Source organism: Thermobia domestica, chromosome 1 (assembly GCF_964235325.1).
Source record: "Thermobia domestica chromosome 1, izTheDome1.hap1.1, whole genome shotgun sequence".
In the NCBI taxonomy this organism is placed as follows: Eukaryota; Metazoa; Arthropoda; class Insecta; order Zygentoma; family Lepismatidae; genus Thermobia; species Thermobia domestica.
The window spans coordinates 104,839,571-104,911,659 of NC_137454.1; the positions used below are offsets into that span (position 1 = coordinate 104,839,571).

Genomic DNA, 72,089 nt, shown 5'->3' on the forward strand with positions numbered 1-72,089 from the left:
ATATTCGATCACGACATCTGTGTGGTCATACGGAGGTTGTTCAGTCAAGAATCCATGGCGCCAGGTCCGTAAGTGGTCGATGTGTTTCACTTGGTTCCTAACAATAGCCCGACAGCGTAATTTCCACTGTAATAGGCTTCTCTGAAGAACTGGGAGGGGAATCTTGTCCCATTCCCTTTGCACAGCCTTCCAAAGTCCTTCCACAGTTGTCACACACCGTTTCCCCAAAGTCCGCTTCAGCAATTCAAATCCACAATAGTCCATAGGACTTGCATCTGGAGATTTAACAGGTACCTCATTGAAAGGTATCACCTGTATACCACTTGTTTCCTCCATCTCCCTGTAGAATGCGAGGAATGATCGTCAGGTATGTGATGAGGCCTTGTCCATGTGAATGCGCACCAGATTGGCGTCATTTCCGTACATTGTTGGAATATCATGCTCGTAGATCGGCCGCATGATCTGCTCCTGAAAATATTGTGAATTTATTTTTCAGTTCTTCGCCACCTACGAATTTTCAGTTTACCTCGGTAACAGTAGCCAGTAACGACCATGAACCCAGTTGGGAAGGATTCTTTACAGACACGGATCCACCTTCTGAAGTTCTTGGCGCCTTGCTCTCCGTACATGATGGCTCTCGGTTTGCCGCAGTCGGAAAGGTAAATCCATGTTTCATCGACCGTTACGACGTACATCCACCTTTGTTTTGCCAGATGCCGTTCGTACAGCTTCCGGGCGTTACACTTTCGCCTTTTGGTGGGCATCCGTGAGAACATGGCCGCGAGCTTTCATGACTTTTTCCAGCTTGAGTTGATGGTGTAACTTCCGGTTCAGTCCCCAAAGACACGTCAAGACGATTAGCCATACACCTATGTGTTGGCGGATTTTCTTGCATTGCCATTTTGCGAAGTTTCCTCTGCATTGTGGAGGTGGCCTTGGTGCATTCCCGCTTCCTAGGCAACTTCGTTGGTGATCCAAATGGTGGAGCTTCGTTTGAAACGACTTAAAATAGATTTTTAAAAAAATCATGGATGTGGTCGCACATTTGTAACTTACCATATTTTGCACATCCACAGATGGAATTGCGTAACCCGGAACAATGCAGATCACACCCACAACTAACAATCCACCTGCCACACATTCATTGTAGCGGTCATAGGTGGTTGGGTACAGCAAGCATTTTCCCAAAGGTATTAATACTTAATTTAGATGTCAGAGTCGCAATTGTTTTAATCTCAGATATTGCAGGTAATCCAAGAAACTAATTTTTATTAAGGTTGGTCTAAACACGCAAATTTCTGCATAACAAATTTTGACTTTTTTTACAGCGACTCTGACCGCGTTGCTTATATTAGACCATCATCAATGATGAAGCGTCATGCAATACCTGGCCATTACACAACCCAGGCTACACAGTGATTGACTAGTGATTGACTTAATTTATTGACATCATGGGTAAGGTTTAGATAATAAGAATTTTTCTGTTATTATGGTAATATAAACACATAATAGACTTTACGTCGAAAATTTAGAAAGATTTGATATCAGCAGCGTAGCGTAAGGGAACGCCAGTATGCCCGGCATCCCCTGTTAATAACAAAAAATACGTATTTCATTGTATATAAATTGTTTACTTTTAATTATCACAATTATTTCCACTGCAATCTTCTGGATGTGCTCTCTCGCCTTACTTTGACAAGCGGAATCTAAGCATGCGCGTCACTCAGATACACATTTTCTGTCTTTCCACTTGTCGTATGCTATGTTCCTCGGGCATCCAGACCTACTGCAAGCAACGGAGTTTTCGTCTGCTTTCTGTCGAATGCGCATGCGCAACTACTTGCTTTCCACTCCTCTACACCCCTTACAACTCAACATTTTGCTTTAGATATACGCTGGCGTATTCAAGTATTTCCAACTCTATATATCTTGAACTAAGTTATAGTTTCTGTACAGAACGTACGAGCGCTAATATCAAGGAGATAGAACAAAACAGAAATGGTTACTTCAATGCCTTTTTGAAGCATGCCGGTTATGTAAATAATAGTATAAAAATAGTTATGCTTTATCGTAATTAAATGCATCGTAATTTAATCGTAATTAAAGGCAAACTATTAATCTTCATCATAAATACATATTATGTCCAGTGGCGTGGCTAGGAACTCTTTGAGGGAGCTCAAACACACAAGCATCACGGTCACCGATCTGGTAGACCAAGAGAGCCAGCATTCCCCGCCCCTCGCAAAGATTGCTTAGGCCCTTCAGTCATTGGCACATATCCCGGGGAGATGAAGGGGACATGTCCTCTCCATCCGATTTGAAATTGTGATGATTTGTATCCGAATGCCACAAAGAAAAGTGAGATGAAATTGCGGTCCCTTGACTTGTTTCATTTTTAAAAAAGAATCGTATTCTTTAATATTTCATTGTCATTAATTATTGTTAGTCTACGAGTATTTTCAACTATTTGTTTAATTCCTGTAACGATTCCTATAATGCTACTGAGAACATCATCATTTTGCTCAAATAAGAGTATTGTTGCACCATACATAGTTGATTTTTTTTCATAGTTTTGGGGAAGTCATTATTTATATTATTACAAAACAAGTGTCCTAAAATTTTAATGTATATCATTGTGGATGCGTAAATAGACACATATCAATTATAAATATGCATGTATTCAGATTTCAGAATGTGTTCACGGTACTGATTTGTAATACTGATACGTGTCACAATTTCATCTACATCCCCTGGTATATAATATACAACAGGTTCACCTCAGAAATCAGATTCATCTGCCGTAATATGAGTTTCATCTTCTCTCCCCCAGAATAAGTATCAAATATGCTCTCCTCCCTCAAATCTGCCCTCCTCCCAATGTTGAAGATAACTCTGCTCTTCTGATCCTCCACAGCATTGTTTTTCAACTTCATGAATATTTTGAACATCGCTTTAAAAAAAAAATGGAAACGGTCTTACCCGTTCCCCGAATGTTGAAAACAGATTTGCGCCCCTGCCTTCAGTATCTGGATATCTGCCAACGAAATACATACACAGAAACAGACCCCCAGAGTTGGTTTAAGTGCTTTCTATTTGCATCTTCAAATGATACACGTATACACTCAGGACCATATTCACGAATGGGGGACTGAGTTCCGGACCCAAGATGACAAATTTGTAGGGGCGACATTTTCAAGAACGACATTGAAGTATGGTATGGAGAGAAAGAAGCTGCCCATGGGAACTATGCTGGAAACAATGTTTATACAACAGTGGGGCCGAGTTTTCTAGTCACAACGGTAGTGGCAAGAAGAAGCTGAGACAATCGCTTATTGGCTTCTAACGTAATCCACGCGCTTGCTTCTGTATGCCCCACTAGGACACCAATTAGGGGGCCTCCCTTCTAAATTTTTTATAACCCTATGTTTCACATCGGTATAGCTATGTATTGCTAATTTTAGTACCGCACAAGTGACTAACTTTGGCATCCCCATTTCGGAATACCACGCTACGCTACTGTTTGATATGATGTCAAAAATCATTTGTAATTGATATAGTTATATGTGAATATAGTGTACTACCATCCAGTGACTTGTATTCATAGAAAAGAAACATTTCAATAACTAACGTTAATAGCTAACACGTAAAAACAAATAAAACATGAATTTGAACTAATAGCACAACTATACCAAATGGGGGCCACTCAAACAACACAACAAAAAAAAACAACAATGTAATGTGATGTACCATAAAAGGGTACGTTACACGTTGCCCTTGTAATTTTTAATAACATTTTTTATTACACTTAAAATGATGTTGCAACCATTCTTCTTGCACTTTTTGCTAATGACAGAAACACTAAAGTGGGCGTCATAAAGAGCCGCAACATAGCCTTCCCAAAACCGGCTTAGTTTGGGCGGCATTTTGGTCACAGAGCGGAAATCCATACACTTGGAAACAAATTTAACATAACACTCACAACAATGGTCTTGTTTTGTGCGTTATTGTCGTCCGCGCGGAAATACAACTCCGTTCCCAGGAAGCCACTGCACAACACTGCAGGATGCCACGAGCCAGGTCGGGTGAGTCCATTCTGCCCGGGAGGGGGAAGGAACGAAATCGTCCAAACGTAGGCTGAACAACCTCTGTAAATGAAGATAGTGACGAGGACTGAAATACATATTACAATGTTTCTTTCACCCTTATTTATTTTATACATTGAAATACTTGTACTGCTAATATGTAACTTACTTTCCGATTATATTTTCTTGTATTTCTTGGATGAAATGTACCTTTTATTCAAATGTTACAGTTTTCCACTACTCCACTTCTTATCCTCATCGCCCCTCTCAGGACTTACGAGAGACACTACAACAAAGGTTGCATTACATTATGTTGTTGTTGATGGTTATTCTCTTTCCAGTAGAGGTTATTTCACTTTGATTGGTCACTATAGATTACATTGATTTTTTTTTAATTTAATATATGAACACTTACATTGAAACTCCAGGCATTCTCAAATGGGTTACTTACGGGGGTCTAATGGCAACTTGAACCTTATATTAAGGTTCAGGGTGCTTGATTCATACGAAATAAACACCAATGTCCACAGTTTCACCGGCCCAAAATGAGGATGGGGCGCCACATGCCATCAAATGGGGCCTCAGTGAGTTTGGCGCTTTTCAGGTGTGAGTTCTCATTCATTCACGCAGCAAATATGAAAAGGCTACATCAATAGCTGTTCTTTTTGCAATTGCCCCAATATAGTGCGGTATGATTAGTTTTGGTCAATTTTGACCATGGCGTACACGTGATACAATTTTGTTAAAAAATACATGGGATTCTAGTGTTAAAGCGACATCTAAAATTTAATTTTTCATAATTGTGCTTGCAGACCATCATAGGTCAAAAGGTGCTGAAAATATTGAATCGGATTTTTTGAGGAGGGAGCTGTTAATTCTTTCAGACGAAGCCCTTGTATATACCTATACATACAATAAAGTTTAAACAAAATCGATCGAACCATTCTTGAGAAATAAATTAACCCTACCTTTCCGATTTTGCGCCATATCTCATGAACCAATCAGAGTTGAGGTTTGAAATGTGAGGGATTCCTGTATTTTGGGGATACCTACATACCACTCACTTGTCGTCCTAATATTAATCTGGGGCCATTTCACTACTAGCCTACTTATCCATCCATGCCCTTTATCTAAGAAAGGGAAATTTCCCTCAAACTACGAACACTGGTTGTCCTAACTACGAACACTGGTTGTAAGACTGGTGCCCAGAGGAAGGCTTCGGGGACCATCCTGAGCAGCCTTAAATTTTCAGTTGTTTGTTTAGATAAATAAATAGAAAGATTCTTTTTGTAACCTATTTCGTTGCAAGGAAGAGGATCAGAATTTCGTTTTAGGATGGAATAGAGAACTCAATCTAAAATTTTCGTATTTTCGCCTCAATGTTTCTCCGAGAGAAGACAAAAGTTTCATTTATTTATTTATTTATTTTTAATGTTATTGTAGAGGTTTCGATCCTTATTGACTTCGCAACGATTCCTTACATCACAAAAGGAGTGTATAGACCTAAATTTAGTATTTTTAAAAATAGAAGTTCAAGTGTTTCGTATGAAACACAATTTCATTTCTGGATGTTCTGAAATTTCCCTCCTACTCATTTCTTCATAATGGGTGGATGCATTGGCGTAGCCAGGGGATTGACCCAGTTCAAGTCCCCTCCTCTCTTAGCGCAGTGATATTGAAAATGGATTGTGCTCACATGTTGTATATTCCATTTGTGATTCCGATCGTACGACTTTTTTTTAAATACAAAAAACAAGTATTATACAGTCATGTTCAAAAGATTGACTTACCAGAAGCTCTATTTTTTGAACCTAGATAAAATTTCAGCAAATTAGTTATACGCTGAATTCTTAATTTTCTCGGGCTCTTTCTCTATAGCATCTGTATCAAACTTTACCAGCTGCTGTGCGAATAGAAAGCATAGAAAAGAAAATATATGATTAAATTAAAAGAAGCCGAGGTGAACCAAACTCATTACTTCCGACGTGCAAACCTGTGGACTCCGTTGTCGAGCAGAGCCTGTCACCGACCGAGATCGATCACCAAATATAGCGATCTATATCCTTTATGCGGTGGGCTATATTCTCACCAAATTTTGTTCATATTCAACCAGTAGTTATCGAGAAATAGAATATCACATGCGGAAGAAAATAGAACAATAATAAAGAAAATATAATGTTGCCTAATTATTTTTTTTTTTAATTTTATAGAATACTTTCACAAAATCAAACTCAGCCATACAAGCCCATTACCATGCCTATCCAACGTGTTATTTTGTGATTACCAAATGATAGTGTTAACTGAGAATTAAAGTTTAGATTGTTATTTTTAATTTATTTAAAATTTCGTATTTTTAGAAAAAGAATGCGATCATTCTGGAACTTTCCGGTTTTGTTTTTAATTCCCTCTTATTATAAAAACAAAGTAAAATAAAAAATACAAAACTCATAATTGTGAAATAAAAAATAATAATTTTATTATTTGTTTTTACCATAATGAGTATGAAAATGTACTGGTGTAGTTATGGCGAACCGCATTTTGAAAGTTTTACAGGTAAAACTCAATAGTTTGTATGAAGAGACTTGTTTATAAGGAACCAATTTCTGCAGGCGAAGAATTAAATACAAAGTAATATAGCTGTAATCTAGGTTTATATGTGTAGGGTTACTACTTTAAAATCATTACAAGTGCTTTACGACGAGTAAAATAAGTGAGTGTATATAAAAGATGATTCTATTAAATGATGTATTTTCCACCGGCAGTATATTTCTGCAGAGTATACGGAACTTATAGTTTATGTTTAGAAGTGGAACGTTAGTAGTATGAAACCAATAACAAGTGCTATTGAAACTCGTATCATTGTCAAAACCTACTTTTTTTCCACTACCCTCGTTCACGTGCATACTCACCATTCCTAACGCGCCTGCCCCCTTCGGACTCACCCGACGCTAGAGCCTGTCTATTCCACCTGTGTCCTCGGAAACTATGCGAACTATACTTCGGCCCAATCCCCGCCTCCCTCTGACGGAGGAAACCCTCTCCTTTACTTAGGGAAAAGAAGTGAATGACCTCAGCTGTGTTTGCGACTTTTGGCATATTCAACTTATCATTCCAATGAGTATAATAAATATGAAGGAGAGGATAGAGCAGCAGCGCATAACTGTTTGACGGGCGTTTGCTACCACTGACCTTGTATATTATTATTATTATTATTATTATTATTATTATTATTATTATTATTATTATTATTATTATTATTATTATTATTATTATTATTATTATTATCAGTAGTAGAAGCAATAATAATTATAATTTCTGTCTTCTATTTGCGAATTTCTTGCGAGACTTCGAGATAAGAGGAATTGAAGACTTAGGGGCAAAAACAGGTTAAGTCCAAAAAATGAAAATGTAAAGGAGGTAGCTTCACAACGGTTTCCACTCATCCGATTTTCTTCAAACTTGGCACATATATAGTAAACCAAAAATAAATCGAAACGTATTTTTTTTGCTTCTTTCGGAAAATAGGTTAAGGGGGGCAAAGGCCCCCTTTTCAAAAATGGGCCCTCTTGATTAAAAGGGCCAAATTAAAGAAACGAAACTCTGCCGATGCAAAGATGACTTCAAAGTAAGTTTTGTCGTTTTTTCGAGAAAAGAGTTTCAGGGAGGAATGGCTCCCTTCGAAATGACAAAGGACCCGCACAATCTTTACGGAAATTAGATTTCGGTGGAATTGCTTAAAATCGTGATATGTTGTAGATATTGTGTACCTGAGAAAAAGTCTCAATGGGCACAACCAAAAATCACTGACCGTTTGGCCACTACAAGGCCACTGTTTTTAAAACAGCCGAGGATAACGATATTCTGGATTTCAGTAAAAATGACTGAAACCGTGATATATTGTAGATATTTTGATCCTGAAAAAATTTCTTAACGGACATAACCACCAATCACTGACCGTTTGGCCACTACAGGGCCACTTTTTTGAAAGCAGCGAAGATTACGATATTCTGGATTTTGTGAAAATAACTGAAACTGTGATATGTTGTAGATATTTTGACCCTGAAGAAAAAAATTTAACGGACATAACCACCAATCACTGACCGTTTGGTCACTACAGGGCCACTGTTTTGAAAGCAGCCAAAGATAGTGATATTCTGGATTTTGATTAAAATGACTGAAACTGTAATATGTATGTTGTAGATATTATGATCCTGAGAAAAATTGTCTAGTACTTTCCAGGGTTTTCCTTTGTCCCGCAAGATGAACATCGGTATGTTGTCTATGCTTAAATAATGTTACACGCTACTCTCCCCATCCCTTTTCCGAGTTGTTGGATAAGGCTTTTCGTGGCTACATACAATTCCACCAAAATTCCAGGATATCCTTACCTTGTGCTGTTTTAAGAAATGTGGTCCTGTACTTGCCAAATGGTCAGTGATTTGTGGTTGTGTCCATTGAGACGTTTCCTCATGATCACAATATCTACAATATATCACGGTTTCAACTAATTCCACCGAAATCCAGACCTACCTTCTGCTGTTGTCAGAAAACGTGGTCCTTAAGTGGTCAAACGGTCAGTGATGGGTGGTTGTGCCCATTGAAACTTTTCTCAGGATCCAATATTAACAACATATTATGGCTTGAAGCAATTCCACCGAAATTCAGAATACAGTTACCTTTTACTGTTTCCAAAAAACTGGCCTCGTAGTGGCCAAACGGTCAGCAACATATAACAGTTTCAAGCAATTACACCGAAATCCAGAATACCGTTACCTTCTGCTCATTTAACCTTTACAGGACGAGCGACTCAAGAGTTGAGCCAGCAGTTTAAACCTCCATCACTTCGCTCCTAATTAACCTAAAGAGATGATTTAAGTGTCTATCTCTTTAGGAAGGATCAAACTTTCCAACGGTGTGCATTTCGTCTACATCGGGAGTCCAGCAGCGGAAGGGTAGGGGGAGAAGTTGGATGTACAAGTTTCCCCTCCCCTCACCATTTGGGGGAGGGAGACTCTCCCTCCAAAGGAGCTACAAGCATAAAGGTGGTATCAATAAAGATAAATAAACATCCTAACTAATGATACCCTGTGTATGGCGATTCTTGCGAACGACAAAACAGTGTTGCCAACTTCGGGAAAGTGTATTTTTTACTTTTTTTTAATTTCTTTTTCAACTTCTTTTAAGGGTTGGAGTAGTAATCGCGGCACTCTGCCGCACTCCTAATAATCCAATTTGGGTCCCCATGCACTATACTGAATGAATTAGGGATGCTTTGGCCCGGGATTACGTCACCTATTGAAATTTTGCTTATGCTTATTTAGGGGCCATGCACGCTGGTACGAATGAATCAGAGGTACCTTGGCCAGGCTATGACGTCATTGAATTGGGAATATTGGATCAGAGGTCATGATGATTCTTTAAAATTACTAAAAATATGATTTTGATGATTCATTATGTTATGAAATAATACAGGTTTACGAATGCTTTCGTTCCCTTTTATGGCATAAAATTTGGAGATTGTTATCCATGGACTAACACGGGTGCAAATGAAATCTTTAGTTTTACGTCCCACGATTATGCCGGTTAGGCTAAAGGCCCATACAGCAGAGGTGAACGCTCTACCACTGAGCCACCGCACCTCTACTGGTATGAATGAATTAGAGGTAGTTGGTTCGAGCTAATATGTTCGTTTGACGTCACTGAACTGTGATTTTTAGCTTGGAGCTTATGATGGCTTGTTTCGTTCCCTTTTATGGGTATAAAATTACCAAAACAAGGTTTGATCTCTTTCTGGATGACCTATTACAGTATGAATTAGTAGACCCCAGTAATAGTATAAATTAGTATTAATATGAAACTCGAAAACTTTGGAGTTCCTTTGTGGCTAACCGGTTAGCGTATGCGCCTTTAACGTGGGAGACCAGGGTTCGATTCCCGGCAGAAGCTCATGCGGTTCGGATTGTTATCCCTTTGATGAGATGGACTAACACTGGTGCAAATGAAATCTTTAGTTTACGTCCCACGATTAGGCTAAAGAAGACGGTGACGATGAGAAAGGAATGAAAGTGTGGGAGGAAACTGGAGCATAATGTTGCTTACCACAAAATTACTTTGAACCAGGGACCCCATACAGCAGAGGTGAACGCTCTACCACTGAGCCACCACCTTCCTTACTGGTGCGAATGAAGTAGAGGTATTTGGTTTGAGCTAATGTGATTGTTTGACGTCGGGCAGACCCTATTTCACTTTTGGGACTCCCCACATGGACCATAGCGAATGAATTAGAGATGTTTTGGCCGGGATTGCATTACCTATTGAAAGTTTTGCTTATGTTTACTCAGGGGGCAGGGATCACTCAGGACACATAAGATCACATTGATTTACATCAGGAGTTGGGGGAGGGAGGGGAGTATCGCACCTCGTACTCTTTGATGAGTATAAAAATATCAATTTCGGAAGTTTTTTTTTTTTTTAACTTATCCTATTATCTTTTACGAGACATTTTTCGTTATATAATAGAGTACAATGGTTTACTTTTTGGGAGTTATCGTTCCCTTTGGAGCCTTATTACGTTATATGGAGACATATTTAAAATTATTCCATTAAATTTGATAAGTACTTTGTGATCCATTTTGTTCCGCTTCAGGGTTGAACATGGATACCTTGCAATGGTCCCGAGTTCGATTCTTGGTGCTAGTTTCAGGAAATGTTAGCGTCCCCTTGAAACGATGATGAGAAATGAGAAAACATCATAAACTTACTTGCTTGCGGATTGAAGCAGAGATCTCACACATCAGAAATAAGAGCTGAGTCACCATGGCCCATTGAAAAGTTCAGTTTGTTGATTACTATGTCATGGTCCCGAGTTCGATTTTTTTGTGTTAGTTTAAGAAATGTTGAGTTTAACGTCCCCTTGAAACGATGATGAAAAATGATAGGAGGAAACATGAACTTACTTCGTTGTGGATTGAAGCGCTGAGCCGCCGTACTCCATTCAGTGCAAACAGTTTCGCGTATGAAAAGAAGACGAGCAGATTATGTTACATTACACATTTCAGTGCGAGCAGTTTATACTAGGTTTATGTTTCATATAGAAAGATAGAAGATCTGTGTTGTCATCTTTTTACTTCGTGTGCGATTTTTGACCTTGAAGAAAACCTTGTTGACTCAGTGCAAAGCATTGACGTATACACATAATCTTATTGTTTAGTTGGCTGTATTTAGAGATGAATCAGACATTTAAGGTTGCTGGTTCGAATCTAGTTGTGTTCGCTGTAACTCAGTGCCTGAGCGATACTTACCGAAATTTTTCCAGTGTTGCCAACACTATCAGAATGAATCGATTCATTTAGTCGGAGCAGTTTCGTGACGAAAACTGATTTTTGTTTTGCACACAAAAATTTTTCTGAAACAGAATTTTGTTTATACATAAATTTTTTTTCTGAAACAGAATTTTGTTTGTACATAAAAATTTTTCTGAAACAGTTTTTGTTTTGTACACACAAAAAATTTCTGAAACAGAATTTTGTTTTCATACACAAAAAATTTTTCTGAAAACATTTTTTTTCGTACACAAAAATTTTCTGAATCAGTTTTTTTTTCGTACACTAAAAATTTTCTGAAACAAAAATTTAGTTTGATTTTTTTTTCGTAAAACATTGATTTATTTTACCGGTAAACTGATTCAGAAAAAGAAATTGAAATCGCAGTACAGGAAAAAGAATTTGATTTTAGGATGTGAAATAAAAAACACAGAATCATGTTTTTGTACATTTATTTTTAGCATGTGAAAATGAATACAGAATTTCTTTTTTCTTCAAAGGAAGACGTGTCCGTGACGGGTACAAATTCTGTAAAGAGAAAATAAAACATATGAATATACATGGTAATATTTATTTTGTTTCCTGTGAAAGAAGAAAAACAGATTATTAACATCGAACTAACTGATCAAGAGAGAGTGAGGTGAGAAAAGAAACGCAAATGTGACGTACCTGAATTCCTTTTTTTTTCTCCACTGGTTTCTGCAAGGTGATGTCATCTGAGTTTTGTTTCCGCTCGTGCATCGTTGAAGCATGTCCCGTGTTGCGTTGATTCTTTGCCCCGTCTTTGGGAGGTGATGTTGGTGGGATTAGGGGAAAATATGACTGTTATTCTGTTCTGGCTTTTTTATACCCATAGGGCAATGTCTCGTATGTGTCTGGTATTAATCGGCGTTTTTTATAGTTGAAACTGTACTTCTTTTCTTCAGGTTTTGTGACAAGATGATGATCGTGGGTTCTGTAAATTTTGTGCGGCGTGCTAATGGAGATTTTTTCACTCGATTGATTTATGATCATTTGCTCCAGACTATTGAAATTTAACTTTTGACTTGCAGTATAATTGAGTGTGAATCCACGAATTTTGCATACATAACTGGTTGATTTCGTGTCGGGGTTGTAGATTTCCAAGGCGTACTGTTTTGGGCCACCAGACACGAATTTTTTAATGTATGCTTTTGGTCCAATTGATTCAAGTTCATTTGACATTGAACCAAGAAATACTTCTGGTTCTATTGTGGGCTGTGATGGTCGCTGCGTGAATATCACTGAATCTGTATCGAAATATAATACTCTTTCTTGCAGAAGTTCTAAATATTTGTAGAGTTCCAGACGAGCTTGACACGTTGTAAATGCTCCAAGGACAACATTAGCATTGTGATTTTGTACTGGAACATCATCTTCATACTGCCAATAAAGGTATAACATCGAATCGTTAACAGGTAAAATTTGGTTGACTTTTATGTCTGGAGCAGTTAATTTTTGATACAGTTCTTTGGGGTCGTTAATGATGGTCGTTTGGCTGAAATTGTCTCTTATAGCGAGTCGTCCCCAGAAGGCATTCAAACAGAGCTTTGCAAGACTACGACGTGCTGAATTTGTCATTATATTTGCTGCATCTAAAGTTATGCCTTCCCGTTGTTGTACCACTTGGATATACTGCTGCTTTTCTTCTTCGGTGACGCAATTGGCAGGCCAACCAGAAGCTTCCAGCTTAGATTTCAAAAATGTATTAATGTATTCGCTGAATAATCCGCCAGTCTTGGTTTCTGGATCATATACGGTGATGTCGTAATCCCAAATTTCGTAAATTTCAATGACTTGATACCCAAGTTCAATGGCTTTTTGAATTTCATAGGACACCCATGTTCCTGTTAGACTTCGTTCACTGTCCGAATGTGTACATTCAGAATCTTGATTTAATGCTGTGGCACAGGCAGCACAAAGTGGAAACAACAACTTCTTATTTGAACGAAATGGCAGCACTGGATGAAACACATTTCTGCTAGGCAAGATCTTCAACTTGACTAATCCGTTGACATCTTGGATGTCGGGCATTTCTGGATCTCCCTGTAGATATATTCGTGGATGCCCTATTGGATACCGTCCACATTTATTCACATAAGGATACAGGGAGACGATATCCAAGAATTTTATTTCTTCGCCTTCATTTTCATTTGCGACGTGATACAATTTAATTTCATTAACACGGCCACCATAGAAGCTGTCTCTTGGATTTAATGGTGTCTTATTAATATAAGGATGTGTGCTTAAAGAAGAGGCCAATGCTGGATTGGATTTTAACACTTGACGAAATTCACATTCCCACATTTCATGTATTTTATATCCCATGGATCGTAATAATTTCATTTTACGCTGTGTTCTCTCGTAGCGATAGTTCATTGTTTCTTCGGAGTTCTCATAAATGGGCTGATCACGGCCTGTAGGGACACATAGAGGACAGCCGTGGAATCTGCAACCTTCAAATTCATACACGTGTTCCTCTTTAGTGTCAGGATCTTTGTAGTAACCGTCCAGATGAAAACCAGCAACATAAACTTCTTTGCCTTTGGCCGCATGTAGAATTGAATGACCCTCTTTTTCCTCCATGTAGGCAAGCCACTGCAAAGCAATCCGTGACTGATTGTTTCTGTGACGATATCCACGTGCAGGGAGAATGCTAATAGTATTAGGTTTTAAGAAATTTCGTCGAAATACTAAATTGCACGCACTCGCCAAAGTGATAGCCTCCAGGAAAGGATTGACGTGAGTTTCTTGTTCAAACGTGGTCATGAAAGATATACAAGCCAATCGAAGTACGTTGACGTCCTGGACACAATAGTTTACCAATTCTTCTTGGAAAATAAACGTATCGTTCTGGTGTTCGTTGTACCATGTCATGAATTTCTCTCGTTCATCCACTTTCATTTCATCTGCACCATAATAATGGATGTCCAGTAATTTTCCCACATACGTTTGATTTGCAGCAGTATTAAAAAAGTGTGGAAAATATCCTTTGGTCGCTGGTAAATGAAATGCCTTGGATAATTTACTTAAAGCCATTGGCATGAAATTTAAGGAGTCAATAAACGATAAGTGATTCACTTTCATGCTTAAAATTTTTGCTCCGTTCAAGATCAAAGTAGGTTTCAATTCATGTTCTTCCACTAAAGATTTAAGAATAAAATGACCATCATATCCCTTACAGTTATGTGCCAAAGATACAATAAGTTTGATGTTGGGTCGTGGTTGACGTAAATACGCAAGAAAGGCATTGATCGGATCATCTTGAAAAATATGTTCTCGCTGTCCACAAACTTCACACGGATGATGTATATCCTCATCTTGAACACAGTTGTAACATACTTGTTGGGCCACCAGTAAATTGGGCTTATGAATGAACGTGTCTTCATCGAAGAAAGTATCCTGTGTGGCTTCGATATCATAGAAGACAATCATAGCTTTCTTGGCATGTAACACTGATGGAACTCCAGGTTTTAATTGAGTCGTATCAGGCTTCATGTAGCATTGGTGGGTAGATGTAACGTGTTTATGGCACACATTACAAAAATAATCTGTACAATCATGTTTTCTTTCCCCTGTATGGACAAACGAATAAATGCGTAGACATTTGGCACACTGTTTCACCATCTTGCATATTGGCTGGCCTTTATGATATGGTACAGTTAGATGATTTGTATAACATGTTTCACCATAAAATTCACGATTGCACTCTGGGCACTGCTTCTCCGTATTGGTCTTACTGCATGGCGGTTTCTGCAAACATTTCTCGCACATGGCCGAACAGTTCTTGACGTGTCTATTAAGATGATCATATTTTTTGTGGCATGCAGCACAATAATAGTTGGTAGAGAAAACGGCCGTTAATGACGTGATGATGTCATAATGTGAATTGATGCACATTAAATTGATTGGAATCTTGTCTTCGCCACCCGGTCCTTCATACAGAATATCTTCTCCGGAAAAGCTAGTGTATACGGTAAGTTTATAATTTGTCAAGTAGCGTTGCAATTGTCGTAATTCTTCCACAGATCCCCCATGGTCTAAATTCACTGATGATCTGGACAAAAGTTCATGTACGGCTGGAATAACAACACACTTGCTCTGGTTGTGATATTGTCTGTACAGTTTCTTGTTCGTATCCTTATATTTCTTTAGGCCAATAGCAATCACAATTGCATACGCTAAACATTTCTTGTCGGTGTTTTTTACTCGTAGAATGCCTTTCTTGCACTTTAATAATTCGTCGTTTGATAAAAGACCTCGACGCATCAATCCAAATCCACGGGGCACATCCACATGATGAAAATGGACAATGAACGGTTCGTTCATGAGAAAACTATCGTTACTTTGAAGGATGCGATCAAAGGAAGCCCATAAAGTCTCCAGTGTCAAATTACTTGCATGCCGGAAAGATAGATAAAACGGTTTGTTCTTCTCATCGTGGGATAAAATCGACAATCCAACCATCGATGATTCGTCGACGTTTTCCAATAAGTAATCCAACATCTGTTGAAAGGAGGTCTGAACCCACTCCACAATATCGGTGCCACTGGTCGGAGCATTAATTTGAATTTCCAGCATTCGTCCTTCAAGATTAAAACGCCGATAATGTCTATTGATTTCTCGCAAGACAGTAAAGCCAGAAGTAGCCATATTCAAATAGGGAAAAAAGGTAAGGTAAGCAAAAAAGGAATAGGCAAAGAAAAACAAATATCTAAAACGAAAAGAAAAAAAAGCACGAATTAAAATTGAATTCAGAGATCACTACATTATCAAAATGACTACACGATCAATCCTAAAAGAATGATCATATCTCAAATAGTTCTACTGTTAAAATTTTTATTGTCGTCATACTGGAAATCAAACCCGGACCAACATCAACATGTAAATGACCTAAGTTTCTGTAGTGATAAAAAGAATGAATGAAATTGTTTTTTCTAACTGTGCTGAAAGAATCATTGTAGTAAGCATTTTTCCTCTGACACTGAACTTTAAAACGTATGACGAACATGAAACGAAAACAAAATCTCATGCGCTTGCTTTTCTCGAGCTAAGGCAAGAAAGACTCGAATTCGTTTCTCGGCGGAAGATCAGATCCCACATTAAACTGTAGGTCCACGTCTCACGTTGTAGGGAACAAATTCGTGCGTAGTTTCTTTGTTTACTATCAGAAACTGAGCTAAGTGGTTAGCGTTACGCACCTCTGGCCCTGGTTCAACACCCAGTATGCGATCAGATTCAACATTAAGCTGTATTCCTAGCCCCCCACTACTGAAGGGACGCTAAAACCAAAATCAACAAATTTCTCGTGCTTACTTCTAATGTGTGTTGGAAAATAAACGTATCGTTCTGGTGTTCGTTGTACCATGTCATGAATTTTTCTCGTTCATCCACTTTCATTTCATCTGCACCATAATAATGGATGTCCGGTAATTTTCCCACATACGCTTGATTTGCAGCAGTATTAAAAAAGTGTGGAAAATATCCTTTGGTCGCTGGTAAATGAAATGCCTTGGATAATTTACTTAAAGCCATTGGCATGAAATTTAAGGAGTCAATAAACGATAAGTGATTCACTTTCATGCTTAAAATTTTTGCTCCGTTCAAGATCAAGGTAGGTTTCAATTCATGTTCTTCCACTAAAGATTTAAGAATAAAATGACCATCATATCCCTTACAGTTATGTGCCAAAGATACAATAAGTTTGATGTTGGGTCGTGGTTGACGTAAATACGCAAGAAAGGCATTGATCGGATCATCTTGAAAAATATGTTCCCGCTGTCCACAAACTTCACATGGATGATGTATATCTTCATCTTGAACACAGTTGTAACATACTTGTTGGGCCACCAGTAAATTGGGCTTATGAATAAACGTGTCTTCATCGAAGAAAGTATCCTGTGTGACTTCGATATCATAGAAAACAATCATAGCCTTCTTGGCATGTAACACTGATGGGACTCCAGGTTTTAATTGAGTCGTATCAGGCTTCATGTAGCATTGGTGGGTAGACGTAACGTGTTTATGACACACATTACAAAAATAATCAGTACAATGATGTTGTCTTTCCCCTGTATGGACAAACGAATAAATGCGTAGACATTTGGCACACTGTTTTACCATCTTGCATATTGGTTGGCCTTTATGATATGGTACAGTTAGATGATTTGTATAGCATGTTTCACCATAAAATTCACGATTGCATTCTGAACACTGCTTCTCCGTATTGGTCTTACTGCATGGCGGTTTCTGCAAACATTTCTCACACATGGCCGAACAGTTCTTGACGTGTGCATTACGATGATCATATTTTTTGTGGCATGCAGCACAGTAATAGCTGGCAGAAAAAACAGACGTTAATGACGTGATGATGTCATAATGAGAATTGATGCACATTAAATTGATTGGAATCTTGTCTTCGCCACCCGGCCCTTCATACAGAATATCTTCTCCGGAAAAGCTGGTGTATACGGTAAGTTTATAATTTGTCAAGTAGCGTTGCAATTGTCGCAATTCTTCTACAGATCCTCCATGCTCTAAATTCACTGATGATCTGGATAAAAGTTCATGTACGGCTGGGAGAACGACACACTTTCTTTGGTCCTGATATTGTCTGTACAGTTTCTTGTTCGTATCCTTATATTTCTTTAGGCCAATAGCAATCACAATTGCATAAGCCAAGCAATTTTTGTCGGTGTTTTTTACACGTAAAATGCCAGTCTTGCGTTTTAATAATTCGTCGTTTGATAAAAGACCTCGACGCATTCTCCCAAATCCACGGGGCACATCCACATGATGAAAATGGACAATGAACGGTTCGTTCATGAGAAAACTATCGTTACTTTGAAGAATGCGATCAAAGGATGCCCATAAAGTCTCCAGTGTCAGATTACTTGCACGCCGAAAAGATAGATAAAACGGTTTGTTCTTCTCATCATGAGATAAAATAGATAATCCAACCATCGATAATTCGTCGACATTTTCCAATAAGTAATCCAACATCTGTTGAAAGGAGGCCTGAACCCACTCAACAATATCTGTGTCACTAGTCGGAGCATTAATTTGAATTTCAAGCATTCGTCCTTCAAGATTAAAACGCCGATAATGTCTATTGATTTCTCGCAAGACAGTAAAGCCAGAAGTAGCCATATTCAAATAGGAAAAGGGTAAGGTAAAACAAAAAAGGAATAGGCAAAGAAAACAAATATCTAAAACGAGAAGAAAAAAAACACGAATTAAAATTGAATTCAGAAAATCGCTAACATGTTTAACTGTATCAAAATGACTACACGATCAATCCTAAAAGAATGATCATATCTCAAACAGTTCTACTGTTAAAATTTTTATTGTCGTCATACTGGAAATCAAACCCGGGACCAATATGTAACTGACCTAACTTTCTGTAGTGATAAAAAGAATGAATGAAATTGTTTTTCTAAGCGTGCTAAGAGAATCATTGTAGTAAGCATTTTTCCTCTGACACTGAACTTTAAACGTATAACGAACATGAAACGAAAACAAAATCTCATGCGCTTGCTTTTCTCGAGCTAAGGCAAGAAAGATTCGAATTCGTTTCTCGGCGGGAGATCAACTGAAGGTCCACGTCTCACGTTGTAGGGAACAAAATCGTGCGTAGTTTCTTTGTTTACGTTAATCGTAACTTTCAGAAACTGAGCTAAGTGGTTAGCGTTACGCACCTCTGGCCCGGGTTCAACACCCAGTATGCGATCAGATTCAACATTAAGCTGTATTCCTAGCCCCCACTACTGAAGGGACGCTAAACCAAAATCAACAAATTTCTCGTGCTTACTTTTAATGTGTGGATGTGGCCCGGGTTCAACACCCAGTATGCGCTCAAATTCAACATTAAGCTGTATTCCTAGCACCCCACTACTGAAGGGACGCTAAACCAAAATCAACAAATTTCTTGTGCTTACTTCTAATGTGTGGGATTCCTAATTCGATCCCCGGTCAAGTTATTCTTCCATTTGCTAAATATTTCATACTGAAATAAAAACAATGATAACAATGTTATCCTCATGCAAAAAGCACTCCATTGATATTAAGAAAACGCGGTTGATACTTACCTCAAATTCAAGGAACTGATTAAAGTCACGCTGTCACTAGAGGTACACCTACGTTCATTCACGAACTTCGTGGAAGTAGAACTTCAAAAATGAAATTAAGAATTTTATTTAGGTCTGAAACGTGTTCAACTATAAAGTGACAACACTATCAGCCAATCAGAAACGAGGAAATGAATCAATGACATCACGGAGAACCAATGAAAACACAGCTTTCATCATGAGCCGAAACGTGATGTAAGAAGCAATCTGATTGGTTGTGACATTATTCACGTTTTTTTCTCCTTACACATCAATCGTTACGACATCTAGTATCGCAATTTTGATAATGACATCATACCGTTGACTCGTTAGTTTAATACGACATTCAAATTACCACATCTAAAATGTGATTCATTTTCCTTAAACTTGATTGAAAAATGTAACACTCATCGATATGTTATGAAACTGTCTTTGACATAAATGTAAAGTTGAGCTTTAAAAGTCCGTCAGCTGAGAAAAAAATGCTGATGTAGTATAAGCAGATTCTGCAATTTCACAATAACAAACTTCTATGCTTAACAACGAGCAGAAATGTGTAGTAATGTAACATAATCTGATCATGTTCTTTTTCATACGCAAAACTGCTCGCACAGAAGTTGTCATGGTGGCTCAGCGTTTTTTTTTTTTTCTGATGTGTGAGGTCTCTGCTTCAATCCGCAAGCAAGTAAATTTATGATGTTTTCTCATTTCTCATCATCGGCAGGGACATTAAATTCAACATTTCCAAGAATCGAACTCGGGACGATTGCAAGGTATCCATGTTCACCCCTGAAGCGGAACAAAATGGATCACAAAGTACTTATCAAATTTAATGGAATAATTTTAAATATGTCTCCATATAACGTAATAAGGCTCCAAAGGGAACGATAACTCCCAAAAAGTAAACCATTGTACTCTATTATATAACGAAAAATGTCTCGTGAAAGATAATAGGATAAGTTAAAAAAAAAAAACTTCCGAAATTGATATTTTTATACTCATCAAAGAGTACGAGGTGCGATACTCCCCTCCCTCCCCCAACTCCTGATGTAAATCAATGTGATCTTATGTGTCCTGAGTGATCCCTGCCCCCTGAGTAAACATAAGCAAAACTTTCAATAGGTAATGCAATCCCGGCCAAAACATCTCTAATTCATTCGCTATGGTCCATGTGGGGAGTCCCAAAAGTGAAATAGGGTCTGCCCGACGTCAAACAATCACATTAGCTCAAACCAAATACCTCTACTTCATTCGCACCAGTAAGGAAGGTGGTGGCTCAGTGGTAGAGCGTTCACCTCTGCTGTATGGGGTCCCTGGTTCAAAGTAATTTTGTGGTAAGCAACATTATGCTCCAGTTTCCTCCCACACTTTCATTCCTTTCTCATCGTCACCGTCTCCTTTAGCCTAATCGTGGGACGTAAACTAAAGATTTCATTTGCACCAGTGTTAGTCCATCTCATCAAAGGGATAACAATCCGAACCGCATGAGCTTCTGCCGGGAATCGAACCCTGGTCTCCCACGTTAAAGGCGCATACGCTAACCGGTTAGCCACAAAGGAACTCCAAAGTTTTCGAGTTTCATATTAATACTAATTTATACTATTACTGGGGTCTACTAATTCATACTGTAATAGGTCATCCAGAAAGAGATCAAACCTTGTTTTGGTAATTTTATACCCATAAAAGGGAACGAAACAAGCCATCATAAGCTCCAAGCTAAAAATCACAGTTCAGTGACGTCAAACGAACATATTAGCTCGAACCAACTACCTCTAATTCATTCATACCAGTAGAGGTGCGGTGGCTCAGTGGTAGAGCGTTCACCTCTGCTGTATGGGCCTTTAGCCTAACCGGCATAATCGTGGGACGTAAAACTAAAGATTTCATTTGCACCCGTGTTAGTCCATGGATAACAATCTCCAAATTTTATGCCATAAAAGGGAACGAAAGCATTCGTAAACCTGTATTATTTCATAACATAATGAATCATCAAAATCATATTTTTAGTAATTTTAAAGAATCATCATGACCTCTGATCCAATATTCCCAATTCAATGACGTCATAGCCTGGCCAAGGTACCTCTGATTCATTCGTACCAGCGTGCATGGCCCCTAAATAAGCATAAGCAAAATTTCAATAGGTGACGTAATCCCGGGCCAAAGCATCCCTAATTCATTCAGTATAGTGCATGGGGACCCAAATTGGATTATTAAGAGTGCGGCAGAGTGCCGCGATTACTACTGTTGGACATGAGGGGCACAGAAGTTAACTCGTTGAAATCTGTGTCTCACAAGCTTTCAAATGAGGTATGGCTTATATCTCTGTGCTAATTAGGGACGTCAGGGTAGACCAAAATATTTCGAAAAATATGTACAGCGTGATTCTCGTAGAAAACATATTCGGAATTTTTTCTCACTTGGTATTGAACTTTCGCCCTTCACTTTTTGCATGATTGTACCCAATGACTGGCGTACACAGGAAAATATTTTTCCTGCGTACGACAAGTAACAATGTTGCCAGCTTTTGACAAATTTCCTAAAACAAAATATCTCACTTTCTTCAAAACTTTCGTATTATTATTCTTCTACAAATTTGGCATGAGGGGCACAAAAGTTAGCATGTTGAAATCTGCGTTCCATAACCTTTAAAACGAGGTATAGTTCATATCCCTGTGAGAATTAAAACAGGTACTAGGGCCATCAACGTACAGGTCTACGATTTTCTTGAAATCCCTATCCGTCCTGTAAAAAAGTGACCCTATAGTGGCCAAACGGTCAGTAATTGATGGTTGTACAAATTGAGACGTTTTCTCAGGATCATAATATCTCGTGATTCCACCGAAATCTAATTTCCGTAAAGATTGTGCGGGTCCTTTGTCATTTCGAAGGGAGCCATTGCTTCCTGAAACTCTTTTCTCTCAAAAAAGACAAAACCTACTTTGAAGTCATCTTTGCATCGGCAGAGTGTCGTTTCTTTAATGTGGCCCTTTTAATCAAGAGGGCCCATTTTTGAAAAGGGGGCCTTTGCCCCCCTTAACCTATTTTCCGAAAGAAACAAAAAAATTCGGTTTACTATATATGTGCCAAGTTTGAAGAAAATCGGATGAATGGAAACCGTTGTGAAGCTATCTCCTTTACACTTTCCCTTTTTGGACTTAACCTGTTTTTGCCCCAAAGTCTTCAATTTTATACGGTAAACGCACGTGAATGAACACAATATATTGTTGCAAAAATTCTGGAAAACAGGGCCCTATTACGCATCGGTTTGCGGCAATACTACGCAAGGTTTGGGTTTTACTTTGCACTAACCGGCATTGCACTTCAAGTAACTTCTTGAGTCTTTTGCATTGTGTTTCAATCCGGAAGACTGATACATAATGTGAGCCAATGTCATAACAGTTGTGTTAATTACTGAAACTAAATCGCAAGTTTTGCTCTCATTTGATGCAAACCGATACATGATGGATATTCTGTTTATGATTCCCGTGTCTTTGGTTTAAAGCCAACTGGCACGCTTGTTTCATCTGAAACAATAGAGCTACACTGTGCGTGTGCGTACATTTGAAGTGTGATGGTTTTGTTTTGCATAGTAAAATAATGATTAGTTGAAAACCGATATTTTGCCTTCAATATCGTTTGCTGAAATTCAGATTAAGTACCGTAAAAGTTCATTTTAACTAGGGAAAATGAACAGACTGGCATCAAGAAAGTCTTTATTGTTATTGGGCCAGTGTTTGCCTACAACTCACAAAGATGCTGCCAAAATATGTGTGAAAAAAATGGTGTTAGATAAACGTCTATTGATGGTACGTTTTGTAGTTGTAAGTTCAAATTTAGTGGTACAGTAATAAACACAAAATAAAATGTCAAGATTACATGAACTTTGGCGCTTAGTAGTGTTACGCAGAGACGAAAAATAAAACAACTTCCAACCTAAGAACAAATCATAATTTAAACTTAAAATCCTACTTCATTCGTTCACCCACTGTTTCTTAACACGCCTGCTCCATACAAATAGTTTCACCTTGCGCTCATGCCACCGTAGTTACTGAGTTTATGGAATTAGACGCATTTGCAATAATAATATACTGACACTTCTAAACTCCTCCTCGCCACTTGGAACTGTTTTTTTCCATCGAAAGAACACTATTTCCATTGCTATTATGAACTCAAGTCCGTACGGGTTTACTTTTGGCACACCACGAGAAAGTATGTTTGAAAAATTCAATTCATTCACTAATTTCCTTATTGTCCCCTAAAAGGTTTCCACTGGGCAACACGAAAATGCTTCGCTTGGCATAGATAAAATTCAAGGGGGCCACTAGGAGTAATTGTTGAAAAATTACAATTTGCGTATAAATACGGCTTCTGGATGTGTACGATAAAACTACAGTGCAAAAAATACATAATCCAACTTGAACTAGGTGCCACTAGAAAGCACAATCGCTATCTAAGTGAGTCACCGCTGGGCGAAGCTGGTGAGCCCGCGTGGGGATGCGTCCGAAGGGAGCAGGCGCCTCAGCGATGGTTTGTATGCGCACAAACGAAGGTAGTTGAGAGAAGTGGGTTTTGGTAGTGATACAACTTGCAAAAGCATTTGTCATGGTCTCATACTCGTAACGCTCCACTTGTAAACAGAATACAGGTTCTGGACACTGCAGAAATATGCCCCCAATGAAAACTAGCATTTAATAGAGTCATCTTTCATACGGACTCACTTGTTTTATCCGTCTTAAAGCATTTGTAGTGATTTTACACTAGTAACCCTACACTTGTAAACTTAAAATACAGCTGTATTACTTTGTATTTAATTCTGTCACCTGCAGAAATTTGTTCCTTATAAACATGGCTTTCCATGCAAAGTATTGAATTTCACCTGTAAATCTTTCAAAATATGGCATGCCAGAACTACAGCTGCACCATTAAGTAAAAATTCATGTAGCCTGTACAGTCTAGAAGTTGGATACATATTAAGTTTAATATTTAGATTAGAGTTACGCGTTCCTTTCAGCAGCAAGGCTATATGAGACATGGATCTACAATTTAACGTGGGATCCGAACCACATGAAGTCTCGTTGGTAATTGAACGCGTAACGCAATTCACACAGCTACGATGGAGCTCGCATGTTAAGTTTAAGAACACTACATTTTGCAAAATGTACAAGGAAAATTCAGCAGTGCAATTTCTGCAGGCGACTGATTATGTTTACAAGTGTAGAGTTACTAGTCTGTGCTATGCGACGGTCAAAATAAATGCGAATATAAGAAAGAGAATTTTAATAGATACTATTTTGTACCGGCCAGTAACTGCACAGTATTTTCTTTTAAAAGTGTAGCATTACTAGTTTGAAATCATTACAAGGGCACTACTTCCACCCACTTTTCTATATTACAATAACGGTTTATGAATATGTTTATTTATTAGGTTTAGTTTCTTCATTTACTGGGAGGCACAGTAGTTCAGTGGTAAAGCGCTTAACTCTGCTGCATGGAGTCCCTGATTCTATCCCTGCCCAAGAAAGTTTGTCCGTGGGTTATCTCGGCGTACTCCCGCATTCTCATTCCACCAATTCTTCCATCCGTCATTCACTTGCCTTCACCATAGTTTCCCGTAGCCTAAAGGGCATAATCGTGGGTTATTAAACTGAAATGTTTCATTTGAAGCGCTTGGAGGATAAAGGTGTTATGTAACAAATTGAATATGACGGGAAAATTGACTTTGTTCCTTAAAATACCGCCTTCATCCTTTCTAAATACCTGCACCCATACGAGGACTCACTAAATAAGTTGTTACGTGGCATGATTAACATATAACACGTGCATGAGCCGCCAGAATGCAACGTTTCAAAAAATGTAACATAACATCTTTATCCTCCAAGCGCTTCATTTCTTTCACTTAGTAAATTACATTGGTTTGATTCGGCGAGGTGAGTCTTATTGGAAGTTAACCCATTACAAGTAGGGATTCGTATCAATGCGTAGCTCACATTAAAGTACTTGTAAATGCAAGATACAAGTACGACTCTAGATTACTATGGTAATTTTACGGGCTAAACTTTACAATACCCGTTCCAGTTGGTATCCTTATGCTCATACGAGAAATTACACTCCATTAATTTGAATAAGAGGGATCTAAACTTTCCTAAGCTAAACCTACTCTACTATTCCCTTTGAAAGCGATCCTACTTATCGATGCACAGCTGAAAGTATTGTAAAGTTTACCCATTTTACAGTTAGAATGAGTAAGTGTATATAAGAAAGGATTGTCTACGATATTAATTTCCATTGTTTGACCATTTTTGCGCAATGTAGGAAAGTATTTTATGTCTATAAGTGTAATGTTACTAATGTCAATCCGTTATAAGGGCTATTCTAGGGTTAAAATGAGTGGATATCGGAGATAACTGTGTAACATACTAATTACCACGACGGAGTATCTCTGCACTTAGTGTTGTAAGTTTGCATATATAGATTTATTAGTGTGAAATCATTAGAAGTGTTTTAATTTATGAGATTCTATGCGATATTAAATGTTTTTGCACCATCTTCGTTTATGTGCATATTCTCCGTCAATAGCGTGCTCGACGATCACGAACAACAGGCGTCTTCCATTTAAATGTGAAGAAATAAATTATTGAAAACACCTTTCTTCCCTTAAAATTAAAATTTTCAAAAACAGGAAGTGACGTGTCCCTTATTTTTGGTGAAGTGTTTACCAAATTTCATCTTCCTAACTTGACTTGCTAACGAGATACTGTAATTTTGGCTGATATTTTGAGCCTCCTTTACTTCCATTACGATCTCCCCTTTAATCAAAGTAAAACAATAAATAAATAATAATAATGAACTATGTTCCCAAATTCATCCGTTTCTCCGTGATGCGATCAGAAACAACGGGCAAAATCGCTTTCAATGAAAACAAAGGAATTGTGAAAAATCACCCCTTCCCCTTAAAACGAAAATTTTCAAAAACATAGGAACACATGCCCCATATTTTTAATGGGGATTTATATACCGAGTTTTATCTTCCTAACTTGGCGGGCTCGTGACATATTGTGTTCATTTTACATGAATTTTTGGATATAGTATACATGAATCTGCATCAGTTCCCTAAGGAGCAGGACGCTCATACTTTCAGGGATTATTCATTGAGTATGTACGAAATTACAAAGGGAGTAACAAAGCGACTTTTATTTACTTATCGACTGATGCGAAAATAAAAAAGAACGTATCTGTACTTTATATCTGCATATGTAGTGCCCTTGTACTTTATATATGACTATGTGTGTGTGGGGGGGGGGGGTTAGCGCATATCGCATGTCTTGTGCACATGGATACTTCTTACTATTGCACTACGTAGAAAATTTATGGTATTTCATGTAGAAGTGGTAATAGAACACAGAAGAAACGCAGATCAGGGGGTTCTCATGTATACTATTACTGAATTTTTAACTTCCTCTACTTTTTCCCTTGGGATACACCCTTGAATCTACGTAATATAAAAATATCAGCTCAGGGTAGGTACTAACTATTGTATGTCCGAAAATTAATTCCAAACGGTCAACTCGTTTTCCCGTGTTGCGTTTTCATTTTTATATAATCTATTACAGTTGAACAGTGTTATAGCGAATTTGGCCGAGCGCAAACAAAATTCAGTACGAATGATTCCAATCTTCTTTGTTTTCAGTAGTATTCTGTTCTGGTGGTAAATACATATTTTAAGCCAATTTTGAAACTAGGCATACACTAAGAAATACGATTAAAGAAAGTAATTATAATCATATTAAGATTATTATTTCAATCCAAGTTTTGAAGTATATTTTTTGAGGTGGGCTTTTTTGGGTTTTATTGTGGGTTATTTTTTTATGTGGGTTTTACCCCCCCCCCCAAAAAAAACGGGAAAATTCCAACAACCCTGGTATAACACTCCTGGCGTTTATTGATTCTATTTCAATCTATCCCAAATCTTCAGATGGAAACAAAACTGTCTATTGCATATTTCTTTATGCTATACATAACCCGTAGGTGCACTTCAACTCAATATATAACCTAAACTGTATATTTTTAGACTAATGAAGCTCGTTGCAACACATGTCTTTTTGTCCATCCTTGGGAACCAATGTTGCCATAACAATTCTGTTTCCAATTTGGTGATTTAAAAAAAATCATTATCTTCAAACTTTGTCCTAATTATATTAAAATTCCTTGTGTATATAATTTATTTATAAGATAATTCAATAAAGTTGGTATCTATGTACAAAATTATACAGTTAGTTTTCTCAAACCTGTGCTGTTAATAATGTCTTCCCACCTCTTTATCTTGATGTCCTTTCTCCAAATTAAGACCCGAATTCTTAGTAATAATGTAGTAAGCCTCAAATACATTTATTTCAATTTGCGAGGTTGCAGATAGTAAGTATTTCTGAATTCCTATTCATTTTGGTCAATATTACAGTTTAATGTTAAGAAGTTACTTGGCTTGGCACTCTAGAAAGTGTTGGTTTATATTCGATACCATGGCCTTCGGATTCCACGGAGAAGAAAAGAATAGCAGATATATTAATATTTCTAGCATTCCTTTACAAGCAAAGTAAAACCAGTAAATTTTTATGGAAGGAATTTCCTCCGAAATTCAATGTTTAGGCAATAATAATAATAATAATGCAGATTGTTTCTGTAACTTTTCTTCGGATAAAAGAAGATAAGAAAGAAAATTAATTGGATTTTTTCCTTTTTAAAAGATCTGGCTCGATCTGCAAACTGACGTTTCGTTCATTAAAAAATCCAAAGTGTATTTATATCTTGTAGACATATAATGTATAACAGTTTTCAGTGCAAATAACCAATGTAAGGGCCAATTTAAATAAAGCTTTCTAACGGATTTGAATAATAATTACATCACATTAAAGTAAGGAATTAATGAAAAATAAATGTTTACAAGCACAGATTGATTACCTGTGGGTAGGCAAACATATGATAAGTTCAAAGCTAAATGTATCAAAGTTACATAAAGTTACTTAATTTTATTAAGTAGTGTTGCTGGTTTAAGGAAATATATTTACTTCATAATTCCGGTCCTTCAGTTCAGCTTTACGAGCCAAAAACAAAATAGTATGTCAGTTATGATGCTTTTCCTCTCTCTCTCTCTCTCTATATATATATATATATATATATATATATATATATATATACATATATATGTATATTTATCATAAAACTGGGTGTATACAGTATTTGACGGGACAGGACGTTTGGGCGCGAGGTACATAAGTTAGTAAAAATCACAATTTACGAAATATAAAGTAAGCTAGGCACTAAAAACTAAGTGCGAATCAAGATATATACATTTTCTACACTTCTATCTTTATCTAACCTCATTTATCTATCTATTTTCTATCTTATTTATTCATCTAAATTAAATAGTTTAATGCGTTTGTGGCATTTGTTGCCTAACCTCGTCATGGATTGGTTTTTCGCTTGTTCACGATTCTTGTACTGTACTTCTGATCTAATGTGTATCCAATTTTTGTATTATATAAGAAAGCTAGGAAATGAAGGAATCAGACGAACTGTTACTAATTTTCTTAATGTTAATTAAAACATATTGATTTAAGTTTTGTATTTTTTAAAGTTAATAATTACATACTTATGAATATTAAAATTTGCTTTCTTTCGTATTACGTTCGCCAAACTCTTCCTTAAGTCCAATAAAGAACTACCAATAAAAGATTTCCGCGCACTCGAGTTGAGAGAAGTGGACCCGCGTAGCGTAGTCGCTAACGCTCTTGCCTCCGGTGCGAGCGGTCCCGGCTTCGATTCCCGGTAGGGGCACTCGGTCGAAAAAGTGTAACACGCTCTTTCAAGCCGGCCACCCTGAAGAGGTTTTCCTCATTCACACCAGGCAAATGCTGGGGTGGTACCTAATTTATAGGTCCAGGCCGCTTCCTTTCTTCCCCAATCCTTTCTTCCTTTTTCCCCCCCGGATAGTGTGCCCCCTCAAACGTGACGGCTAAATGGCCTTACATGCCGAGAGCCCAGAATCCTAAATCCTAATCGAGTTGAGGGAAAGCTGTTAATACAAGGTGTCTAAGACATTGAGTTTAGGAACTGTAGTATGCTGTATTTCTGGTATCACTTTTTTTTTTTTGTTTTTTTATTAACATTCCAATATAAAAATCAAAACTTAACACGTTTTTTTTTTCGTCCCATTGTAAGCATTTAATCTGCAGTGGCGAAAGGAAAAAAAAAAGAACGATTTCAAAGTGAAAAATAATAGTTAAGTGTACATATATTGGTCATTTAGCCACTAGAAATGTGTTTGACATTCACACTTATTGCATAACTACAGTAAAAGTCCTGCTTTAAGTTTTTTAATGGAATAGGCTCACTATGTACGTAATGCAGTCAATCATATCTAGTCTGGTCTACTTACCTTTGGCTTGAAAAGTTATCAAATATAGTATGTAAAACAAAATCCAGCATAATTCAAGGACTTCCACTACAGTAGACACCTTGTGATATCTTGATTCGAACTTAGTACTCAGCGCCTAACATAATGACTTTTTAATTTAACTCGCGCCCAAACGTCACGTACCGGTATTTGAAACTAAAGAAATTATTTTTTTTAAGTAATTATAGTTTTAAACCTTCGCTGTTTCCTCTGTTGTCAGGAGATCAAAGCGGAGCATTGATATTTTACACGTTATTGAACGCCAAGGACTAATTATTTATTTTTTCTTACAGTACTTCAAAGAATATCAGATTATGTATGCTCATGATCCCACACATCTATGTAAAACAGGGGATATTGTCTTAATAGAAAAGCTGCCAGAAAGATTAACAAGGATGATAGCCCACAAGGTGAAAGAAGTCGTTTATCCTCTTGGAGATGTTACGGATCCTATCACTGGAAAGAAAGTTGTAGGAGAAACGTATAGGTAATATAGTCTTTGATTAAACTTCTGTGCGCGAACTTCAAATTTTACTTCTTTTGAAGAAGTTTCTCGTAATCTTATCTCTACGATTGGTTTCGCTAAAGCATGTTTAGTAATAAAATACGTGTCGTCATTAACATAAATAGATATAAGCACTTTAATTTTGTTCGTTGATAGAAAATTTATTAGCAAAATCATCTACGTTGTGCTACATTATTGAATTTAACTGACTCTTTTTGCAAACACTAAAATCGGCATTTATTGAAATGTTCAATGATTAACTTTATAGGTAACACATTAATAATCCTACTACTCAGGGTAATTCATTTCACATGAAAAAGTCTGTAGAGGATAGTTTTTTTTTTTTTTAATGGTTCTGAAAAAAAAAAGACCTATCCGTATTTATGCATATTTCACTAATAACTTTAAATGCTGCGTAAATCCTGCCCAGGAAAATTCACAAGCCGTAGTATGTCTACCGGATTGACTTCAGTAATTTTCGTAACTTTTTCATTATCTTTTTTTTTTTAAAAAAAAATCATGGCTAAAACACAGACGTTTATATTACATACCTTTCATCATGGTTATGTATATACCTTATATATCTACAATATTAATCTTGAACACGCATAAACATTTATGACTTCAATTTCCTTGTCAAGTTTTTAATTCCAGCTTCCAACATTGATGCTTCTTGTTGAGTCTTTTTCTTTCTTGCAAATCCTTTAATTTCTTAGCTTCTTCCTTTCGATCAGTAAGTTCTTCATCCTCTTCGCGTTTTCTTTTCTGTAAAGCTTCTTTTCTTTTTGTTGAAGAGTTCCTGACAGCATGAATTTTGCGTTTTGTAATGTTTACATGTTGTATTCCTCCTGATGATGTAACTACACTATAAACACTCTTTGCCCGGAGAAGCTTCTTTCGAGTTGTCCACCGAGCATTCTCAACAAAGAAAACTCTCACAACAGTCGCATTATTATGGCATATGCACAGAAGTTTCTTCACAAATTTAACGAAATATCTATTATAACATTTGAACTTTCCATTGAGGAAAGAATAATATTTTCAAGCTTGTCCTGTCTCTTATTAAAAGTCTTCAAGCCTTCTTGGACAATAGTCAATTCACAAAAACATACTTAGTCTCTCTCTACGCTATCACCTGCCGATTCCATCATGTGGTTTCTAGAAATAAACTCATCTATAGCTATACTAACCAGATTCTCTCAAAACAGGACTCCGCATTACTTCAGGCAATAAGCATATCGCACCCTTTTCAATTTTATATTTTAGAGGACATTTCTCGGCTAACTTTACAAACAACATTAACAATATTCCTTTACACGTTTTTTTTTTTTTAAATAAAAGAATGTCCCTTTCTTTTAACTTTCTGCAGTGAGATGTGGCACCAAATCGTATGCCTATAGTATGTTTTAAAAAGGGCAACAACACATCATTTAACTGATACTGCGTTAAAAATTCTTTCAACTCTGTTGCCAATCATAACAGTAACTCGAGTTTGCACCCAGCAAAGGGTCTTCGCTGAAGCTTTATCTTTTCGACGTTTCTGCTTTCTGGAGGATGTTTCTCAGCTTCATGAACAAACATTTCAGATGTGGAACTACATCAATGGCTCTTTTTATGACATTACTGTTCTCCACCCATCTTATACAACAAAATTTGGGATAAGGAAATTCAGTATATGCCATTATTCTCATGAAGGCTGCTCTCCTCGAAGGAAAATCTTTCATAAAATAGTAAATTGTCATTGGAAACTCATCTATATTTCTATATTTCACTTTATTTTTCTCAGCAGTCCTGTACGCACCATGTACAGCATGAAGTGAGCATGTTCCGAAATAAAACAAATCCGGTGTCCATCTTTATCTTCTTTTAAAAATGTTTGCAGATCACGCAGCATTTTCATGTTCACATTGGGACCGCCCCTTGAAATTTGAATTATATTCTTTGGCGATAAATTAAAACTATTTAAACCACTGAAGAAACCAGCCTATAGGTCACCAAATGTTGCACTGCCCAGAAACACATACGCTAAATACCTTGTGGAAATACATTTGGCTGCCGAATCCCAAAAGCGTACTATTCAGTCTATCTGTCCTTTTTGTATCACTTTATTTAAACTTTCATCAAATGACACATAAAAAAATGTAGCAGAGCCAAGTTGATCAGACAGAAGATTCGGAAAATATGGTCCTAATCCATATGTAACTACATATGATGTCTTTGTGTATCTGATTTTTTTTTCTTCAATAATACTGTCAGTGAACATAAGAGAAAAGAGGAGTATTAGCACAACTCCTAGATTATGAATGAGTTATCACTTTATTTAAGGCCCATATAATCTCTACTTTTGTAACTCCATCACTCACCAAAAAATTCTTCAATGTGTTAGTTGCAGCAATTACTTCAAGTTGTTCCAGTGAACTAATGCTTGAACAGCAGCAAAACATAAAGGCTTCGTATCTTCTCTAGAAAACTCTGCATGCGTTGCATCTACGCGAAAAGAAAAAGTTCTTTGTCCTTTTGACAATGAAGACTAATGAACAGATTTTTTTTTTCTTTCTTGTAATTTAACAGATGCAACGCCAGTATGACTAAAGATATACCAGATTGACTTGATCCCTAGTCTTCCGTTGCAAGCGCTGCTATCGGCTGAAGGAAATCCACTCACTTTCTCTCGCTTAGCAGCAGCTGAACCATTATTGGTTCAACGCGTGGGTGTGTGAGCTTTAGTTCGCACTTTTGCCACGGCTCAAGACCTTTTGGCAGCACAATAATATCAAAAACAGATTTACACAATATACATCTTGCTTTAAATGCATCAGTCTCTACTGGTCTAAGCCAGAGTTTTCAGTCTTTCGAACTTTCAATCCATTTGTTTTTAAAAGCACACTTTCCAGGCATTTTTCAAAACGTTCTCACTCCTGTCAAACTTTTATATGTCCTGTGCAAGAAAACTTCAAGTATTTAGTCATTGTCAATACCCGAAAATGAAACTAAACGTTATGAATAAAATAAAAGAATAGAATTAACAGAGGAGTGTATTATTGTCTGTAATTTTACAAATAATTCTTTAACCAAAAATTACTATTTTTAAATCGCAAAAGAAGTCTCCGGCAAACAACTCTTGCGCAAAAAGCAGTATACTAAATAAGGGAAGGATGTAGTTAACTGGTTCATTATATTACTACTGACTTCAGAATACATAAACTTAGCACGTTACTTCAGAGTACGTTAGTTTGCTTTAGATATAGTAAATTAAACACTTATGAATAGAGGAATAATATTTTGTAACACTGTGGCACTTATACTTAAAAAATTACTAGAATTCTAAGGACAATGAAATCACTTCTCAGCAGTTAAGTGCTGCCATGGTGCAGGAAAAGAATTAACAACGTGGTATAGACTTATTTCAGTGCAATGAAAAAATTAATGACGTGAAGCACAATTTCGTGACTTTTCATAGCTTTCATGACCAATCTCTGAAATTTATGACATTTTCATGACCAAGTAGACACCCTTGGATATTTTTTTGTTTGTTTTTTACAATTTCCTCAAATACGATACATGCGATTTTATTATTTCATAAACAAATATTTCATTACTAACCCTGATATATGGCGTAAGTCATTATTTATGAAAAACCACAGGATTTCTTCGGGCGAAGTTTTTAAGGAACTCGTTATAATTTTGTTTGTATTTCACAAATAATTGTTCAGTAATAACTGACACATAATACGATTTAATTTTAAAAATTGGAGTGAGAAAATTCTGTGCGATGGCCCGTAATTTTATTGGGATTCCCATGGCAGAGTATAGGTGTTATTAATGTAAAATTTACTTATTTACACTAAAACTGAAATATTCCGCTTTTAAATGCTCTGAAGGCTAAAGAAGGTTGTTAATAAACCCTAATACTCAAACGTCTCAGTCTATGCGTCACACTAATTCGTAATAATAAACAGTCACCCAAGTGTAGCTATCTGCGTAATCGTTTGCCTGCCTGACGTAGATATTGTTAGCTGCGCTATCAGATGTTAAACTGTGCAGGCAATTTGTCGATTTAAAACTATAGTTTTAAATATAACGAAGTCTTTGAATAATTGGATAAATATGTATTGGAGTGGTTGGTGGGCAAACCAAAATAGATAAATAAATAAAATAATAAGTAAAAGAAACTGTTAAATATAAATAATTAAAACTTTTAATTAAGGACGATTTTAGCGTATAATTTACAGTGGGCCGAAGACTGGCGCCACAATTAGTGTAAGTAATGACGAAATAAATCGGCAAGATGAAATGGAAAATAAAAGGTGAAAAAAAAAAACGAAAGAACTTTGAAAAAACGTGCAGATATGATCATGTTCACCTCAAGCTTACATGACCTAGAATCTAATGAGAGATGCATCACAACAGAGATGAGCACTCTGTCACTGAACTATCATGCCGTATTTGTCAGAAAATACCGAAAACATATCACTCAGCAGTAATAAACATTCAGGACTGTCACTAGTGCGTAATCTGATAAGAAAAATTAGTTGAAAAAGAAAAGTTAGAGAACAGGAAAGTAGCAATGAAGCGTCCAATTGGGCGCCATAGATTCATTCCAAATGCTGAAGTTGACACACACACACACATAAAAAAAAAAAAAAAAAAAATGCTAAAGTTGACACACACACACACACACACACCAAAAAAAAAAAAAAAAAAATACCAAGCTACACTAAAGAAGATACTCTGTAAGCAGATACCTGTGTTTATGGTTAAATTAATGGAAAATAGGACTTACAGTTCGGAAAATAGACAGCAAAATAGGCATTAAAATCTAACTTGAAATAATGAAGATAAACATTTAACGACACACAAAAACTTGAAACTAAACCACAATGTAATGTCTAAATAATATAAAAACTTATCTCATCGTTGTCTGTAGGAAACGTCTTTCTTTCTATGTGTATCTGATAAATTATTTAAACGTCTTTCTTTCAATATCTGATAAATTATTTGCATTTTATTAATTCACACAACACTTCAAATTTTTACAGCACTTCACTCACAACAGTTCGGGGAAAGAAATTATTGCCGCTTTCGAATAAGTAGATAAATAATTAAAGTAACTTTAATACATTTTGGTAGTCCTTCACAAGAAATAATTAATTGTAGTTCCAATAATAGCGAGTAGCGAGGTACTTTTATAAGTTTTCAATTGACAAATATGTCTTTGAGGTATTTTTATAAGTTGTCAATTATATGTCTCATCGTACAACAGACTTTTAGTCTAAAACAATCTTTCTCTTTTTTATTTATTTTATTTTATGTATTTATTTATTTAAAGCAAGGGAAAACATTTCAATTAAATTCATTTAATACAATCTCACCTTTGAGCATTTGCCACATTTAACTCACTCACATTTCTCGCGGTGGCATTTTTCCATGTATTGGAGTGGAGCTTAACATCAGTTAATTTGTCTTATTTTAAATTTCTTGGAAAAGATAGAGATTTTTCTTGAAACAAGAGATATCTATAATTACCTCAATAAAATTGTGATTTTGAAACTAATGCAAAGAACTGATAATATTTGTCATTTAAGCAATAAAGTAGGTAGTATAATAGAGCGAAAAAGGCAAAATAAATTTTACTGAAATTGAAGCAGAGCTCTCTAATGAACTTCGGTACGTTCATTTTTTATGATGTCTCTAACATTAAAATATAAGCATTTTGTCTAACATCTGATCTCAAATCGTAAGTACATTTGCGAAAGATTAATCAGAGAGAGATAGTAAGAAATAGAAAGAAGAACAGTTGCGAAAATTGCAGATGCTTTTAAAATGTTCTCACGTGTGTGTAAGTCCATCTGAGTAAGCATTCTTACTGATTAGGGATTATTTAGTACTAGATCGTTCAGTTGAAAAATGTAAGAAAATGCTACTCTGAAATGAAACAATACTTACATTGGCCATGGTATACCATGTGGCCTCCACCAAGGAGGTGAATTTTATAGCTTAGTGCGATTTCCTTATTGAATTTTTTCACTTTCAACAGACCGTTACGGGAGAAATCTGTCTGACTGTGTTGGGCAATCCCGGATCTAGACTTGATTGGTTTTGGATATTCGGCCTTATTTCAGCACGATGGATTCCTCCCTGCCAATACAGGGTGGACGATAATACACCCGACAAACTGAAGGAGGTAATAATTATACATGAAACTAAGCAAAAAAATGTCAAATGAGCATGGGTCGAAAGCGGCACCGTTTTACCGTAAGATGCGTTCAAAAAACGTACGAAGGCGCCGATACAATGCCGAATATCTCACGAACGCGGAAAGATATCGCTATCGGGGCAAAAGGTTACATAGAAACTCACACTCCATAAATACAATGACATATACATAGGGGCGGTTATCATCACCATCATGTCTATCACCACCACCTTCAGTTTATCGGTGTAATATCGTACCACCCTGTATACATACGTTACAGGCGTCCAGTCATTGGTTGGTTTTCCTTATATTACCGGGGTCATTGAACTGGCATGAATGACCCAATGACCCAATTTGAACTGTATGGACGATGACAGCAAATCCGCTTATTTGCTCCTTCAAGAATTTTGAGGGCGCACATTTCCTCTAACGCGTAACGACGGTTCCCATAGACTCTTACAGACCTGCTTTACACTGCGTAACAGGATTGAATATTTGTAGGTAACCACAGTCGCCAGCAGAATTAAGTATCAGCTCTTTTAAACTTCGAAATTAAGGATAACTCTGAGTACATATTTATGTATATAAACATGACATGATTTTCTTCCAATTACGTCATACTATATCCATTTGGCTTATGTAATTGGAAGCTGTTGGGAAAATTGTTGTTTACCCTTTCCGTTTCCTTTTAATGTTTATCTTCTGGAGGAAATTAAATAACATCCCTTAGGGGTAATGAAGACAATGAAAAATAAGGGATTAAATAACTTAATAAAATTGTCTAGTTCAAATAACATGAGAACTAAGCAATTGGTTGAAATTACCAATAGTTTCCCTCGAAGAATTTTAACTACCGAAATTAATTCAATTCTTGTTACTATTTAAATTATTGGAAGTGTGTTTTGAATTGCATTTTGTATATAAATATAATTGGCGGGACATTACTATAGATACATCCTGTAGTATTGATTTCTTTGTTTTCAAATTAAATAAACCAAGATTGATGACGTCTTTAGTTTACTAATTTCTCTCTCTTCTTCTAGATTAGCAGCAAATTTCACTTTTTTTTAATTGTCACTGGGATGTATAACAAAATAGACTGATACGTAAATACTGTTCTCGTGTTGTGTATGTGCGTGGTTCTTGGTTCGATCCCCAGCAGGATGCGAACTAAAGTAGTAATTCGAATCCCACTTTAAACAGTGTGTCCCGTTTCATGTAGCCTCGGCACTGTAAAGGAACGTTTAACTTCAATAAACCAACGCATTCAGTCGCAAGTTCTAAGTCCAATAGTTACAATAATGCCCTGTAGCCTACTAGAGATGGATGATTAATGAAAGTGAATGAATAGGAAAGAGAGGAAACAGGAGAACCCGATGAAGTCCACGAAGTAGATTGTGTCTACAGTAAGCTCGCATAGCCTGGAATCGAATTAAAGACTTCTCGCACCAGAGGTGAATGCTCTACTGCTGACCCCTTTGTCTATGTGTATAGTTCTATCACATCATAACAATCAACCAAATTATAAACACTGGCTTCTAGAAGATTCCGTAGAAATGTTTCTCTTTTTTTATTCTATACCCTAAACAAGGGAAGTTTACATATGAATGACAATCGAAAATAGCTACTAATTTTGAAAAGCGACATTTAACAATGTGATGGAGTAATGATAAATGCAAGTGATCATGTTTGTGATCGCATTGCGAGGAAGTTGCTGAATCGTTTGAAATTATTTTTTCAGTATGGTTAGTACGCGCCTCGGAATGAGTTTTAATGATGTCTGATTAAAATGCGTATCCGACGAAGTCAAAGAGTTCAGCAATTATACCAAAAATTTAGTATCTCACAAGCCCCTCAAGTTAGCAAGATGAATTCCATATTGAAAATGTTCCAGCGTTTTCGAAAATCCCGCTTTTAAAGTGAATTTAAAGAAATTATAATTGGCAATAGATGACAGTATGTTTCTTCTATTTTCCAAAATATTTCGTAAGGAGTGACAATAATTCTCACAAATTCAAGAGATGTTTTTCGAAACTTTGCCCCAAAACAAATTCTATGAATAATCCCAATTCTGTCAGAATTCAGAATCACTACACTATAATTGAAATTCATATCCTGAAGGGAGTTTATATTTTTCGCAAATAACGGTTGCATCATTTGAAATGAATTTTTGAACATAGTTCTAGCTGGGTTTTTATCATTTCGATTTAAATATGCAAGAGGGAGGGGATATACTATTCTTCTAATGCAAAGAACAGGCATTTCAGCTAGTTTACGTATATGGGGTTAGCTCGTTAGTTCATTATTAGGCCTTTAGTCGACTCACGCTGCATATACGTTCTTGATAGAATGCTAAATTTTAATCTTCCAAAACAGATTGAAAGCCGAATTTTTTTAAATGGGTATTTGTAATTTTTTTATTCAGACTCGGAAATCCGCAAAGGTAGTTTTGTTTTAGTTTTCCCATAAAAATTATTTTTTGTTCTAAACATTAAAAACGTAATAGCAAACTAAGTTTCATACACAGTACACCACACTTCCACCCCTTCTAAAGTCGAAGAAAGTTAATTTTGTCAAAGAATGAAGTACGATGATAACTGAGTATAATTATAATGTAATACTGAATTCTGTATCGAATTTGAAATCGAACTTGCGCACAACAAATCAGAAGTCGAAATTTTAAAAATAGAATATGATAGTTTAAATTCAGATTCCATACGCAATCAAACAAGAAACTTTTGTTCCAGACATTTTACCGGATCAAAAATGGCTCTACATTAGTACTCATTTTACTTGGGGGACTGTTTAATATTACACAGGAATTAGAATGTAATCAATTGATTTATACCCTATGATCAATTAATGCTGAGTGATTAAGTTTGCTAAGTTTGAGTGGTGAACCAATCAAAATTGAGTTTTTGAAAGTTATAAATATTGAAGTGTATGTTTCTCATTAAATGCATAATATTTGTAAGATGTGTATTATACTTTTCAGGGAGGATATTGAAGAAATCAGTAAGCTTTATGGAGAAAACCCAAGGAAGTTCAAATATGAAGAAGCTCCTGAAAGAGGCTGGCAAGAAGATAAGAAAGACTTTACTCATAGAGAAGCATATAAAAAATACCACGTGTTTGAAAATGATGATCAACCATACGCAGTATAATTGTTTTTAGTTAGTGTCTGTACAGAAATTGTTAATTAAGACGTGCATTTCTTTACCGATAGTTATACATGATGTAATTAATTTTATTAGCATTCAAATGTTATTAGAGGATTTGCCTTGTTCTTTTCGAATAAATAAATCACCACCTTGTACAAAACTATATCACTTGTCTCATAAATCCTGAGTCTCGCCCAGAACAACCTTTGGAGCAAATGTGCGACGTATTTTTCAACATACAACCTTTGACAATAAAGTTCAGTGAATAAAGTCGCTGTGTTCGACCTGGCAACACTGGCGCAACGAAACACTGCACACGAGTAGGTGCCGCAATTGTGAACCCACCGTTGTGCAGTTATGAGTCAAGTGTGGTCTGTGTGAGACGCGTTATACCAAGTGAGTGTTAGTGTGTCCGGTTCCAAACTGGTAACACTAAATGAACGAAAAAGGATCAATTTGAAGTTTTGTTTTAAACTTGGTAAAACACTGAAAGAGACCCATGATATGCTGGTATAGGTTTATGAAGATCACGCAGTGTCCTTGAAGTGTGTTAACAAATGGTTCGGGCGTTTTCGAGAAGGGCGGGATAGTGTTTCTGATAACCCCCGTAGCGGAAGGCCGTCAAGCTCTCGCACAGACGAAAACATTTTAAATAAGAAATAAATAAAATAAAACATTTGAAAAGGTGAGGACATGAGTCACAAACGATCGCCGATTAACTGTGCGAATGATTGCTGAGGAACTGAACATTAGCCGTGAATCTGCGAGAGACTATCCTCTTACCAACGACTTAGGGAAAAGGAAAACGTGTTGTCGACTCGTGTCACATTACTTGACTGATGACTAGAAGCACGCACGTGATCTTGCCTCATAGGAATTCCAAATTTCTTGAACTGTATTGTTGCTGGGGATGAATCCTGGTGTGTGAGGTACGATCCGGAAACAAAACGCCAAAGCATAGAATGGCGTTCTCGTGGCCCCGCGTGGCGTAGTCGCTAACGCTCCCGCCCTTGGTGCGAGCGGTCCCGGGTTCAATTCCCGGTCGGGACACTTGGTCGAAAAAGTATAACAGCTTTTTCAGGCCAGCCATTTTGAGTGAGGTATTTCCTGAGTTTCCCCTCATTCACACCAGGCGAATGCCGGGATGGTACCTAATATAATGGTCCCAGGCCGTTCCTTCCTTCCCTTTCATAGGATAGTGTGATCGCCGAGGAACGTCATCCCTCATATACGTGAAGGGCTAAAGATGCGGAGAGCCCAGAAATCTATTTCTAATAGAATGACGTTCTCCTGCATCACCTCGTCAGAAAAAGGTCAAAGCAGAAAATCACGCATCAAAATGATGCTAATCACCTTTTTTTTGACAGTAATGGCATAATCTATAAGGAATTTCTACCTGAGGGAACAACATTGAATGCTGCTACGTACGTTGAAATTTTGAGACGTTTCATGAAACGTATACAAAGGATACGGCCCCAGTACTCAGAACAAGGTTCATGGTTTCTGGTTCACGACAATGCTCGCCCTCACACAGCCAATATCATCAGACAATTTCTAGCCCAAAAGAGGTTGATGCAAATTGACCATCCACCATACTCGCCAGATCTGAATCCTCCCGACTTCTTCCTGTTCCCACGCCTCAAACTCACGTTGAAAGAAAAGAGATTTGACGATATTTCACACATCCAACGAAACGTGATGAGGCTCCTGAACACCCCGAAAGAAAACTTCTCAAAAAATTTACGTGCTCAGCGTTGCAGAGCTGCGGGATGGGACTATAGTCGTGGACAACCTAAGTTTTCAGTGACGCAACTTCAGTAGCTCCGAATAACTAACCACAAGTAATGTTGGAACGCCACCATTATGAAAAAGTTTCCTACTACAGAATCTCATTTTTTACATTTACCCCCATATAGTTAAAATTATTAGTACTTTGAAGAAACAAATAGTTAATATATACATAATGCATGCTTGCAAATACGCAATGATCTTAAGTTGTAGAAACGAACACAGGGCTGCAACATTTTCTGTAACAAGCAATGCGGTTTGTTGATGCACGCAAACAAATAATCCCACATTTTAAATAAGATTACCCATTATGTAGAACAAATTGTGCAGTTATAATGTGATAAAAGGACTACAATATATCTGTGAAGTACAATAATTCATACATATAAAATAACTTGTTTTCTGCTGTACAGGTACAATATGGCGTCCTGTGCAAGGGAAATTCAGTGTCTGTTCACCTGCGTGTTATTTTCGGTTACATAGAGGTGGCAGTCCATTAAACAATCAAGCAAGGCAAATTATTTTAAACGTGTATTCAAATTTATGACGTGCCGATCCCTGTAAGAATATGACACATGTTGTTAGCCTTACCGCTGATATAACGGGTGATTCTTTCGTTGAAAAAGGAATTTTTGGGAGAGGAAAGTGTCAACGTCCGTAAAGACAAGAGACGGGGTGAAAAATAAAAGTAAACGATTGGAAAAATTGACGATTTTTACAAAGTGTGTCATCTGTCAGAAAGTGCATAAATTTCGGTGCAGTGGAAGCAACAATGCTTCCGCGGTAAAGGAAATTTCGGCTGAAATCAACGGTGATTCTGATTTACAATAATAATAATAGTAAAAATAACAAAATAAGCTTTGGAATACAATTTGTTTTGCCTCTTTCTACAGACTTCAATGTGAACGACAGACATAAAACATTGAGCTTCTTTGGTTATATGGTTAGCGTAAGCACTTTCAGTGCGGAAGACCCAGCTTCGATTCCCTCTGGGAAACTATGTTAAGCTGTAGGTTCACGCATTATTTGCCCTCAGTGTTGAAAGGGACTCAGATCCAACCAAAGAATTAGGCTACGCATTTTAAAATAAACACAAAACAGAAGCACATGGAATAGCAGAATGTATTTTATTGATGTCCAATTTTCTATTATAATTCGCATCTTTAAAACTTCCCTATTTACCACGAGGTTTACTATAATGTATTAAAGACAGAGGCTTTCATCGTATAATTTGCTGATCGCAACGCACGTAAAAAGCAATGAGCAATTATAACTGCTATGCTTATTATCGCAAATTAAGATGCAATTGTTGCGTTCCGCACTGAACTACTGAATAAGGCCAAGAAAAACAACGACAGTTGGGATCAGAAAAGTGTATAAATTTTAGTGCAATGGAAGGAAAAAGGATCCCACGGATAAATAAATTTCAGATATTTCTTTTGTACTGTTTGTTAATTGATCCTCGAACGTGACTGACTGCTATGTGATCGTCAATCGGAAGCTCTGTCTCGATTTCTACTACAGAACATCGCTCCAAACACTGGCGGTCAGCTGTAGAAAACTTCGAAACGCGCGCATGAATACAATCAGAGGCGGTCCGTCATAAGGGGTCCAATGGGTCCGACCCTCCCATCGTTTTTGTATTAATATAGAAAAATATATTCATCTTAAGTTATCCTGCTAGTATTGTTGCTACAATCTCCCTCTTAACCAAAAACAGTAGTTCTGACTCCTTCAAATCAGTTTTTCCATGTATGGGCAAGCTATTCACGCGGTCAGTATAAAATAAAGGGGAAAAAGGGCCTAGCTGTTTCAGTGTGGACTTAGTATCATCTTGCATTGAGACTCGTGTGGCGAACAACGTGAAAACCCAGCTTGAATGTAGTTAGCATGGGCCAAGAATCGTAGGCCCTCATCCACACGATTGCAACCGACCCTTTCCAAATGAAAAGGTTTGAAGCTTGCTTGTTGCCAAAATTCGTCTTGTCTACAGAGAAGAGGTTATTCCTCACTTTCACTTATTTGTCCCATGACTTTGCTCTCTTGTCTTACTTCTGCTGAAAGGATCCAAAATCAACCGCGTGTCCATCCCTCAGTTTAGATGTGCATCTTCTTAGTATATTTTGCTAATCCCCCCCCCCCCCCCTGTTTTCATGTGGTTGTGGAAAATAAATAAAGTAAACGTGTTATTAGAAAGTATTACGCGCGTTTTCAGTAGTGAATCTTCAGAACTTTTCCACTTTTAAACATTCCTTGCAGGAAAATGACTTAACAGTAGTATACCGTTTTATCCGATGCTGAAGAAAGAAAAGCTCAAATCCGAACTATCGGCCGCATACAACAATGATATCCTTTGTGCAATTAATAACACCAGTGATTTATTAGTATCTCTGCGTGACAATGACTTAACAGATACATTTTCTGAGGTGTCAAAACTAGTGAGCATAGTGTTGACAATGCCTATAGCTACAGCAGAATCATAACGTTGTTTCAGTACATTAAAAAAAGGTGAAGACTTGTCTAAGGAATTCGATGAACCAAGACAGGCTCAATGCACTGTCAATGTTAGTCTACCCCTCCATAGCACGCGCGGTCAATTGTAACATCAAGGCACGCGCGCGGAGTCTCACTCCGCAATATTTATTTAGCTTATTTTAATGTGTATTTTGTTTTGAAGCGATATTAAATTGTTTAATATTTTCTTTGCAATGTTTCTGACAATTCACCACGTATATTTTACAGCACAAATTCCTTTAACAGTTCTAAGAAAACTAAAATATCTCTATCCGCGGAGTGTGACTCCGCGGCGCGTGCTACACACAAAGACTATATTACCACAATAAAGAAATTCAACACACCAGATATTCTCCAGCTTTAATCATGGAAGAGCAGAGTGTATATATATAATTAGGTCAGTATCAGAAAATATTTTATATTACATTGTTGCCCTATGATCATACTTAATGTGTTAGTACGATAAGTTTTTCTGATTGTAATTTCGATATTTTAAGCAATTCACTTAATGATCAAATAATAATAATAATATCTTAGTAGTAGTAGTAACCATAAAGTATTAGTCTTGAGGCGTGGCCTTTTATTCCACAAGCCGCCACTGAATACAATACTTTCCTTCTGATTGTGAGTGGGCCAGTGCTTACGTCACTGCAAGCTTAGATTGGCCACGACTTTACTTCGAAGGACAGTAAGATAAATTTCATTCATATTGTATCTACTTTCTATTTACGAGATCATTCACTGAACTTTATTGTCAGAGGTTGTACTTTTAAGAAGATACACTTTCGCCATCTTGTACTTTTTTCCCTCGATTTCATAGCGCGTAGAAAGTACTAGGCATGGGAATGTGGGTTCGCTACAGTAATTGTAAACTTAGTAACGCGTTGTACTATTAAATACAATGATTTCTTCATGATGATAGCCGCCATAGTGCTTACTAAGGCTGCACGATGATGAACTATAGCCAAATACACGAAAAAATCAAGATGTTATTTTCAACACTAATTTCATAAACGGAAATTCAGAAACTTGTATATACCATATTGAAACTTTTTTTTCTTTTTTGAAAATTAGTCATTCGAGCACTAACATCATAGCAAAACCTTCCTAAAATTCGCCTTATTCAGATTCGGAAAGAATGGTAGTATGATGCCTTAAAATGAAGTATATAGCATATGTTCCAGTTATTCGAACGTTCATTCTCGGGTGGCAGCCACTGTAGTAACAGACGTGTAAGCGGAAGAATAGTCTTGGAAAATAATTATCCTTTGGAAAGCTTGCCGTGGCACTTGACCCTCACAGCATCTAACTTCCTCAACAAAGTTGCATAACATTGTTACGTAATAGCATGAAGTCCGATATACATAGAACATAATATCACTTTCGAAATTATGGTATCGACTTTACCCCTTTCGCTTGCATTACTTCTATTGTTCGGTCTGCTGTTTTGTTTGCTATTTACTGCTGAGCCCAAGCTTCATTGTCTATTAGAAGGTTCTGCACACATCTACCCGGAGCGGTCTTAAAGAAACCCACATTGTATTCCGACATCATGCACCTCATCAATTTTCGGCGTGGGTTAGGTTTTGATACTCAACCTGCAGAGCTAGAATTGATGGTCTTGGGCAATTCATTCAACTACCAACATATCTGAGGGTCGAGCCTGCATGCCACGATCCATATTGTGCCTCTAGAACACTCTTTCTTGCATGCCAAAATACACACTTCTATCTGTTTTACAGGACAAGCACAATCCTCTCCTAATGTTATTTCTGTTCTCATGGTTGTTCCGTTTTTACCTGAGTACTATCTAAGCCAGTGGTTCCCAATCTTTTTTAATCGACTACACACTTTACTGAACATCCACGACATCGCGACACACTTTAATAGTAATAGTGTAAGACTACGTTTCCATACAGTAGCGACCGTATATAGTAGTGAGCATTGCTGCTGCCACTGGAGGCAATAACTCATAGTCTATCTCAAAATTGATTTCAGCTAATTAAATGCTTCATGATTTTTAAATCCTAAGGTTCCGCGACACATTGATTGGGAACCATTTCCCTAAGCACTTGCTACTCCATTTTATTTATCTATAAAAATTTAAAAAATATATGTTTATAGGTCTCTCAGACTACTTCCGGATCGTATCGGTTCTTCTAGGTCAACTTACGGATTTATGGAACAAACTCTTATAATATAAAGGTAACCAAGAAAGTTCTGTCGCTTTTGGTGGAGGCCTATGTTCAATTTGCCCTCACACAGTGAGTTGAATGCGAATGGAGATAAGGCGAAGGTCAGTGTGGGTATATTATCTAGTTGTGGCAGTTCAGTTACACCGTGAACTTCCGTAAGGACAGAGTGAACATGGTACAGTATCTCCACCGAGCATCATAAGGGCGTGTATGGTGTACGAATTCAAACTGGGATCAAACGCCGCTACAGCGGAGCGGAAGATAGGCTTTTGCTGAGGGTATTGTCACTACGCGAACAGTGTACTGTACCTGTAGTTTACCAAGTTTAAGGACGGTGACGAAATACTCGAAGACGCACCACGTGCCGGAAGACCAACACATGTACAAAATGAAGATATTCATTTGAGTTTTTAAGTCCCAGGTTATGCCGGCTAGGCTAAAGGAGACGGTGATGATGAAGAATGAATGAAATGGTGGAATGAAGAAAGTGGGAGGAAACGGGATAACCCCGAGGAAACCCACGCACACGGTGTTTGCCCACCACAAAGTTAACTTGGCGAGAGCAGGGTTTAAACCCAAGACCCCACGCACCAGAGGTGAACGCTCTACCACTGAGCCACGGCCCCATGAAGATATTCAGGCAACAGTTGAAGCGAACAGTGGCCAGATATGTGAGGAACTGGGATAACAATTCAGTGTGAGTGGTGAAATCATTCGGCAGCACCTCCATCAAATTGGGAAACACTACAAGTTGGGTCGACGTGTCCCACATGATTTGACTCCTGGCCAGAAGGTAACGCAAGCAGACACCTATATTTCTTTGCTGTCTCGTCTGAGGAAGGAGCCATTTCTGGACAGGGTATTGACATGTGATGAGAAGTGGGTCCTGTACGAAAATCCACGGCGCTGTCATCATTAGTTAACATCCCATGAACCGATTCCAAAACAGCCGAAACCAGCACTGCCTCCTGTGCTTGGCATCGAGCATCGGAACTGCTACCACCTGGTCAGAGCGTCAATGCAACTGTGAACTGTCAGTTGAGCCGTGTCCAAGAAAAAAACAAAACTCTGGAGCCAGCACTTCTGAATCGCAAAGGGGTCCTCCTGTTACAGGACCACGCTAATCCCCATGTGGCTAGGATGACCCGGGTACCATTCTACGCCTTGGATGGGAAACACTATTGTATCCGCCGTACTCCTCTGACATTGCAGCATCCAATTATCGCCTGCTCCGTTCCTTGGACAGTCACCTTAGAGGACGCCAATTCAAATCTTTAGTAGAGGTGCAAAATGCACTTGGTATCTTCTTCACTTCACGGCCCACCAAGTTCTACCGCGATGGAATCCATGGCCTTCCAGAATATTGGGAGAAGGTTGCCAATGCTAATGGGAGTATTTTTGATCATCTAGGTACATCTTAGGTGACACATCGATGTTCGAAGGTGGTGGGTGAAAAAGCGACGGAACTTTCTTTGTTATCTTTATAATACAGTAAAGCCTATACTTAATGAAGAAGAGAACATCATTTTTAACAACGTAAAATGTTATTTCTAATGCTTTATAACTACGTTCTTCAAAAATTTTCCAATTATTATTTTTAACACTTTTAGATGTGCAGCTTTACCATACAAACTTACTGTTTGCATGATGCAATGATAAATGAAGGGTCCAGGGGAAGAAACTGATAAGTCCAAAAATCGATATTTTTTTGCTTTTGATACAGAGTTGTTCTATGAAAACGGACGTTTCTGTTGATTTAATGACGAGGGGAACACTATGATAAGTCCGAAAATATTTACGAGTAAAGAAAACCCATCCTGGGGAAGAATATGTTAAGTCCACGACCTTCTGGGGAAAACGCTGTTAAGTCCAGGTTATTGTTGTAGTGTGCAACTGGCAGCATTGATATCAGCCATTAAAGAAATTACTTGTTCACAGTCTCCGTTCAGAAACATGCTCTAGTTAACGTAACGTTTACAATAAAATATGGGTTTCTTTAGTTGTGGTCAGTGGTAATGATCAACAAAGCATGGATGATTTCCTGAGTGAAGAAGAATCTGCTCCACCTTCAACATCTAACAAAAAACTTTCATATGGAAGAATTCGAAATGAAATGCAAAATTCAGACGACAGAGCCATGAGACCGACCCAGAGTACACCTGCAAACGACGTTTTGAGAAGGTTAATGATGTAGGAAAACAAGAAATCATTAGACGAATGAACGAAATGGTGTCAAATGATGAAATTAACATATACCTGTCAGGCCTAATTGTAATAATACCTGTGCAGAGACGTAGGCCTAGGAAAAACGAGAGTGAAGCGTCTTATTGTGATGCATCATATTCATACCGACTGCGGGTGGTACAAGAAGGATAGACAGAGGAGGTCACTGTTTGTAAAGTTGCATTCGCTTCACCTCATGGTATTGGGCGCGGGAAAGTTGATGATCTTACGAAACATTTGAAAAGTACTGGTAATCCTCGGCCTATGATGGCAAGATTTAACGTATTACCCGTTACAGAATAACTAACGTAACCTACCCTAACGTAAACTAGCCTACAAATGTTTAACTTAGCTTATAAACAGTGCTCTCAATCGGGTCGATTCCGACTCGAGCCGGGCCAGCTATTTTCGGGCCACTGGTTGGGGCAGCTCGGGTCATGAGTAGATTTAGCTAGGGTCGTGTTACGGGTCGGTCGAGTCAGTTCAGGTCAGGTTAGGTCAAACAGTTTTGTTTTGGGTCGGTTCAAGTTGACCCAAAATCCGACGGAACCTTACACGAAACAAAAATGTTCGAACCAACCTGACACGTGACCCGATCCGAGCTGACTCGACTGACCCGTAACACGACCCTAGCTGACTATCCATTACCCGAGCTGACCAACCAGTGACTTGAAAAGAGCTGACCTGATTCGGGTCAGAATCGACCCGATTGGCAGCATTACTTCTATATACTGTCTGTAACATATCTTGTTTTTACCTCAACTAATTTTAAAAGCATAAATCATCTATGCCTATCATTTTTTCGCGTTCCTGGAGATATCTCAAGAAAAATATGCAGATTTGCAGTCACTGAAAAACTATTGCTCTTTAAAGGCAGTGGAGTACTACACAAACCTTCCAAAAGCACAGTAAATCAAGAAACCATCATTGAAAAGACTTCATAATATGTACAGGTGTTACAAAGATGTGTTTTTATTATATTTCTTACAGCAATCTCGTGAATAAAATAATCATCAGTATCAAGACAGTACTGATTGTTTGGGGAAAACTCTGATAAGTCCGATAAACAAAACACAGTACTTTTTTATTGTTAAAAAAGTATTACTACTATATTATTTTTCATACTTTATAATATCCAATCACAATAAGATATAACTAAAATGAATGTTAACAACAATAAGCATTGCATTGTAATGACATTTTGAAAAATATATAACTTCAAACTTTAAATTTGTTGTACTGTAAAATTTGCAAAATGTGACTTATCATATTATTCCCCTGGACCCTTCAAATATCATCCTTATTAGATTTGAATATGTTAAGAATTAAGAAAACTTATAAATTGTAATAGCAAGCAATGAGTATACCTTGAAGAAGGTACGATCTTGTTCACAAAATTCCATTTTTTTTTTTTTTTTTTTTTTTTTTTTTTTTTTTTTTTTTTTTTTTTTTTAAAGACTGTACTCACAGTTGTAATTAAATCAAACAAATGAGAATTTTCTTTGGCTAATTGAGATCTTTATTTAGAGGTGAAGTACTAGAATTTCCCACTTGCGGTTTCCAAAATATGGCCTTCCAAAGACTGTACAAGTGTGAATCTAGCGTTTTCAGTCCCCATTATCAGGTTCCAAAAGCAATCTCCGAAGAAAGGTAGATGTTAATCCCTTTTCCCACTTCCATTCTTCTGATGGTACTCTTTCATGAGGCTGGTAAAATCTCACTACGCACAAAGTTCTAGGTTCACTGCACAAGAAAAACTAGTACCCTGTGAACTTTATTCTAGGAATTGCCTGAGACGTAGTTCTTTTGGATTATTTTCTGTCCATTTTTGATAGTGTTAGTTCTTGGTATTGTCGCAATACCCACTTCAAAGATGGTTCTGAATTGTGCAAAAGGGCATTCAAGGCTTGAAAAATGCACTTATGCTCTTCTAGAGAAATTGCGCCAGCATGTTCATAAGTACTAATTCATCTTTATCATATTAATTGCCACCGTGCATATTTATGTTCTTTCAATTTGAGAAGTCACGTATTGTATTAGCATTCTCCTGTAATATTCCATATTAGTGGGTTGTTTTAAAATTGCATTTTGTAGAGGCTGAAGTTTTCACTTTCGTTTAGTTGACTTATTCACTCCTTTCTCAACAATCTACAGTTAAACGTGAGATTTGAATCAGTGAGTTCGATACTCTCCCACTGGAAACTCATGTATACATGACACGCACGTTAGCCATTATACCAGCAAGGAAGGCTCTTATTTAGTCTTTTAGTGTATTCCTTAACACTCATGAAGTTCATAAGTGTAAAAATCGAGTACATACTGAATATTGAAAGAACATAACTAGAGTGATTATCTGACTGCTACTCTATAAATAATAATAAAATTATAATGTTCAAGCTTAATATGTCCTGTATTAAGTCGGAAACACATCCTTGGAAATAAAATCTGGCACCGGATTCCTTAAGTTCAGGTTTTACTGCAGAGTAGTAAGGGTTTCTTATAATTATTAATGAAAAAAGATTATGAGATTGAGTGTATTTCATAACATCGTGTCATTCAACATATCATTCAGGAGGAAAAATATGACAATTTTTAAAACCAGAAAAACTTAAACATTGACAGAAATTTGCATTACATAGTAATCATAAAAATAACTTTTGTTTCCTACCATATGTTTCGTAAGCATAAACAATTGCGAACTTTGTAAAGGACCTTTGAAATATAGTCAAATTACTAACAAGTATTAAAAGTTATTCTGGATTTCTAGTCGAGAGAATACATGATGATAATAATAATAATAATAATAGTCGAAATTACAGAAGTTCACTTTATTCTTATTTCTAAACTAATTTTATCCACACATACTTTTACTTAAATCCAAAGAGATAGAGCTAAGATAAAATAAAGCTGAAAGAATTGTTCCACTATAGTCAACACTGCTTGTTACAAATCGACATTCACAAATCCGGACATCAATAATCCGTTTCGTTCAGATTTCTGGTGTGGATTTCATAGCGCATTTTCAAATTTACTTCGTTGGCGTACCACTTTTATCTGGAGAGGCCATTTGTTTTCATGGCGCTGTAGTCTATAATGAGTTGTTGGGTATTACTTGCACCTGCTACTAACATTCCTTCTCATTTTATTGCTTATTTACTACTACTACTTTTTATTATTATTATTATTTTAGGATTGTATTGGTAGTCATTTTCTGTTAAATATACATAGCGCACACAATCACCCAAAATCTGGCTCTCCTCAGGTTTGAAAGTTGCCGGATTTTTAAATGTCAACCTGTACTCTAATGAAATATAATATTTGTTGGCAGTGCTATTTTTTCTGGTGGCATGAAGTACCAGCACGTTTTCTTGAAGTTTTTAAAAGCTTGAGCTTTCTCTAGCCATTTTAAAATAATGTATATATTCTACATTCTGCAACTGAAATATCGTAAATGAAATGAGAAACAATGGTGTGTCGGAGGAACTGTTAGTGTGGAAGTTGCTCTATTTAAACAAAAGACAAAAGAAAGAAAAACTTGAAATCGAACAATTATTAACCTCTCCGCAAACTTTAGAAGAGGCAAGTCAGTCCTCACTTCAATTTGATTTGGATTTGTCAATATGATTCATTTTACACAATAAATCCTATAATTATCTATCAGATGAAATCTGAACACAGTTTTTTTCTCTCAATATAGAGTGTTTTTCACTTGTTTCCGACTTGCTTATAACTATCAACAGACGTAGCGCAGCAAAGTTTGACACGGATTTGGCTTGGTGTAATATAAATGTTTATGAAGGTCAACACAAATGGGGGCGTTACTCCAATTGTCGCGCCTGCACAAAGTAAATGTGATTTTCATCTGTTATTGTTGCGAAAAATTTAAAACTCTCGGCAAAATAGAAAGCTGTATGCCTAAGTGTACTCCACTGACTCTATTAAGTCCAAGAAAACACTTGGGGAAGTTGCGCTGGAACTCCCGATATACTTGAAATATATTCATTAACATGCTGCAGGTAAGCATTGATGGTACTGATATCCACTTTAACTAGTGCTATGAGATCATTATGTTCCACATGATAGTTATGTAACAAATTTATTGCATTATAACAATACTTTGAAAGTGACTCAGGATATCTGAGGCCGAAAGCAAATGGAACTCATATATACCACAAAAAATTAAATGAAATCTTTGAGTTTTACGTCCCACGGTTATGTCAGGCTAAAGGGGACGGTGATGATGAGTAATGAAGAAAATGGGAGAACCCCGAGAAAACCCACGCACACGGTGTTTGTCCACCACAAAGTTCACTTGGCGGGGGGCTGGGATTGAACCCGGGACCCCAAGCACCAGAGGTGAACGCTCTAACACTGAGCCACCGCGGCCCCACATATATACGTGACATGTGAATAATGGCTTAATATACTTGTAGCAGAATAAACTGTGTAGTTATAACTCTTTTAAAATTACTAATAAACTATTTCATTCGCGGAGTTCTGACCCTGGTACATTGCTTTGCTTTGCCAAGTTTTGTAAGCATTACCATTAACAAATTAAAAATGCTTTAACAATTAACGTTTTCATTTTCTTACTGATGTTATTATTTGAGAATTATCTTATGAAAAAGATAAAAGCGTGCGGAGAAATTTTCCAGAATGAATAATTTATTTAATTTTAAGTAATATTTACGGATAAATTAAACCACATTTTACCATTCGCAATTCATTCACGTAATTTCAGTGACAATAAACATGACACTTAGCAGTACTTTCCAATTATGTTGAATGCATGAAAATGTAAATATGTATATGATAAAGGCAGTGTCACGCAACTTCAAAGCCTACACAAGATTCCAACATCTTTAGCAATTTTCTGTAACTTACGAGGGTAGTCCCAAAGTACCCGATCTAACAAAGAAAACACACAAAAAAGAAAAAAAAAAATATTTTTAACATAATATCATTTCAGTTCGATACAAATTTTCCAGCGATATTCAGTATCTTCGATACCCTGTTTTATAGTGGGAACCGTCGAACTCTTCAAAACAGTCTTTAAACGCGGATTCCATCTCTTCATTGTTGGCAAATCTTTTATCATCGAGATATTTATTCAAGTTTAGAAAGAGAAAATAATCCGAGGAGGCTAAATCTGGCGAATAGGGCACGTAAAGAAGCAATTCGAACTTTTAATTCATTGATTTTGACCATCGCGATAACGGATGTGTGCATTGTCTTCATGAAACAACTTCCCTTTTTCGCCAAATGCGGCCGTTTTTTCTTGATTTCATCATTTAAACGCTCCAAGAAGTTTGCATAATACTTTTCTTTCTTTTTCCTTTTTGAAGATAAATTAAAATTATACCATGCGTATCCCAACCTGACGTCATGACTTTGCCAGCAGATGTTACTGTCTTCGCCATTTTGGAGCCGATTCTCCCTTCCGTTGTTTTGACTTCCTTCGGTCTCAGGTGTGAAATGATGAACCCATGTTTCATCCATGTTTATGAATCGACGCAAAAACTTGGCTTTATTGCTGTAAAACATCTCGATTGGAAGATCCTCACGACGCTGTTTTTGTTCCGTTGTAAGCTAACGCGTCACCCATCTCAGGCATAGCTTTCTCATGTCCAAATTTTCAGTCAATATGTGATGTACAGCACTTTCTAAAATACCTACCATGTCTGCTAGCTCGCGCACTTTCAGTCTACGGTCATCCAATACCATTTTCTGGTTTTCCTTCATATTTGGCATGGTAACCTCACTTGGTCAACCACTCCGATGTTCGTCTTTGACCTCATATAAACTCTGCCACCCAATATTTAACTGTTGTAAGCAAAGAAGCAGACTCGCCCAGAGTAAAATCTAGATCGGTTTTGAAATTGGTTGGACTGAAACCTTTCAAATGGAAGTATTGTATCACATAACGATGAACCATCTTTACTATGTTTACAAATTCATGAAAGCGTTTACTATTGATGGCTGTCAAACAAATAGTGCCGTCCTCAAACTTCAAACTTAAGATTTATAAGGTTGGTACTTTCGACGATAGTAATGTTTTTCAAACAACCGCTATCAATATGTCAGATCAGATACTTCTAGTATTACCCACGTAAAGGTATCTTTATTCAAACTATATTAACATATGTAACTGTACCAAAATATGCACTTGTTTCTAGCTAGATGTACCATCATTTTATAATAAAATCACCCATTCTACATCGGAAATTAAGAATTCACGTAAATAAAGTTCTACTTGGGTTTCAGAAAAATGCTATACAAGAAGTTGTGTGTGTTCAGTTGTTTTACGAAACAAAAATTCAACATGAAAATTTAGGGTTGCGTTTTACATATCGCACACCCGGTGGAAGAGTGTTACAAATCAAAAAATGGTAATTTTGAGTTATCATCGCTCAAAAGACAATAGAGAGAGAGAGAGAGAGAGAGAGAGAAGCGAGCTCTACCTGGGTATTTTTGCATAAAGATAACTAAACAAATTAACCCCTAAATGGCGGAAATATCAGTATTCCAGGGAGCGATTTTCATAGAATAACGAACTTCTCTATTTCCACATGTTCCCACATGTGTAATTTTGACTTGTGACAGTCTTTCACCGGGTGTGCAATAAATGTAATTTTGTTCGTCAGCTCTAACATATAGTAATATTCAGTTCTTTAAATAAATAAATAAAAAATAAAATAAAATAAAACCACACATTTGTAAAGCAAAATTGTATGACTATTTTTTTCCACATTCGTTTGGCGACTAAATTTAACACTTTTTGCCGATTAAATTTACCGTTTTTAGATCAATGATCAAAAATGACATATGTATGCAATAGTTCACTGCCAAAGAATCTTATTTAAAATATTTTTATGTTAAATCATTATTACTTTACAAAACTATTTGTCATGTGCTTTACAGATTGTAGAATAGCAAGTAAAATGAACATTTGACCCGCAAACATAACAAGGAACTATTTTAACTATATCGTCGAAGCGATTATCGTAATACGCAGTACTTGGTATCCAATTGTTGCTAACATACATAGATTAAAAAAAAAAAAGCGCTGAAAATTGCAGTTACGATTTTACCTTTAAAGTCTTACATTTTAAATCCTGTGATAGTTATTTCTACACTGGAACTTTCCAAATCCTTTATCAGATGTTTTGGAATGAGTTTAGTTAAAAATAAGTTATAAGTTTCCCATTTTTCCTCCTATGTTTCACTGTTGTTCCAACGTGATATGAAAAACTTTTATAAAAACGAAAAACGCTGTATCACTATTTCTAATATGTTAAATTAAGTTCCTTATTTATGTACACTTTTTAACTATTTTTTCAAAAATTAAGGCTCTCGCTTGATCCAGACGCTTCGGTGTAAAAACACTATCCTAGGATTTAAAAGGTAAAAGTAATATGAATTATTATCCTGTGCGTTCAATTATCAATGGCATTGTAACCAGATAATATTAAGACCAAATATAAAAGAAAAACTGTTATATCTAACACGTCCGTCTTTATAAGTAACCATTATTGCTTAAAATCACACAAGCACCAAAAAAAAAAAAAAATCTTCAATAACGTTACGTTACGTTACATTACATTCAACACAAGTACACCTCCAGTCACACACACACAATTAGAAAACAACTAATATTATTATGAATATAAAAATGTGCTTCAAACCTCGCTTATTTTCAAGTCTTTTCTACATTCAGGTTGTCTATTTTAAGAATAAATATTCTAGGATTTTACAAAAAAGTAAAGGAAAACTCTTGAAATAATTACCTCGCTCTTTATTCACTTGCACCATTCACATTCCCTTTTAATAATTGATAATTCTTTCTGTATTACTTTTTTTTTTCTTCAATAAATCACCTTGTCATCGAATTCAAATTTTAATTCTAATATTTTAAATACACATCCATAATTAGAAAGTTTCACTTCTAAGCGCAATTTGAAAAATATCTTACGGGGAGCAACAAGAATAATATTTTTAATATCTTATTAAAACCAATACTAAGTGTCAGAAAGCATCACTTATACTACTGAACGGTTGAACTAATAGAAAAGATGTGTGCTTCACAATTCACCTTTAAAATTCACTAACAATGAAATTATTTTGATATTACACTCTTTCTTGAAATATTTATACAATATATATTGAACAGTCATATTTTTCCTCCACATTGTATTTTGGCTTCTAAAATCGAAAACATGTTCTGATTTCTATTATATTCTTTTTTTTCCGATAGCTAATCATTTAGAACTACTTAATACTAACAATGTAAGGAAACACAAGACAAGCGTACAGAAGGCCATCGCACAACCATAACTCTACTACAAAAAAGTAATTTGTACTGTCAGCAGAACATCTTAAGATCCATTAAATAATGCCTTCTTAACACAACACTTCACCCTACACACTACTGCTTACCTGCAACTCACTGGGAAAGCAAATGGGAATTACTCTAACCTTAAAATTTATGTACAATTTTTACTTACACGTATATACATATTGAAAGTCACAAATAACAAATGTATATACATAACTGGAATAAAGGGAAATAATATTCATGAGAGAGACACTCACTGCCTTCCAGCCAAAAACTCCCTTTCGAGAGCTGCACCCATCATATTCCACTCCCTATCATCCATTTCATCACCGCCATTATCGTCACTCTCAAAAGTGTCATCCACATCACCGAGATCTAAGTCACTAGGAAGGCCTTCTCCCCGCCGAAATTTTGCACTTGGCATGTCTTCGTCTGTCTCTGTCCCTGTGCCTGTACCTGTTGCTGGGTCTCGTTCACGCTTCCTTCTCTGGGATTCTTTTCCCCATCCTTTCGGATGATCGCCTGAAAAAAAAAAAAAAATGTTTTAGTGCACAAAATAAAATCAACACTTGTATGAAGACGCAAATTTAATATTGTCAAATTATGCGCTGGAACTTTCCATTGGTATTAAAAACTGCATGCACTCACTCATCTATCGTATACTGTACCAAAGTTTCTCTATATTTTAAGCTCCAGCTCCTCAGAACAAATAGCTATAATAATAATAATAATAATAATAATAATAATAATAATAATAATAATAATAATAAAGCTAGAATAACCACCTTATGAGTATGACATCCAATAAATTAGTGAAAATGTATTTAAGTCTTTTGCCGCATAACATCGTTTTTAATATTTCAATAATCTGCTTGCTTTCTGCAACTCACTCATATGACGATCTACTACATTCTTCCTGCCACTCTTATACCAATCTGCACAAAAACTCAACAAATTTTCTCATCATTTGTTCAACTGCTTCGCACCACGTTTTTCCTACTTGTCTATTGGCTAGTACTCGCGCCTTTGGTATACGTGTTCCCGGGGTCGATTCTCGATGGGAAAGTGAACGCATTACGGTAGTTCGAATCCGTTTTAAATTGTAGATCCAAGCTTCATATAACCTTGGTGTTCAAAAGGAACGCTAAACACCAATAAAAAAACAACTGCCGCACCAAAATTTAGTTGAGATTAAAAAAATAACTAAAAAGTAGCCATAAGTGCACTAATTTTCTAAGTAAACTTAAGAATTATAAAATACTACAGTAAATTCCAAATAAGAAAGAAAAAATCTTCAACAAGAAAAGGATGGGAAAAAGTTCTTACAAGATTTTTAAAGAATATCCATTTACTTTTATGGATTTTCACCAGACTCGTAACCTACCCTTCCCTGAACAAGTAGGATAAGTTGTACGAATGCGTGGAAAAATATTTTGTTCACGACAAAATAAATAAATAAGAAAGTATGTATAAATATACACTTCACAATCTAGTTAGGATATTTATACGCTATTTTTAATACTTTCTACGTTGAACTACAAATTTGCAATCACACTTGAGAAATAAAGTACTGCAAGCTCCCTTCCAATACCAAGGCCGCTTTAATATCCAATACGTTTTATACAATTACATACACCATAAAATAGTAAATACACGGTGTTAATGAATTTTGTCATTAATTTAAGAGTTAATTCCTTATATCAAGTGAAAGAAAAACGTTCTAATAAAAATGGATCGCAAAACACTTCCTTTGATAGCTACAAACGCTGAAAATGTGAAACGTTTTAAAACGTTCTGGCTTGAAAATTATGGTGTCTCGCAAGTGGTTCAAGGCATTATACAGGAACTAGAAACATTTCGACGTTCATCATCTGCACAAAAGTTAAAAAGATAAAACCACATCACTTTCTCCTCCTTTTTTAAAATTGTAATAAACTGGTATGTCAGTGTGGTGTTCCTTTGTGTATTACTAAACTAATTATCCTAGTTATTAGTTCTACGACTCACTTTCTCAGTTTCGACAAAGGGTTTCGCGATATAAGTTGATAATTATAAATTTTACTGAGTGGTAAGATGCAATTCTTTGTTAGTTACTCACAGGGATATACAGAAAAACTTTTGTATTAAACAATTAGACAAAGCTAAGATGTTATCTTAGTTGAGTTTAAAGAGTCTTTCCAAATTATTATTCCTACTACTCACAAGACAAACCTATTGTTTAAAAAAATACAATAACTCTCTTTTGATAGAATGAAATAGAACTTTTCTCCCACTTACAGAATAAAATATAAGTGAGAAAGATGTTCTGTGTATATGTCGTTTAAAAAGTTATTTAATTCAGTGAGCACTACTTCTGCATGGTTTATCCACAAGAGAAATGACTGTCTTATATTTATCTGCCATAAAAATACTAATTCTACCAATACATAGAGTATCTTAACGAGACAAACCACACTGATGAAATGGGCGTGTAAATTAGCAGAAAAGCTACAAGAAAATCGATTGTTTATAACTGTAGTGGTTTGAATAATATAGCTTTTAGACTAAAAATTAAAATCTGAGTTCCACTCAGATCCATTAACAATTTTACTGCTTTGTAACGATTACCGTTTCGCGTCTACATAAGTTTATCAAAACTGGTACTATAGCACTGCGGAAAACTATGATCACTATCTGTAAAATCTTAACATTATAGAGATATCGAAAAGTGAGGTGGATTCATACATTAGAAATACAGTATTCAATCTATGGAACTTTTACAATTTCAATAAATTCTAATAGATATTCATCTTACCTGTCAAACTATCTGCAGAACTACTACTCGATTCTTCTTCATCCGATCCTTTCGGCTGCAAAATTGTCTTTAGTGGTTTAATTTGTGCCGCCTCTTCTTCACTTTCTGATTCATCGGATTCATTAAATATATCCTCAACTTCTTTGTCCATATTTGCAATGTCCTCTGAGGAGAATGACAACAATGGATTGATTGTATCCATAAAACGGCCGGAAAGAGTTCTCACTTTACCCGGTGGAGTTGGACATTCTTCGTGATTATCACTACTTTTTCTCACATCACTAACACTAGCACCTACATTCAAGTGTGGTAACACCCGTTTTCCGGTAACTGGATCATACGTAGGGAAAACGTCCATGTTTGTACTTTGGATTTCATTATTTCTTGTTCTTTCACATTCAAAGGGTGAGAGCTGTTTTTCCTGATTTGTGTCTGGACTACCACAATGTGAGGGAGGTTTCCTATTCACAGTTGTATTTTTGTTCAAGGGGAACAGTCTCTCATCCACTCGCTCCCATCTCTCTGCACAACACCACAACCAGTCCGGAGTCACAATAAATATCCCACCCACTCGCCGCGCCTCGTTCACTTTCGCTGTTCCTAACCTAGCAGCCACTAAATGGGTTGTCCCCTCATCTTTATCTGTCTTTTTGGGAAGTACTTTATCAAACACTTTGGCTCCCAAACTTCTAGCTACAGTATATGGTCTACTTTTCTCTAATGGTACACACGTTGGTACAACACCACTAAACACTATATTTACACCTTCTAATACTTTTCCCCGAACGTACGGAATAACGTTTTTCAAGTCAGGCACTTCGCTCTTACCATCCTCTCGTAACTGATCGTAAAGATTATAGAAAGCTTTATGAATCAATTTGAGTATTTCCTCCAGGTACAACAAATAATCGTCATGGTCTTCGATTTCTATCAAGTCCTCTTCGGCTTCTGCTTTCTCCTTCGGTGATGTCTGAGAAGAATCCGGCATTACATTCTTTTCTGCACTCACATCCGGCGGTTTCTCTGCTGTTTCTCCATTATCAGCTTCATTCTTCTCACTCTTTTCTTCCACTGTATTGAGATCATCTGTTGGTTTACAATCTACTACTTTCTCCTGCTCATCATCATCAGACACTTCGAAATCTGCTTGCATGCCGTCCGTGTCTTCGTTTTTCTGGTCGTCATCCGCCGTTTTTTCCTGAGAAGCATCCACAGAAGCGTCTTGACTTTCATCGTCCGTGAGTTGTAAATCTGATTTCACAGCCGCTATTTCCTCCGCTTGTGTCGAAGGTCCTCTATCCTCGCTGCTTCTGCTGTCATTCAATTCTCCTTCTTCCTTTTCACTGCCGCTGTTTCTGCTCTTTTTACTTGCCTCGTCTGTTTTATCCACGTCAGTTTCCATTTGCTTATCATCAGGTTCGCCGTTTTGTGCACCGTTATTCTTATTGGCATCACTTTTGTTCTTGTCCTTCTCTTTTGATTCTGAAAATCAATAAATTAAAAGAAAAGAATGAAAAAAAAATATTACAATGGGATGAGAAATTAGCATTTCAAGATGTAAAATGTTATAAATAAATTTCTTCTGGTTGTATTTTTTCTTCGCACTTTTTAAAAATGTATCTTAGTTTTATATTTACTAGGATCATTAGTTTTTGCAAGTACTGGTCACACTCTTCAAAACAATGAGTATGGAATTTTAATTTTAAAAAACTGGATTCAGTTGACCTCTAAAAACACTTCAAACCTGCAGTTTGAGTGAAGCGACTTGTGAATTCAGTCTAATTACGACTGATGGTTAAACATGGACTTCTCTAAAGCTGGGTTGTCACTTTGTCTTGTAGCTGTCATTAAAAAATCTTGTAACCCGATCTTTCTATTTACTGTTTACACATTACAACTTTCTGAAAGCAAGAAAGATATCTCCACCCATGCAGCACTGCACTCTAGTGGACAAATAGTGAACCCCCTCATTAAAAACGAGTATTTTGGCGCGCTTTCTGTTCAAAAGAATCCGTTGTTTCGGAAGCGGAGAAACTGTTTTTTTTTTCTTTCTTTATGTTAGCGCGAGGGCGATAGCAGGTAGCAAGATGACCCAGAAAATTTCACATGGTTTGACTCCTTGTAAGATAATAAAAAAAAATAAAAAATAAATAAAGGTGTATGTCCCTTTCAAGATTATGTTTATATGGAGAAATATTGTAGGGTTGCAAGATTTTTTTTTAAATGACAACTACAAGATTCTTGTAAAATGACAACCCAGCTTAAGAAGAATGCTCAATTTTACATTTACAACGTTACAAGCTATATGAAAGAGCTAAGGAATCCATAAGAAATTGCAAGCAGTTTTTAGGAATCAAGGGTATTTATTTGACAGATTGATTCGAACATGGAGCACAGGAGAAAGAGTTTGAAAGGTAATCCTCGCTCTGGTCGACCTCGGGAAGTTGTAAACAAAAGAATACTTCAACAGGGTGAGGTAACTGACAGACGGAAATCGTCATACCACCATGGATATGTTAAGTATTAAAGTTGATATTTGGTAGTATTGATATGATACTCCACCACTATTTGAATATGAGGAAGGTCTGTGCAAAATGGGTTTCTCAATCTCTCACTCATGAGCAAAAGATAGGGAAGGAGTATGCGGTAAAATAGCTGACTACGTTTCCACTGAATGGTCCAAGATCAGTTGTACTTCGACAATTTCAGATCTTGAAAACGACTTTTCACAATGTTATTCCCACGAAGGACATTAATGGTTGACTGCATGCCAGAAAGTCGGGTCACGCATTTGGGATGTATTATAGTACTTTTGTATTGAACCTTCTATTCAAAAAATTGAAAATAAGACGTCCAAACAAAGGAACTTTAAGAGTGCTGTTTTTGTATCAGCTCATATGCATGTTCAATTGTGCATAAACTGAAAAAAAAATTTAGGTTCTTGAACAGCCACCCACCGAGGTCTCGATCTCCCATCATGTAACTTCTAGTTGCTTTCTCGGGTGAACTCTCATCGCTGGAAAGCCTTTTAAGAGAGTACAAAACCCTCTTCAAGCCATAAATTTAGCTTGCAGACAATATCTCAATCGGAGTACCGTGGTGCCTTTGATAAGTGGTAAAAGCGCCTGCAAAAATGAGAGGTATGATGGAGCATACTTTAAAGGATCGCAAAGGCAAATACTTTATTCCAGTTCATTACATGGATTTTGAAAATGGAACTTAAAAAAACTTTCTGAATGACTCTTGTATCTTACTCATCTCATTGCCGACGAAGTCAAAACGTGACTCACGAAAATACTTGAGATAAAAGACGAGCTTTCAGTTTCCACACCCTAACGATTATCAAAGGTATGTGTTCTTACTTTTTTATTTATTCATTTATTTATTTGAATAATATTATGTACCGTTCAATGTACACTGGGATCATCAGAACCGACAACAGTGGAAGTCGACCAGGAAATACATCTGAAAGTACTGCCTTTGGCATTCGCCTAGTGGAACTGAGGAAAACTCTGGGAGAACCTGTCACAATGACTGGCCACCAGATTGAACCCGGGACGTCCCGATTGCGAAGCAAAAACTTTCCACAAGCCTACGCCTGCTACGATTAATCCTATGTAATTTATTATAATACTTGTTTGCGTATATAATAAAAAGGGATACTTTCGTCTTGCATAGGATGTCCCTAGGTAGTAGTCCAATTAATATTGCAATAGTACATCGCACTATTATATATAAAAGAGCAAATATTGTTACTTGTGTGAGGTATTATTTTTCTGTAAGTCAATACTAACTTGAAAGTAATATTGTTATCTGCAGGTGTATCATGGGGTATTATTCATCTATAAGTCAATACTAAATTGGAAATAATATCGTTATCGTGATGTGTCATGGGTATCATTTTTCTGTAAGTCAATACTGACCTGGAAATAATATTGTTACCTGTGGGTGTGTCATAGGATATTATTTTTCTGTAAGTCAATATTTATTTTTCTGTAAGTCAATATTAACTTGGAAGCATTCCTAAAAGACCGAAACTATCTTCAAATGCTCAACTATATTTCAGGCACAAATGCACAAGAGAGCACCCACAGTAATATTTCCAGGTTAGTATTGACTTGTGTTCCTTACGTTCAATCAGCAAGTATTATTTTCCTACTATATTTCGCAAATCTCACTGCTTATTCACATAGTCTTATTCTCCGGTTTACTTCTTGAACTACTGCGTATAACTCATGTTTTTACACTTATGTTCCAGAAAAAGAATAACATTTGCAGTTAAGGTCGAAATTAAGGATGCTTTTTGCCTTTTTTGAGAATCGGTGAATTATACATAGAACAATTTATGATCAACATATAGTGTTCGCCATCTTTCTTTTTTGAAACAATGATGTTTCCATATTATTAACACTGAACTAGATGGATATTTTGTGAAGTGCACTGACTCGGATGCTGTAGAAATCCGGTTCAGTACTCTCAATAACCGGCACTGAACCGGTCAACTATTGAAATATGTAAATCATATACCTACTGTTACTGCACCGAAATATGGAAACACTTTTGTCAACAAAAGAACCACATGGTCAATATAAATTATTCTGTGTACAGTTCACCGATTGCATAGCAGCACACAAGAATATTTTGAGTTATTACTCAGCATAGTTCGATTCTCAGTTATAACTGCAGCCCTTCGTTATGTAACTAGTATTCTTTTCAAAAAACACGAACATGTTTTCGATGTTTGGAAAACATATCGATTCTGAATCGAATCTCTTCCTACCGCATCATAAGTAGGAGTAGCAAACATTCACAAATGTCTGAAGCATTGTAACATGAATAACGAATCAATAACACTGAGAGGCAATAAACACTAACCTTAGGAAAATTATATAAGACTCACCTATAGATGAAAAGTCGTATCCTTCCTTTTCATCGTTCTCTTGCTTTGCAAGGCCTGGGGGTGCATTGATGTCTCCAGTATGCTGGAAGAAATGGTATGGCCGAACATGGATCAGATTTGGAGCATAATTCCAAACATCTTCTCTATCGTCAATAATACACACCATGTGATCACCACAAGGGAATAATGCTCTGAAAAGAAGTAATAATAATAATAAGCAAAGAAAGTTTAACAATCCTATTTCTACATGGAGTTTCAAATAGGTAAATCGTAACTTCTGACTAAAGAAAAAGTATTGCAAAAATCAGTAATTTTGTTTTCAACCGGCTTTTACATCTTCTCATGTTCTCTGGTTTTGGCTACAACGATTAAAACATACAGATAAATACATTTAAGTGCCAAAAGTCATGGGATAGTGGTAGGATATTAGTTGACGTCATGAACGTTGGAGAAGCGTGTTTCAGTGCTGTCAGTTAGACTATTGTGAGTGAGGTAGAATGTCGTGTACCATCATGCTAGCAGGGTATGGATGTGGCGCAGACCCTATCCAGCCATAGACCCAAGTTGTCAACAACACACTCAAGCTGATGATAGCTCCGTAACGGTTTGAGGCGGGTTTACATGGCATTATTTGGGTTCTCTGTTCCGCTTGAACTGGACATTGGTCGATCATCGCCATGTCTAGCTGTTTGGTGACCATCTCCAGGCCATTATAGGCTTCGTGTACCCTGCAAGCAAAGGGATCTTCCAGGATTCCAATCGGCCATGTCACCGGGCGGCAATGATGCGCAACTGAGTTGAGAAACATTCTGGTCCCTTCAAACGCATGACTTGATCCCAAAGATCTCTGGATATGAATCCTATCGAATATATCTGGCATATCATCAAACAGGCCTCTCATGCCAAGGATCCCCCACCTACACCATCGATTTGTGGACGGTAATCGAGGCTGCGTGGCTACACATCCTCCTAGCTGACTAGCAGTAAATTATAGGGTTCCTATCACGTCGAATCGTCGCACTTTGCCGTGCTCGAGAATATCCCGCACATCATTAGATAGATATTTCATAAATTTTGGCACTTAAGTATATGTACAACACCGAACGTACTTCAATGCATCGAAATGGATATCACACTGAATAAACACTGAATACACATCTGGGTTGTGTATCATGAATTATCGGATTTTAAAATGTGGAACTGAAAGGCCATATCAGAGTAACACAGAAAGGCACTTAAGCGAGATAATCGCGTGTGCAGTAATCAACTTTTTACAACGATTATAAACTTGCATAATTTCCTTATCAAAACAAAAATGAATTATTTTTTTAAGTTTTACGTCCCACGTTTATGCCGGTTAAGCTAAAGGAGAGGTGATGATGAGAGATGAATGAAATGGTGGAATGAAGAAAGTGGGAGAAAACGGGAGAACCCCGGGAAAACCCACGAGCACGGTGTTTGTCCACCACAAAGTCCACACGGCGCGAGCTGGGCTCTTTTTCTTGACTTTCATGACAGTTCTCGGATTTCGTGACTTTTGTGACCGATAGATACCCTGAAACAGGTCCGAGAAAATCCATGGACACATTGTTTCCATCACAAACTCTCACGGGCCTAGATCGAATCAAGAACCCCAACAGGCGAGCGCTCGACCACTGAACCCCCTCTCTTACCTCTCTCTTGACACTGCTGCAAGAATTCTACAACTAATGGTCTTTTGGATGGTCGATCGAGAAGAGCATAGTCAGTACCTTTTTAGTTCATGTGTGTCCTCCTAACTTCTTTATATCCGACAAAGGAAGGCACTCGTGAATGCCAAATACAATCAGCAAACTGATTTTACTCTGCAACGAATAACTGAAATCTTTATATAGGACTAAAACTGAGTAGCCACACGAATATATAATTCTTTCATTAACAAAGGAAAAAAATACTTACTTGAGATTTGCTGTTTTCGACGTCGCGTTAAAGCACTCATCTCTAGAAAGTATTCGATGGGAAAAATATCTTCCCTGCTGATCGAGAAACATGGCGATCATGTGTGCGTAACTGCGGGCTCCAAATGTGCAAATATGAAGTTCATATAAGTCGCTGATATTTTTCAAGAAAGTGTGTGTTCCAGGGCGCAATCTAGTGTGATACCAAGGTGATATACCGCCATGTAACTGGAAGTGATATACATCCTGGAAAACCAATTATCATATGTTACTGATAAAACTTTATCGGTTACAACATGTATTACATAGAAGTCCGACAGTTTCCAATGTACCGTAGCACACAACTGCCATTTGACTATCAACACCAATCAGTATCATTCAGAGAGAAATACAAAAGAAACAGTAGTACTCATTAATTACAGAGGCGTCAATACATATATCTGTTTGGCAAATAATCAAAGCAGCTTCACTGTCGTAGTCAATATCTACTGAGCAGAGAAATTTCATTTTTTTTCCCCTATAAATTTACTTAAGTCAATCCATATATTCTACAAAAAGTAAACTAATGTCGAAACAGTATTAAAACACTCCAATAATTTACCGGTATATTTCATTCACAATCCTTGGAATTTAATAATGGTATCAAACTAGTATAATAATGTATTTCAATAAATACGTTAGTTGCCAAAAAACTAATATAAACAATGTACCTACAATAAAATACCTTAAAAATATTCCTCTTAATCGTACAATCAAGAACTATTTGATAGCTTCAGTGCCGCCTTCTTAAGTCAACGTTTACATTAGGGAAAACCTAATTTTGTATATGAAATCAAAAGTTCAACGGAAATGTAAAAAGCATAAAAATCGTTATAGTTCTATAGTAATGTGCAAAACAGAGGAAAGATGTTTGCAACAAAAGAAGATAGATAGATACGCGCAGACGAGGCTTCTAAGCTCGCTAGAGATGACAATGAAAGACAAAATTAAAAACTGAATTATACGAAAGACAGTGGGAAAGGACAGATAGAAAATCGAAACAAGAAAAAGATTGAAATGATACAAAGTGTACAAAAAAATTAACAGGAAAAGAAATTGAAAATGGAAAGGTTAAGATGATGTGAAGAGAAGTAGATTAAAAGAGAAGCTCAATGAACGGAAAAGGTGGGACTTGGTTCGCAGCTCAATCAAAAAAAAAAAAAAAAAAAAAAAGAACAGGACAAAAGAAAATCGCTTGAGTTAATGGAATTTATTTCAACAATGACAGGGATGGGATGAAATGACAAATATTGCATTAACTGAATCTACAATAAGGCAATGATCCTCCAAGATGTCATTATGGCAGTCCTTACAATCAGAATTACAGTTTACTTACTCTCTAATAATACAGTACAAAAAATTGTCCTGTCACATGTACTTTACTGCATGGTCCCCGTAATTAGAGTATATGTGTAGTCTATAGACTATGGTGATGAAAGTCCCGGACGTGATGATTCGCTTCAAATGACACCGATAACAGATATTCAGAGTTGTGCTCCATCACAATATGAAACCTCACACAAGTATGATCATCCGTCAAAAAATGTTGGAGCTTAGATGGTAGGTGCTGCGACACCTACCAGGATCTCCTGGTTATGTGCCGTCAGATTTCCAGTTGTTTCGCTTCCATCGTTCTAGATTTAAAATATAGATACCCTTATCAAATTTAAGATTTCAAAATTACTGTATTTTCCTGTGTAGTAGCTATGGTTCGATCATACACCGTACAGGAAAAGAAATTTCGGTATGCATAGAGTAATTATCCTACAATTTCCAACCGTCAGTGACAAAAATGCAACAGAAGCGGCTCCTTGTAAGCAGACTTAAGAGGGTTCGCAAGAACTATGTTAATATTTTTGAACTCAAGACAGAAAGCAATGTAGGTTTTTGTGGTAAGCAATGTGGCTAGAAATGCATTAAAAAATTCTTAAAACAAAATCCCACTTTCCTCACCAGGCGCCAGCAACACACTTACTACTAAATAATAATGAAACAAATTTATTAATCCATCTTTTGATCTTTTGTTCGTAACTTTCTACCAGTTGTATTGTTCTTACCCCTCTAAACAGCCATTACAATAATTAACAATTAATCAAATTACTTTATGTCGTCGGGAATAATGACCCTTCAGATATCAAACCCTGTTTGGCCTAAGCTCTAAACTGTGATAAACACAGCCACGTGAAACTAAATCTCGCTGATTTGCTGTTGGCCTACCGACGCTTGTACTTCTCCGCAAAATAGTTCATGATATTATGATTACTTTTACAATGAAGCTCCATATAAAACTGCTACATTATTATAAATGACAAAAAAATAATAAGGATTACCTAATATGTGTTTAATGAAACAATAGAAATAAACACTAAGCATGCGCAGTAATTGTGGCTCCAATTCACTGTGGAGGCGTGTTCTGCTTTCAAGCCTGAAAGACGGCTGACATGAATCCCCGTTCCGCGAGTGTTGTGGTGAAACACCAACAAGGGAAAATACTCACTAAGCAACAACTGTTTACCAGCGAAATTCAAATTATTTTTTTAATCTTTCGAGTTTTCTCTTTCTTTTCCGCTGCTGCTGTAAGTATTTACACAACACAAGACAGTATTGTCAAAATGCACGTGTATAACTTGCTCCTCCCCGTGGGGAGTGGGAGTGATACATCACTAGCCAATCGTATTTGTGACAAGCGGACGGATACAAATATTTTGTTTATCGGAGTTTAGAGCTTACGCTGAAAAGGGAATAGTACTCGCTAACAATTATTGGACACCACATCACATGTTTGTGTTTTGTTTACTATTCTCACTAAATTTTAGATCCTCTCTTATTTCCAACCAATACTACGAGAAACTATCCTCCTTGAAGTAGAATTTGTTCGCAATTGGTAATTACCACTGATGATTAAGCTCTTATCTAAAACACCTTGGGAAGTACTTGTAAGCGTTTATTAACTTCCGAGAAACTAGCTGCTCTTTCTGTTAAATTGGAATTGTAGTAACACAAGTGTCCTCTTACTGTGGTTCAATTTTGTAATGTAACATTCCTAAAGTACTCTGCAGTGCACTGTATGTGTTATTAGGAGTTAGAACCTCATTAAAAAGACACCGTTCTCATTTGACAAACAGAACAACTATGTTCTTGAAATTATTAATTCACTTATTAGTAATTGTCAGGTAAGTATTTAATCACAATCCTACAAAAATTTTCTTATATCAATCTCCACCACATTACAACCATCAATAGTGATGTTCACTGCTAACGATTTTTATTTTTGTTTTTCCATTAAGATATCATGTTTACTTTCATTCAACATTGAATCACAAAACATTAAATGAAGGAAAACTACCTTGTTTTGATTCTTAAAAAGTCATTTTTCTAACTCTTGAAAGTACATTATATATGCTACTTACAGTACGCAATTTCGTTCTACAACTAATTATTCCTAATAATTAAATTTGGACATCTAAGATCGACGTATTACGTCATTCGGATGGAAAATACTTGCAGAGTACGTACAATTTTAGTGAAAAAGACGGAAAAAGAAAGAAATATTGTTTAAATGATGACAAAGGTAAAAGGATAATAAAAACAGAATCTAGAGAGATATATTAAGCGTCCTAACTGGATTGAACAGGTAAGCAAACAAACAAACAAATGATTTACTGGCGGACCTTTGTTTTTGCAACAAGGAAATTCAGGTTTCTTAAGTTACACAATTAATGAATTATTCTTACAATTAAAACGGTATTTAACTTACCTTTAAATTCGCAGGTATGTTATCGTTGGTGGTATGAATCAAAGTCTGATCTAAATCAACCAAAAGAACAAGCTTCCTATCCTTCAATAATCGTGCCTCATCAGCTTTCCCTAATATTTGTGCTTGCTGCAAAGTATAAGGCAGAAAAACAAAAGTTAATGTTTTTTATCACTATTAATGTTTACTAAATTTAAGATAGGCTATTTAAGTCACATTCACTCCTCTCAGCACCATACATAGTTGAATGAAACCCTACATTTAAGTCAGGTATCACGCCTCTCAGCACCGTACATAGTTGAATGAAACCCTACATTCTATCCTTTTTATGAACTATTTTCAGTTCATGCCAAACTATTGTTATATCTTTCTTATCTGAGTGCTATGACTCAAAAGCTCATTCCAGAAATAGCAGCACAGAAATACAAACTTATGATTATTCATTACATGTAAAACGAAAGAGAAGAAAATCTTACTATCAAATTTTAAACTGATACCCTCAGATTTAATCTACAATGGACTAAAGAATTTTATATATCACGTATTTCATATCACAGCAAGTTTCCTTCAGATGTGTCGACGAATAGCTGAGTAGATCTTGAATTTTTTTTTTTTTTTTTTTTTTTTTTAACATAGTTAGTTAGTTTAAGAGATATGCATTCCATCGCATTACAGACAAAAGTAATTAAATGTCCCGGTATATTTCTAATATAAAGAAATTGCTCTTACTTTTTTAGCGATAAATATCTAGAATTAAATTTTCTGTACCTGTATTTATTATACAAGTGAGAGTAGACCATCACCATCTGCAACGAAAGCTAAGTTTAATAGATCTTGCTGTTATATTATGATACTGTTGCATTGGGTTAAGCGACCCTTGCAACACCAGAGATTATATGAGATGTGATTTACTTAACGTAGAATCCGAACCACATGAGCCCCACCAGGAATCGAATACGCCAAAGATGAGTACGCTAACCACATTGCCACGAGGAAGACCTATATTCTGATAGTCAATCCTTTTAAACAGTCTCATTTTTCATGAACATTTCCAGCGGATACGTTTACATTAACATACGGACATTATAAGAGGAATAATTTCGCTATAAGACGAATTTCAGCTTCCGACAATTAACTTTATAAAAATGTAGATGGTTCTTAACTCTTCTTTATTATAATACAAGAAGCCTGTAATTTCTCAGCAATCACGCCAAGGATTAACAAGAAATTTAGAAATATAACTAACCTCTACACTGACTTTGAGATCAGGAATGCTGTGAATCATCGGCACGGAAGCATTGTGAAGTTTGTCTTCTGCTTTCCTCAAATCAGCACCACATTCTGCACACATGTCCCTCATTACAGTTGGATGAGTGCATTCTTCCAATTCAAGTAAGGGGCATCTGGAAATAACATAGTAACAACATTTAAATTCTGGACCATGTGATTAGCGATACTATATTATTATTTAGAATAAGGTAAACTTTCCAGTGCTCTTTGTTAGCGCACTGTACTTAACAGCATAACACTGAAAATTTTTCACTCTCATTGCACAAATACTAAACTCATACACAAATACTAAAGTCACACTAATAAATAAAAATTAAAACTTCCGACCTTAATCTGTAGTACAAATTTCAAGTCGCGATCCTGCATCCATCTGCAGGTCTGCTATTCAGATTCCTTAATACTACATATTACGACAAAAAAGTTATAAACTGAAATTATTAATCTTATCCGCGAGGAAAGAAAAAAAAAAAGTTAGATGAGT

General features: G+C 36.6%; 3 protein-coding genes across 3 annotated transcripts in view; 1 reads left to right on the forward strand and 2 right to left on the reverse strand.

Annotated features, from left to right (window-relative positions):
• Positions 1-11,839: 11,839 nt before the first annotated feature.
• Positions 11,840-14,169, reverse strand: LOC145666427 (uncharacterized). Its single transcript, XM_081733648.1, has 2 exons — positions 12,074-14,169; positions 11,840-11,932 (listed from the first exon to the last, which is right to left on the reverse strand). The coding sequence occupies exon 1, from the start codon at positions 14,006-14,008 to the stop codon at positions 12,230-12,232; it is 1,779 nt and encodes a 592-aa protein (XP_081589774.1). The 5' UTR covers positions 14,009-14,169; the 3' UTR covers positions 11,840-11,932; positions 12,074-12,229.
• Positions 14,170-23,042: 8,873 nt separating this feature from the next.
• On the forward strand, positions 23,043-40,002 carry mRpS17 (mitochondrial ribosomal protein S17). The gene is made up of 3 exons (XM_081761446.1): positions 23,043-23,333; positions 30,271-30,464; positions 39,674-40,002. Exons 1-3 carry the CDS (start codon positions 23,214-23,216, stop codon positions 39,840-39,842), a joined length of 483 nt encoding a protein of 160 aa, XP_081617572.1. The 5' UTR covers positions 23,043-23,213; the 3' UTR covers positions 39,843-40,002.
• An 11,076-nt stretch (positions 40,003-51,078) lies between these two features.
• Positions 51,079-72,089, reverse strand: part of Fcp1 (RNA polymerase II subunit A C-terminal domain phosphatase Fcp1) — a 27,772-nt gene continuing 6,761 nt past the window's right edge. The window contains exons 2-7 of the mRNA XM_081761434.1: positions 71,565-71,721; positions 70,322-70,447; positions 66,527-66,771; positions 64,589-64,779; positions 59,689-61,170; positions 51,079-57,416 (exon numbers count right to left, since the gene is read on the reverse strand). Of these exons, the coding sequence (XP_081617560.1) occupies positions 57,148-57,416; positions 59,689-61,170; positions 64,589-64,779; positions 66,527-66,771; positions 70,322-70,447; positions 71,565-71,721 (2,470 nt within the window). The 3' untranslated portion in view covers positions 51,079-57,147. The remainder of the gene's footprint in view (positions 57,417-59,688; positions 61,171-64,588; positions 64,780-66,526; positions 66,772-70,321; positions 70,448-71,564; positions 71,722-72,089) is intronic.

Coding starts and splice junctions, on each gene's coding strand:
- mRpS17 (XM_081761446.1), top strand. CDS start 23,214: ATGAACAGACTGGCATCAAGAAAGTCTTTATTGTTATTGGGCCAGTGT. Junction 23,334..30,270: donor TAGATAAACGTCTATTGATG/GTACGTTTTGTA, acceptor TTTTTCTTACAG/TACTTCAAAGAATATCAGAT. Junction 30,465..39,673: donor GTTGTAGGAGAAACGTATAG/GTAATATAGTCT, acceptor TATACTTTTCAG/GGAGGATATTGAAGAAATCA.
- LOC145666427 (XM_081733648.1), bottom strand. CDS start 14,008: ATGGAGGAAAAAGAGGGTCATTCAATTCTACATGCGGCCAAAGGCAAA.